The 65,698-nt window shown below is 45.8% G+C and overlaps 3 protein-coding genes across 4 annotated transcripts; 2 read left to right on the top strand and 1 right to left on the bottom strand.

Annotated features, from left to right (window-relative positions):
- The first annotated feature begins 32,667 nt into the window (after window positions 1–32,667).
- On the top strand, window positions 32,668–36,047 carry LOC125544733 (hexokinase-9-like). Of its 2 annotated transcripts, none has more exons than XM_048708480.2 (9): window positions 32,668–33,064; window positions 33,383–33,494; window positions 33,613–33,795; window positions 34,030–34,104; window positions 34,196–34,351; window positions 34,553–34,651; window positions 34,736–34,866; window positions 35,399–35,480; window positions 35,571–36,047. In XM_048708480.2, the coding sequence occupies exons 1-9, from the start codon at window positions 32,802–32,804 to the stop codon at window positions 35,916–35,918; spliced, it is 1,449 nt and encodes a 482-aa protein (XP_048564437.2). In that variant the 5' UTR covers window positions 32,668–32,801; the 3' UTR covers window positions 35,919–36,047. The 2 variants fall into 2 exon arrangements, with proteins under 2 accessions (XP_048564437.2, XP_048564436.2); XM_048708479.2 differs by having other exon boundaries at window positions 32,670–33,064; window positions 33,383–33,533.
- Window positions 36,048–36,473: 426 nt separating this feature from the next.
- Window positions 36,474–38,247, top strand: LOC125544729 (senescence/dehydration-associated protein At4g35985, chloroplastic-like). The gene is made up of 5 exons (XM_048708475.2): window positions 36,474–37,192; window positions 37,274–37,410; window positions 37,508–37,674; window positions 37,772–37,856; window positions 37,946–38,247. Exons 1-5 carry the CDS (start codon window positions 36,620–36,622, stop codon window positions 38,103–38,105), a joined length of 1,122 nt encoding a protein of 373 aa, XP_048564432.1. The 5' UTR covers window positions 36,474–36,619; the 3' UTR covers window positions 38,106–38,247.
- A 171-nt stretch (window positions 38,248–38,418) lies between these two features.
- LOC125544735 (small ribosomal subunit protein eS24z-like) lies at window positions 38,419–40,433 on the bottom strand. Its single transcript, XM_048708483.2, has 5 exons — window positions 40,244–40,433; window positions 40,110–40,151; window positions 39,861–40,031; window positions 38,793–38,879; window positions 38,419–38,711 (listed from the first exon to the last, which is right to left on the bottom strand). The coding sequence occupies exons 1-5, from the start codon at window positions 40,325–40,327 to the stop codon at window positions 38,679–38,681; spliced, it is 417 nt and encodes a 138-aa protein (XP_048564440.1). The 5' UTR covers window positions 40,328–40,433; the 3' UTR covers window positions 38,419–38,678.
- Between the last annotated feature and the right edge of the window lie 25,265 nt (window positions 40,434–65,698).

Below are 65,698 nucleotides of genomic sequence, written 5' to 3'. Positions count from 1 at the left end.
CATGTCTATTCGTGGTCTTCTGGGATGAGGTCAATTCGAACGCAAATGCTTATGGTACACTAGAAAAATGGCCCGCGTGTTGCAACGGGATTGAAATTCATCACTCCGGCACTTCGAATCCAATGACTAATGTTTCTTTAAAGACAATAAGTATTGTCAAATATCCCTAAGATGAAGTATTTTCCAGTAGACCATCTTTTAAATGTATGCATTGTTCATCCGCAAAAAAAATGTATGCGTTGTTCTTTTTTTTTAGAGAAATGTACTCCAGAACGAGGGATAATAAACCGGCTACAAGCTTTCAAAAAATAAAAACCCGGCTACATTCCAACTGCCAATATGCCCAGCCTGTAATCTCATTTTAATTTTATTTAGAGCTAAGAGCTAACCACCATTCCTTTGATTATACATGCTCTCGGGAATCTCTTTTAATTAGAAGGCGTGGGGTGCATAGACTCCCTTCCTTATCTTGAAGGCTTTCTCTTTCTTTTTTTCCTGTCGCAAGGATCGAATTTCTTTCCTTCCTTATTTCTTCAGAAATCCCTTTTAATTAGAAAAGGCGTGGTCTCCTTTTCTTCCTTAATTTTCTCTGTCATGTTGAGGTTTATATAGAAGGTGTGGACAGAGCGCTCCTTCCTTATATTCCTGTCACAAGGACTCAATTTCTTAACTTCCTTAGTCTTTACACGTATGTTCAAATCCTCTCTTATTTCCTTCCGTACTTAATATCATTTCATTCCTATTTCTTTGCATGTTGATTGAAATCCTCTTATTTCTTTGTCACATCTGAGAGTGAGCGAGAATTTGATGAAGGCGGGCCAGGGGGACTATTTGAGAGTTAAAACAACTTTTTTCTAAACAAAACATTGAGCCGGTTCAATTGGCTGCAACAATTGATATGTGATGGGATGGTCATGTGTTCAATTCCTCACACTGGCAATAATTTTTGCCTGGTCTTATATGCGCCGGCTTGATCAGGCGACAACGCTTTTCTTGCCTCCGCTTGTTTGGCCCGACTTCGCTTCTTTAAGATCACCGGAGCTGCTAAATCTCAGTTGACTGAGACTTCGCGAAGTCTCAGTCGACGAGTCAGCCGTTGGATCTTTTGTTCGCTTCAAGATTTGCGCTGGTGTGCCTGTCCTTGTTTAGGCATGTGTAACGTGCGGACCAGCGCATTTTTTTTCCATCGGCCTTCCAACTGAATCATTGTTCGGCTGGGGGTGTCGAGTGTTTTGCCTTGTGGGCTCGGCAGGTTGTTTGGGCGGGCCATTTTTTTGTTTGTTTTTTGTCGTTGTTTTCGTTTTCCAAGACTGCAATTATTTACATTAGCATTTGTCTAAAAAAATTACATTAGCATGCCAGTTTTCTACTGAATTATTAGCTACTATGCTAAATTGAGTTTTATATTTTTGTTCTTGTACTTTTTTTTGCATTTTGCGACTGAGTAAAATGTGCTTTTTGTTGTTTATTTTATCTTTTGTTTTCTGCTATTTTCGTGCAGCATCCCGGGACTCGCATGCACAGTTTGCAAGTATCAAAAAATGGTTGTTTTGGGTTGCAGATTTATTGAACACTTATTTAGAAGCAAGTCTGTTGTATTCATGCCTGTCCGTTTCTAGCACATACGCCATGTTTCAAAAATATATAGTGTGGGCATTTTTGACCCATGAACAATGGACATCTTTTTGCTCGCCGACATCTAAACTCCTGTTAAATTCATATTTATATTTGTAGTAGATGTAGATTGCTTTTTTCAGGTCAGTGAAATGTTAGCCTACATTTTTTTACTTTATTAAATTACGTATATGTTACCTCCAGACATTCTATTTGAAATCATTTTCTAAATATTTTATTTTTTTTAAATTCATTTTACTTGTAGTGTGTTGGTACTGAAGATGTTGGATTTTCATATTTGATCTACTTACCAACCCATTTTTTGACGCTTTTTTAATGTGCATAGGAGTCGGTTTTGTGGAGTTTGTTTGAGCCGTTGTAACCACGAGAGAGCCAGGAAGCGGCTTAAGCATGTTGAGTTTGTATGAGCCATTTTAACTCAGCAGCATCTGTTCTATTTTTTTATCCTTGTTTTCTTATTACTTTTTGTCATGACACCACCCTATGTTTATTAACCTTGTTTTCTTATTGCTTTTTTCACGATACCACCATTTGCCCGACATTATGCTTGCAACTGCAAGTGTCGTCCTCGGTTGCAATTGCCTGCCTACACACCCAATTGCAACTGATTTATTGCTTTTGTCGGTGGTCTGGGGATGGTCTGGGGAGACGCAGGGGGCAGGTAGTTGCATGTATGACAATAGGCATGCAATTGTAAGTGTCTCCTTGTACGCAATTGCATATGAACACGCCAGATTGCAACTGACGTTTTGTTTTGTCGGCTGGTAGCGGTAGAGGGAGGAGGGTTGCATGCCTGACACTAGGCTTGCAATTGCAAGTGTCGCCCTCGACTGCAATTGGCCTTGTGTTTTTGTCCGATGCCGGCGGGAATAAGGGGGGCAGTTGCATACCCAACACTAGGCTTGCAACTACAAGTTTCGCCCTTGACTGCAACTGTATGCCTACAGACCAACCGCAACTGACCTTTTGTGTTTGCTGGTGGGCGGCAGGAGAGGGGGCTAGTTGCATGTCCGACACTAGGGTTGTAACTGTAGGTATCGCCCCTAGACTGCAACTGCATGCCTAAACACTCAACTGCAACTAACATTTTTGTGGTCGGTGATCTGTGGGAAAGGGGCAGTTGCAAGCCCGACACTAGGCTTGCAACTGCAAGTGTCGCCCTCGACTGCAATCACATGCCTACACACCCAATTGCAATTGATCTTTTGATTTGTTGATGGTCGGTGGGAGACGGGGCGGGGGGGGGGGGGGTTGCATGTCCGACACTAAGCATGCAATTGCAAGTGTCGCCGTGTCTGCAATTGCATGTCGACACACCCCAATGCAACTGACGTTTTGTTTTGTCGATGGGCAGTGGGAGGGGGGCGGTTACATGCCCGACACTAGGCTTGCAACTGCAAGTGTAGCCCACGACTGCAATTTGCATGTCTCCCTGCTGGCTGCAACTGGCTTTGTATTTTTGTCAGAAGCCGGTGGGAGAGGAGGGGGGCAGTTGCATGCCCGACACTAGGCTTGCAACTGCAAGTGTCGCCCTCAAGTGCAATTCCTTGTCTCCCTCGCGACTTCAACTGGCCTTGTGTTTTTGTTGGAGGCCGGTAGGAGAGGAGGGGGCAGTTGCATGGCCGACACTAGGCTTGCAATTGCAAGTGTCGCCCCCGACTACAACTTAGTGGTGTTTGTTGGGGCGGTGGAGGCACCTAGACACGCAACTGCAAGTGTCATTTCAGACTGCAACTGCATATCTTCAACACGACTACAATTTAGTGGTCTTTTGTCGGGTTTTATCAAGAAAAAAAATTAATGCACACGCCATATCTCAATTGTAACCGCATGGTGTAACATGAAAGGCGACTATAAGGTGTACAAATGCCTGTGACTAGCCACTCCCTAAACTTCCAATTTTTTGCAAATATAAATTTTTTATTTTTATTTTACATTTTAAAATATATGGCAAATATTTTTAAGTCTTACTGAATATTTTTTGCAATTGCACATTTTTTCAGTGCACAATGAAGATTTTGAAATACAGGAACACCTTTTGTGAAATATCACAACTAAACAAGTGCTTACTTTTCTTTTTTTAGTGAACATGGAACTGAAAGAGAAAAAAATGAACAAACAAAAGGAAAAAATAAAACAGGAAACCCAAGAAAAACTAACAAAAAACTAGACACGGGAAAATCACACAAAGACCTAACGATATGCTAGTGGCCCTTCTAGCGCGCTACATATACAAAATCATGTCCTCAAAAAAATTACAAAATTGTTGGCAGAAAACACTTGTCCTGCACTTTTGTGTCTCTATCCTGGGCCTATACTTTTTCTTCATCACCTTTTCTTTTTTATTTCAGAAACTTCAACACCTTTTCCTTGCGTGAGAAAACAAGCGAGGGAACATCCTAGCCCAAACACACAAACAAATAAAGAAACCCAGCTGAAATAAACAAACAAATAAGCAAGAAGGCCCAGAAGTTACATACGTGGATACAGGCATACAGCCCATCAGACGCCAAGTCAAAAAAGGGGCATATTCTATTGTTGGCGTCAGTCGACTTAGACTTCGCGAAGTCTAAGTCGACTGAGACCTAGACGGACCCTAAGATCACTAGTTAATGTGTACGTGCAATGTACGTTAATTTGAAAGTATATTAAATGCATGCAGATATTAAGTAGGATATTATTTATGTGTTATTATGTGGTTAGCACTATATTTGGCATGAAATTAACTGCACGCTAAACGCGTTGAGCGCTCGACATTGAAGCAGTCTAGGTCGTTGGATTGACATGATTTGATGGTCGAGATTAATTGGACCTGCCCCTTTGGGTCTTTTTATATATAGATGGACGGCTGGACTTGCATGATTAAATTTGACTAGAATAGAAGGTATCTTCGGACAGTGAAAAACTCAAGACATCGGTTAGCTGCTCACTTGCACCTTTCTTTAATAACTGCTCACTTCTAAGCGAAAGAATAAATTTTGGCAGAAACTCATTTGCCTCTTATGATGACCATATCTCCATATTTTCTTTCCAGTGGTTACGACTTGGCTACATAAATTTTAACATTTTCATATAGTTGAATAAATGCCTTTTTAAAGTCCATGTAAACCAACCAAGTGTCTTATAATTATTTCAATGGTTTTACAAGCTAACCTGAATAGATAGTGCTAAATCTTTGTAAGTTTTTACCAAAAAATTATTCTTTCAACATAAATATCAAAATTTCACTTAAAATATAGAAGACAAAAAGTTCCGCAGCAACGCGCGGAGCATCATCTAGTTATAGATACGTTGGAGACGTATTAAGGCGCCCAGGATCGCCAAGCGAGCTCCCAGTGGGGCGCGGAGGTAGTGTTGTGGAATTGACAAGATAGCATGACTGCGCTGAGTAGGTGACGTACGCGGTCTAGTGCCAACGAAGAACATCCGGAGTGTCAGAGAGATGGATTCCACGAAGCCGTCGTCGGAGATCAACGTATTCGACTAGAGTTGCCGAGCCGAGCGCGCCCTAGATGTCCCCGATCCACGCACAAAGCTGGAGGCCCTCATGGACTGTGCGGGACTTACGCCGGCAACAAGGCACCAGCGCCATGAGGGAAGGGGCATTGTCCAAGATGGCATGCCCGTCGAGCTAGTGATCATCCCCGAGACGACAAGCCTTGCCATTACCGAGAGTCCAAGCCGTGGCTGCTCGAAACACCGCCGACACCTTAGGGTCGCCAGGCAGATGCAGATGGTGTCATGCCCTGGATGCATCCGTCCGTTGGAAACCACATCCAGCGCATACGCAGAGCCACTCGGATGCGCTGCAGGTCCGGAATCCCTAGCCCTTCGAGTGACAGAGGGCGGCATACCTTCCGCCAATTAACCAGTGTAGGATCGAAAGTATGTCTAGAGGGGGGGTGATTAGACTACTTGACCAAATAAAAATCTAGCCTTTTTCCAATTTTAATTCTTGGCAGATTTTAGCAACTTAGCACAAGTCAAGTAAACAACCTACACATGCAATTCTAAGAGTATAGCAGCGGAATGTAAAACAATTGCATATGAAGGTAAATGGAGGAGTTTGGAGGGAGAAAACGCAATGTAGACATGGAGATTTTTGGCGTGGTTCTGATAGGTGGTGCTATCGTACATCCACGTTGATGGAGACTTCAACCCACTAAGGATAACGGTTGCGTGAGTCCACGGAGGGCTCCACCCATGAAGGGTCCACGGAGAAGCAACCTTGTCTATCCCACCATGGCCATCGCCCACGAAGGACTTGCCTCACTAGGGTAGATTTTCACGAAGTAGGCGATCTCCTTGCCCATACAAACTCCTTGGTTCAACTCCACAATCTTGACGGAGGCTCCCAAGTGACACCTAACCAATCTAGGAGATACCACTCTCCAAGAGGTAACAAATGGTGTGATGATGATGAACTCCTTTCTCTTGTGCTTCAAATGATAGTATCCCCAACACTCAACTCTCTCTCATAGGATAGGATTTGGTGGAAAGATGATTTGAGTGGAAAGCAACTTGGGGAAGGCTAGAGATCAAGATTTATGTGGTTGGAATGAAGTATCTTGACCTCAACACAATTGTAGGTGGTTCTCTCTCAGAAAATGTATGTTGGAAGTGTAGGCATGTTCTGATGGCTCTCTCCAGGAATAAAGAGTGGGTGGAGGGGTATATATAGCCTCCACACAAAATCTAACCATTACACACAAATCACCAAACTTGCTGGGACCGAATCATACAACTCGGTCAGACCGATTTAGTTCATAATGTGACCATTAGGGTTTTCCGTGGGACCGACTTGATCAACTCGGTGGGACCGATATCATTAGGGTTATGGCATAACATAATCTCGGTGAGACCGATTACACAAACTCGGTGAGACCGATTTTGTAATAGACTAACCAGAGAGTTGTTCAGGCACTCTCGGTGGGACCGATTCGCTCTCTCTATAGGACCGAAACGTTACGAAAGGGAAACAGAGAGTTTGCATTGCAATCTCGGTGGGACCGATCACTCATCTCGGTTGGACCAAAACGTTATGAAGGAAAACATAGAGATTACAATCCCATCTCGGTGAGACCGAGATCCCTATCGGTGGGACCGAAAAGACTAGGGTTTGTGGCAGTGGCTATGTCAAGTGAACTCGGTGGCGCCAGATAGAGCAAATCGGTGGGGCCGAGTTTGACTTCTGGTTTGGGATATATTTGGATATGAGAAAGTGATTAAGGGTTGTGGAGCATATCACTGAGCACTTTGAGCAAGAACCTCATTAAGCAACACCTCATCCCCTCTTAATAGTATTGGCTTTTTTCTATGGACTCAATGTGATCTTGGATCATTAAAAATGAAATGTAGAGTCTTGTGCTTTGAGCTTGAGCCAATCCTTTTGTCCTTAGCATTTTGAGGGGTCCACTTTCTAATCCGTGCCATGCCAATCATTGAGCTTTTCCTGAAATATTTATCTTGAAGTAGCATTAGCTCAATGAGCTATATGTTGTTAGAAATTACCAAAACCATCCAGAGATAGTTGCACTTTCAATCTCCCCCTTTTTGGTAATTTATTACAACATATAGATCAAAGCTTCGACAAATGATTGAAAAACATCGTCGCTTTGAGATGTATGTGATAAGCAAGAGCTCCCCTAAATTTGTGCATTATTTAAAATTTTCTTTTGAATGCAAATGCACAATCGATTAGGATCATGGGTTACTCTTCCATGTCACATACATCTTGGTGGAGCGCTCAAAATGATAAAAATTAAAAACATGCACTCATCACCAATCAAGTGAACAATCATATATGGGATATAAAGGATAGCATCATTCAACCAAACATTAAGGTAGCATACGATCAACCACATGATCATATAAGTATCTCACAAGGACATAAAGTATCTCACACAAGCACACAATAAAAGTAGTTCAACCAAAATAGCAAGAGAGATAAAAAGCAGCAAACACTCTCTCTCGAAGCCTATGATCTATATATTTTTCTCCCCCTTTGGCAACAAGTTACCAAAAAGTTTGAAAATGCATAGTGATATACGTCTCTCGGGCTTGATCTTCGGGAGGTGGTGTAGAGAGAACTCCAAGGACGAAGGCTTCCGAAGATGTAGTTGGAACTGATGGAGTGGGTGCTGGAGGTGGCACTGGAGCTGTAGCTGCTGGTGCTGACACTGAAGTTCTGGCATCTGAGACTGGCACTGCAGCAGACCTTGGACCTCGTGGCACACACTTGAAAGCATCAGTGGTTGCTGTTCCTCTTCTCTCCTCTGCTTCCTCCTGAAGCTGCTCAACTGCAGTCTAAATCTCAGTCATCTTCAGATCGAGATCTTAGAATTTTGTTTCCACAATCCTCTCCAGGCTCTCCTGATTCTGAGTCAAGGTGGCCAAGCCCTTCTCAATCCTCAGTGTAGCTTGAATCAAATATCCAAGCTGATCTTGCTTGCTCTTCAGGAATACTTGAGATGCCTCTTCAGCAGTTGGCATCCTTGCGGCTTTCTCTGCCCTTGCCTTTTCTCTCTTCTCATGTGCTTGCACTGACGATGGATCTTCCTCAGTCATCACAACGGTATTGTCTTCAAAATCAAGATATATGGGTAGATGCTCCTTGTCTAGCAAATAAGTTCTTGCGCCCATCTTAGAGTTGATGAGCTCCTGAATGTATGGAGCATACCCAGAACTTCTCTTCTGGTCAGCAGCAGTCCTCTTGATTTTTTCTACCATTAAGCTCATAACCTTGAACTTCTGAGGGACATCAAAAAATTGCAGCATGTTTATGGAGTGTCCTCGGATCATCTTGTGATCTCCTGACTTGGGTAGCAATGTGTGCCTTAAGATCCAATTGATCTTAGGCAAACCAGACAATAGATAGTGTACAGATCCAAACTTATGTGTTTATAAAGCCTTATCAGGGATCTCCTTGTACATGTTTGCCATTGAGTTGTGGTCTTTCTTCTTGGTGGCATATACATCCAAGTCATCTCCATGCTCTGCAGGGGCATTGATCAGCTTAGCCCATTCATCAACTGTGAACTGGTACCTGGTACCCTCAGACATCCAAACTATCCTCCCATCTGGATAGAAGTGGGCAGTGGAGTAGAACTTCATGATCAACTCATCATTCCATTTGGTGAGCTTTTGTCCAACGAATTCATCAACTCCACATGCCTTAAAGCTGTCATACACTCCAAGGAAGTGATCTTCATTTTCCCGGATGAACTCCCAGTCCACCCATTTCATGTCACACACTATGGGCTTCTTGTCAAGCAGAATGGTTTCATAGAAATCTTGTTGTTCCTTTGTATGGAACCTGTAATCCACAACAGTTCTCCTCCTGACAGCATATGGGCCAGATTGTCTCCATAACCTCAATCCTGCATCTTTCCTGATGTGCATGTCCTCAGCGACTGGGTAAGCATCATTGTGGTCAGGAATTTTGGGCTTCAACTTCCTCAAGACAAGAGAATCATCATCATCTTCTTCAGCTTCAGGCACTGGGGCCTTATTCTTCTTCTCAGCAAGTATACTCCTGGTATTTCTCTTGGGATTTGGGGGTTTCTGAGTGTAACACCACGGATATGACTTTCCCAATTTGTACTCCAACTCTTGCCGTTTCCGGCGTTAAGTTATTTTATTTTCTCGGGTTCGGGTTTTTGTCTCCGTGTGTTGTTGTCGTTGTCATGCATCTCATATCATGTCATCATGTGCATTGCATTTGCATACGTGTTCATCTCATGCATCCGAGCATTTTCCCCGTTGTCCGTTTTGCATTCCGGCGCTTCGTTCTCCTCCGGTGGTCATTTCTAGCTTTCTTTCGTGTGTGGGGATTAAACATTTCTGGATTGGACCAAGACTTGCCAAGCGGCCTTGGTTTACTACCGGTAGACCGCCTGTCAAGTTTCGTATCATTTGGACTTTGTTTGATACTCCAACGGTTAACCGAGGGACCGAAAAGGCCTCGTGTGTGTTGCAGCCCAACACCCCTCCAATTTGGCCCAAAACCCACCTAACCCTGCTTCATAATCTAGAGCGTTCAATCACGATCACGTGGCCGCAAACCGCACTCCATTTGGAGCTCCCTAGCTCCCTCTATGCCTATTTATACCTCCCCCATTCCCAATTTTCGGATCCTCTCCCCCCTAACCCTAAATTTCGGATCCCCGACGCCGTCGGACAAAAACCGCGCCATCGGACATTGTCCATTTCCCCACCAGCCACCCATGGACCCCCACGTGGAAGGTCGCCGCCGCCACCGCCCGCGGCCCGCCGGGCCCGAGGAGAGCCCCCGCGGCCCGGGATCCGCCGCCGCCGCCCGGGGCATCGTCTTCCTCCGCCCCGCCGCCTGGATCTTCGCCCCGCCGCCCCGAAAGCCCGACGCCGGCGACGCCACCTCGCAGCCCCCCCCCCCGACGCCTGCCACCTTGGCCGCCGTCGCCGGCTGCCGCCCGGCCTTGCCCGAGCCTCTCCGCACCGCCTCTCCACCGCCCGGCGCCGCCCTCCGCTGCCCCGCCGTCCGGCCGGCCTACTCTCTCCGGCGAGCTCCTCCGGTGAACAGTCCGGCCGGTGAACCTCGTGCAACGTGCAGATCCAGATCTGGTGAACAGTAACCCTAGGTCGTTTTTTTCTTCTAAGTCCCTAAATTTTCAGATCCATGTGCCCATGTTCATAGTATCGTATCTCCACATCCGTAGCTCCATTTTTGGCTTATAGCATATCAAAATGTTCGTCTCAGAGAGTACATCATTTCATTCCATCATATCATTTTCATTTGAGTTCATCTTGATGCCCGAAATGCTGTTAGAAGAGGGCTACTTGAGATTATTGTCAGATCCGATACTCCATTTGCATATTTATCATTTTTGCCATGATTATTGTGTGCATGCTATGCCCGGATGCTCTACATATGTTTTGTTAAGGGTTTTGCCATCTTTCCAGAGGTGCAACCCATGTATTTTTGTGATGTGTGTGGTGACTAGTGCAAGCTTGCAAAGTGAGGCACTTGGTACTGCTGATTTCAGGGACTTAGCAATTTCCACTAAGTCCTTGGGCTGTTTATTTCATATGGCCATATGTTCTTGTTGTTTCCGAGTGATCCGTGCCTCTTTTAAGGATGATCAGTAAGGATGTTATGTTAATCTTGTAGTGCTCTATCCATCCATGTCTTCGTTTGCAATTATGGAGCACCCTAGCTTGAGTCAATCGAGCTCTACTTTTGCTACTTTGTGAATCTGGGCAGATTGTCAACTTGTTTGCAATTTTGCCGATGATGTTGTAGTTGATCCGTGCATGCTATGCTATTGTTCTTGCCATGTCTAGCTTGCATTTGTGTATTCTTGATGGGTGTATGCTTAGCTTGTCATGACTTGCTCCGTAGCGAGTGCATCGAGCTCGTAAACATGCCTACTTGTTATCTGTTTCCAGCATGCTCCAGTTTTCACTAAGTCTGTGATCTGATTATGTTTTTGCCAAGTTCACATGCTTGCAATTGTATTTTCTGATCCCTTGTGGCTCAAGGTCACTAAGGGACTTTTGTTAAGATCTTTGAGTAGCTCCATGCCATGCTTTACTTTGCCATGTTCAGGTCCTGTAGCATGTAGTTTTGTTGCTCCGAAGAGTGCTACCTAATCTGAAATTCCAGACAAGTGTTAATTTCACTAAGTCTGAGATCTGTTTGCCATATGCATTTTTACCATGCTTGTTTGAACCTGTTAATGGATGATTTGGCCGTAGCTCAGTGCTAGACTTTTTGTTAAGCATCTTGAATGCATCCCTGCCATGTATTTTGTTGTCATGTTTGGGTGCTGTAGCATGTTCATCTCATTGCATTTAGATGGCTACTTGCTGTAAATCGCAGACCGGTGTCATATTTGTTTCGCTTGCCATTTCCAAACCGTAACTCCGATTCTGGTGATCTTTATATCGTTTTCAAGCGATTTCCTCTCATCTTTCCAGTGGCACATTTGTATTTCCAAGTTGAGGCCAGGTCCATGCATCCCTTGTCAATTCTCGCATATGCATCCCGCATCGCATCCCGCATAGCATACCATCCTTGCATCATATTGTTTGATCCTTGCACGTGGTTGATTGTGTCCTTGTTGCTTGTTTGTCTTGTTTGAGTAGAGCCGAGAGACGAGTTCGCTAACGAGGAGCCCATTGAGTTTGTTTTCGAGGATCCAGTCAACTCTGACAACTTTGCAGGCAAGATGATCATACCCTCGAAATCACTACTATCTTTGCTATGCTAGATTACTCGCTCTTTTGCTATGCCAATGCTACGATGCCTACCATTTGCTTTCAAGCCTCCCAAAATTGCCATGTCAACCCTCTAACCCACCATGTCCTAGCAAACCGTTGATTGGCTATGTTACCGCTTTGCTCAGCCCCTCTTATAGCGTTGATAGTTGCAGGTGAAGATTGGAGACCGTTCCTTGTTGGAACATTTATTTACTTGTTGGGATATCATTATATTATCTTGTTATCTTAATGCATCTATATACTTGGTAAAGGGTGGAAGGCTCGGCCTCTCGCCTAGTGTTTTGTTCCACTCTTGCCGCCCTAGTTTCCGTCATATCGGTGTTATGTTCCCGGATTTTGCATTCCTTACGCGGTTGGGTTATAATGGAAACCCCTTGATAGTTCGTCTTGATTAAAGCTTTTACAGCAATGCCCAACCTTGGTTTTACCATTTGCCACCTAGCCTCTTTTTCCCTTGGGTTTTCGGAGCCCGAGGGTCATCTTATTTTAAACCCCCCCAGGCCAGTGCTCCTCTGAGTGTTGGTCCACCTCGTCAGCCGCCGGTGGCCACCAGGGGCAACTCTGGGCTGGCCTACCGGGAGTTTGGACAATCTGAGTGTGCCCTGAGAACGAGATATGTGCAGCTCCTATCGGGATTTGTCGGCACATTCGGGCGGTGTTGCTGGTTTAGTTTTAACCTATCGAAGTGTCTTGAAGAACCGAGATACCGAGTCTGATCGGAACGTCTTGGGAGGAGGTCTATTCCTTCGTTGACCGTGAGAGCTTGTCATGGGCTAAGTTGGGACTCCCCTGCGGGGATTTGAACTTTCGAAAGCCGTGCCCGTGGTTATGGGCAGATGGGAATTTGTGAAGGAAATATGCCCTAGAGGCAATAATAAAGTTATTATTTATTTCCTTATATCATGATAAATGTTTATTATTCATGCTAGAATTGTATTAATCGGAAACATAATACATGTGTGAATACATAGACAAACAAAGTGTCACTAGTATGCCTCTACTTGACTAGCTCGTTAATCAAAGATGGTTATATTTCCTAACCATGAACAATGAGTTGTTATTTGATTAACGGGATCACATCATTAAGTGAATGATCTGATTGACATGACCCATTCCATTAGCTTAGTACCCGATCGTTTAGTATGTTGCTATTGCTTTCTTCATGACTTATACATGTTCCTATAACTATGAGATTATGCAACTCCCGTTTACCGGAGGAACACTTTGGGTACTACCAAACGTCACAACGTAACTGGGTGATTATAAAGGAGTACTACAGGTGTCTCCAAAGGTACATGTTGGGTTGGCGTATTTCGAGATTAGGTTTTGTCACTCCGATTGTCGGAGAGGTATCTCTGGGCCCTCTCGGTAATGCACATCACTTAAGCCTTGCAAGCATTGCAACTAATGAGTTAGTTGCGGGATGATGTATTACAGAACGAGTAAAGAGACTTGCCGGCAACGATATTGAACTAGGTATTGGAATACCGACGATCGAATCTCGGGCAAGTAACATACCGATGACAAAGGGAACAACGTATGTTGTTATGCGGTCTGACCGATAAAGATCTTCGTAGAATATGTAGGAGCCAATATGGGCATCCAGGTCCCGCTATTGGTTATTGACCGGAGACGTGTCTCGGTCATGTCTACATTGTTCTCGAACCCGTAGGGTCCGCACGCTTAAGGTTTCGATGACAGTTATATTATGAGTTTATGAGTTTTCATGTACCGAAGGAGTTCGGAGTCCCGAATGAGATCGGGGACATGACGAGGAGTCTCGAAATGGTCGAGACGTAAAGATTGATATATTGGACGACTATATTCGGACATCGGAAAGGTTCCGAGTGATTCGGGTATTTTTCGGAGTACCGGGTAGTTACGGGAGAAGCAATGGGCCTTGATGGGCTTTAGTGGGAAGAGGAGAAAGGGCCAAGGGGCTGCTGCGCCCCCCTCCCCTCTAGTCCGAATTGGACTAGGGAAAAGGGGGCCGGCCACCTCTCCTTCTCCTCCACTTCCTTCTCCCTTCCTCCCCTCTTGGTGGACTCCTACTAGGACTTGGAGTCCTAGTAGGACTCCACATCCTGGCCGCACCTAGCCTTGGCCGGCCTCCTCCTCCTCCATCCTTTATATACTGAGGCAAGGGGCACCCCATGGACACAAGTTGATCCACGTGATCTTTTCCTTATCCGTGTGCGGCGCCCCCAGCCACCATAGTCCTCGATATTATTGTAGCGGAGTTTAGGCGTAGCCCTGCTGCAGTAGTACATCAAGATCGTCACCACGCCGTCGTGCTGACGGAACTCTTCCCCGACACTTTGCTGGATCGGAGTCCGGGGATCGCCATCGAGCTGAACGTGTGCTAAAACTCGGAGGTGCCGTAGTTTCGGTGCTTGATCGGTCGAGCCGTGAAGACGTACGACTACATCAACCAAACGCTTCCGTTGTCGATCTACTAGGTATGTAGATCACACTCTCCCCTCTCGTTGCTATGCATCACATGATCTTGCGTGTGCGTAGGAAATTTTTTGAAATTACTACGTTCCCCAACAGTGGCATCCGAGCCTAGGTTTTATATGTTGATGTTATATGCACGAGTAGAACACAAGTGAGTTGTGGGCGATATAAGTCATACTGCCTACCAGCATGTCATACTTTGGTTTAGCGGTATTGTTGGATGAAGCGGCCCAGACCGACATTACGCGTACGCTTACGCGAGACCGGTTCTCCCGATGTGCTTTGCACAGAGGTGGCTTGTGGGTGACAGTTTCTTCAACTTTAGTTGAACCAAGTGTGGCTACGCCCGGTCCTTGCGAAGGTTAAAACGGAATCAAATTGACAAACTATCGTTGTGGTTTTGATGCGTAGGTGAGATTGGTTCTTGCTTAAGCCCGTAGCAGCCACGTAAAACTTGCAACAACAAAGTAGAGGACGTCTAACTTGTTTTTGCAGGGCATGTTGTGATGTGATATGGTCAAAACGTGATGAGATATAAGTTGTTGTATCAGATGATCATGTTTTGTTAAAGTTATCGGCAACTGGCAAAAGCCTTATGGTTGTCTCTTTATTGCATAAGATGCAAGCGCCAAATAATTGCTTTACTTTATCGCTATGCGATAGCAATAGTTGCAAGAGCAATAGTTGGCGAGACGACCGTGTGACGACACATTGATATAGATCAAGATGATGGAGATCATGGTGTCATGCCGGTGACGATAGAGATCATGACAGTACTTTGGAGATGGAGATCAAAGGCGCAAGATGATGATGGCCATATCATGTCACATATTTTGATTGCATATGATGTTTATCTTTTATACATCTTATTTTGCTTAGTTTGACGGTAGCATTTTAAGATGATCTCTCACTAATTATCAAGAAGTGTTCTCCCTGAGTATGCACCGTTGCGAAAGTTCTTCGTGCTGAGACACCACGTGATGATCGGGTGTGATAGGCTCTACGTTCAAATACAACGGATGCAAAACAGTTGCACACGCGGAATACTCAGGTTATACTTGACGAGCCAAGCATATACAGATATGGCCTCGGAACACGGAGACCGAAAGGTCGAGCGTGAATCATATAGTAGATATGATCAACATAGTGATGTTCACCAATGAAACTACTCCATCTCACGTGATGATCGGACATGGTTTAGTTGATTTGGATCACGTGATCACTTAGAGGATTAGAGGGATGTCTATCTAAGTGGGAGTTCCTAAGTAATATGATTAATTGAACTTAAATTTATCATGAACTTAGTCCTGGTAGTATTTTGCAAATCATGTCGTAGATCAATAGCTCGCGTTGTTGCTTCCCTGTGTTTATTTTGATATGTTCCTAGAGAAAATTGTGTTGAAAGATGTTAGTAGCAAAGATGCGGATTGGATCCGTGATCTGAGGTTTATCCTCATTGCTGCACAGAAGAATTATGTCCTTGATGCACCGCTAGGTGACGGACCTATTGCAGGAGCAGATGCAGACGTTATGAACGTTTGGCTAGCTCAATATGATGACTACTTGATAGTTTAGTGCACCATGCTTAATGGCTTAGAATCGGGACTTCAAAGACGTTTTGAACGTCATGGAACATATGAGATGTTCCAGGAGTTGAAGTTAATATTTCAAGCAAATACCCGAGTTGAGAGATATGAAGTCTCCAACAAGTTCTATAGCTAAAAGATGGAGGAGAATCGCTCAACTAGTGAGCATGTGCCCAGATTGTCTGAGTACTACAATCGCTTGAATCAAGTGGGAGTTAATCTTCCAGATAAGATAGTGATTGACAGAATTCTCTAGTCACCATCACCAAGTTAGTAGAACTTCGTGATGAACTATGATATGCAAGGGATAATGGAAACGATTCCCAAGCTCTTCGTAATGCGGAAATTGATAAAGGTAGAAATCGAAAAAAAACATCAAGTGTTGATGGTAGACAAGACCACTAGTTTCAAGAAAAGGGCCGAGGGAAGAAGGGGAACTTCAAGAAGAACAGCAAACAAGTTGCTGCTCAAGTGAAGAAGCCCAAGTCTGATTCTAAGCCTGAGACTAAGTGCTTCTACTGCAAAGGGACTGGTCACTGGAAGCGGAACTACCCCAAGTGATTGGCAGATAAGAAGGATGGCAAAGTGAACACAAGTATATTTGATATACATGTTATTGATGTGTACTTTACTAGTGTTTATAGCAACCCCTCAGTATTTGATACTAGTTCAGTTGCTAAGATTAGTAATTTGAAACGGGAGTTGTAGAATAAACAGAGACTAGTTAAGAGTGAAGTGACGATGTGTGTTGGAAGTGGTTCCAAGATTGATATGATCATCATCGCACACTCCCTATACTTTCGGGATGAGTGTTGAACCTGAATAAGTGTTATTTGGTGTTTGCGTTGAGCATGAATATGATTTGATCATGTTTATTGTGATACGGTTATTCATTTAAGTAAGAGAATAAATTGTTGTTCTGTTTACATGAATAAAACCCTTATATGGTTACACACCCAATGAAAATAGTTCGTTGGATCTCGATCGTAGTGATACACATAATCATAATATTGAAACCAAAAGATGCAAAGTTAATAATGATAGTGCAACTTATTTGTAGCACTGCCGTTTAAGTCATATTGGTGTAAAGCGCATGAAGAAACTCCATGCTGATGGGATTTTGGAATCACTTGATTATGAATCACTTGATGCTTGCGAACCATGCCTCATGGGCAAGATGACTAAGACTCCGTTCTCCGGAGCGAGCAACTGACTTATTGGAAATAATACATACTGATGTATGCGGTCCGATGAGTGTTAAGGCTCACGGCAAGTATCGTTATTTTCTGAACTTCACAGATGATTTGAGCAGATATGGGTATATCTACTTGATGAAACATAAGTCTGAAACATTTGAAAAGTTCAAAAAAATTCAGAGTGAAGTGGAAAATCATCGTGACAAGAAAAGTTTCTACGATCTGATCGCGGAGACAAATATTTGAGTTACGAGTTTGGTCTTCAATTAAAACAATGTGGAATAGTTTCACAAACTCATGCCACCTGGAACACCACAGCATAATGGTGTGTCCGAATGTCATAACTGTACTTTATTAGATATGGTGCGATCTATGATGTCTCTTACCGATCTACCACTATCGTTTTGGGGTTATGCATTAGAGACAGCTGCATTCACGTTAAATAGGGCACCATCTAAGTCCGTTGAGACGACACAATCTGAATTATGGTTTGGCAAGAAACCGAAGTTGTCGTTTCTTAAAGTTTGGGGTTGTGATGCTTATATGAAAAGGTTTCATCCTAATAAGCTCAAACCCAAATCGGAGAAATATGTCTTCATAGGATACCCAAAGGAGACTGTTGGGTACACCTTCTATCACAAATCCGAAGGCAAGACTTTTGTTGCTAAATTCGGAATTTTTCTAGAGAAGGAGTTTCTCTCGAAAGAAGTGAGTGGGAGGAAAGTAAAACTTGATGAGGTAACTGTACCTGCTCCCTTATTGGAAAGTAGTTCATCACAGAAATCTGTTCCTGTGACTACTACACCAATTAGTGAGGAAGCTAATGATGATGATCATGTAACTTCAGATCAAGTTACTACCAAATCTCGTAGGTAAACCAGAGTGAGATCCGCACCAGAGTGGTACGGTAATCCTGTTCTGGAAGTCATGTTACTAGACCATGACGAACTTGCAAACTATGAGGAAGCGATGATGAGCCCAGATTCCGCGAAATGGTTTGAGGCCATGAAATCTGAGATATGATCCATGTATGAGAACAAAGTATGGACTTTGATGGATTTGCCCGATGATCGGCAAGACATAGAAAATAAATGGATCTTCAAGAGGAAGACGGACGCTGATAGTAGTGTTACTATCTACAAAGCTAGAATTGTCGCAAAAGGTTTTCGACAAGTTCAAGGTGTTGACTACGATGAGATTTTCTCACTCGTATCTATGCTTAAGTCTGTCCGAATCATGTTAGCAATTGCCGCATTTTATGAAATCTGGCAAATGGATAAACAAAACTGCATTCCTTAATGGATTTACTAAAGAAGAGTTGTATACGATGCAACTAGAAGGTTTTGTCGATCCTAAAAGTGTTAACTAAATATACAAGCTCCAGCGATCCATCTATGGACTGGTGCAAGAATCTCGGAGTTGGAATATACGCTTTGATAAGTTGATCAAAGCATATAGTTTTATACAGACTTGCAGTGAAGCCTGTATTTACAAGAAAGTGAGTGGGAGCACTACATCATTTCTGATAAGTATATGTGTATGACATATTGCTGATCGGAAATAATGTAGAATTATTCTGCAAAGCATAAAGGAGTGTTCGAAAGGAGTTTTTCAAAGAAAGACCTCGGTGAAGCTGCTTACATATTAAGCATCAAAATCTATAGAGATAGATCAAGACGCTTGATAAGTTTTTTCAATGAGTACATACCTTGACAATATTTTGAAGTAGTTCAAAATGGAACAGTCAAAGAAAGAGTTCTTGGCTGTGTTACAAGGTATGAAATTGAGTAAAGACTCAAAGCCCGACCACGGCAGAAGATAGAAAGAGAATGAAAGTCATTCCATATGCCTCAGCCATAGGTTCTGTAAAGTATGCCATGATGTGTGCCAGATCTATTGTATACCCTACACTGTGTTGAGCAAGGGAGTACAATAATGATCTAAGAGTAGATCACTGGACAGCGGTCAAAATTATCCTTAGTGGAATAAGGAAATATTTCTCAATTATGGAGGTGACAAAAAGGTTCGTCGTAAAAAGTTACGTCGATGCAAGTTTTGACACAGATCTAGATGACTCTAAGTCTCGATCTAGATACATATTGAAAGTGGGAGCAATAAGCTAGAGTAGCTCCGTGCAGAGCATTGTTGACATAGAAATTCGCAAAATACTTACGGATCTGAATGTGGCAGACCCGTTGACTAAAATTATCTCACAAGCAAAACATGATCACACCTTAGTACTCTTTGGGTGTTAATCACATAGCGATGTGAACTAGATTACTGACTCTAGTAAACCCTTGTGGGTGTTGATCACATATCGATGTGAACTATGGGTGTTAATCACATGGTGATGTGAACTATTGCTGTTAAATCACATGGCGACGTGAACTAGATTATTGACTCTAGTGCAAGTGGGAGACTGAAGGAAATATGCCCTAGAGGCAATAATAAAGTTATTATTTATTTCCTTATATCATGATAAATGTTTATTATTCATGCTAGAATTGTATTAACCGGAAACATAATACATGTGTGAATACATAGACAAACAAAGTGTCACTAGTATGCCTCTACTTGACTAGCTCATTAATCAAAGAGGTTATGTTTCCTAACCATGAACAATGAGTTGTTATTTGATTAACGGGATCACATCATTAAGTGAATGATCTGATTGACATGACCCATTCCATTAGCTTAGCACCCGATCGTTTAGTATGTTGCTATTGCTTTCTTCATGACTTATACATGTTCCTATAACTATGAGATTATGCAACTCCCGTTTACCGGAGGAACACTTTGGGTACTACCAAACATCACAACGTAACTGGGTGATTATAAAGGAGTACTACAGGTGTCTCCAAAGGTACATGTTGGGTTGGCGTATTTCGAGATTAGGTTTTGTCACTCCGATTGTCGGAGAGGTATCTCTGGGCCCTCTCGGTAATGCACATCACTTAAGCCTTGCAAGCATTGCAACTAATGAGTTAGTTGCGGGATGATGTATTACAGAACGAGTAAAGAGACTTGCCGGCAACGAGATTGAACTAGGTATTGGAATACCGACGATCGAATCTCGGGCAAGTAACATACCGATGACAAAGGGAACAACGTATGTTGTTATGCGGTCTGACCGATAAAGATCTTCGTAGAATATGTAGGAGCCAATATGGGCATCCAGGTCCCGCTATTGGTTATTGACTGGAGACGTGTCTCGGTCATGTCTACATTGTTCTCGAACCCGTAGGGTCCGCACGCTTAAGGTTACGATGACAGTTATATTATGAGTTTATGAGTTTTCATATACCGAAGGAGTTCGGAGTCCCGGATGAGATCGGGGACATGACGAGGAGTCTCGAAATGGTCGAGACGTAAAGATTGATATATTGGACGACTATATTCGGACATCGGAAAGGTTCCGAGTGATTCGGGTATTTTTCGGAGTACCGGGTAGTTACGGGAGAAGCAATGGGCCTTGATGGGCTTTAGTGGGAAGAGGAGAAAGGGCCAAGGGGCTGCTGCGCCCCCCTCCCCTCTAGTCCGAATTGGACTAGGGAAAAGGGGGCCGGCCACCTCTCCTTCTCCTCCACTTCCTTCTCCCTTCCTCCCCTCTTGGTGGACTCCTACTAGGACTTGGAGTCCTAGTAGGACTCCACATCCTGGCCGCACCTAGCCTTGGCCGGCCTCCTCCTCCTCCATCCTTTATATACTGAGGCAAGGGGCACCCCATGGGCACAAGTTGATCCACGTGATCTTTTCCTTAGCCGTGTGCGGCGCCCCCAGCCACCATAGTCCTCGATATTATTGTAGCGGAGTTTAGGCGTAGCCCTGCTGCAGTAGTACATCAAGATCGTCACCACGCCGTCGTGCTGACGGAACTCTTCCCCAACACTTTGCTGGATCGGAGTCCGGGGATCGTCATCGAGCTGAACGTGCACTAAAACTCGGAGGTGCCGTAGTTTCGGTGCTTGATCGGTCGGGCCGTGAAGACGTACGACTACATCAACCAAACGCTTTCGTTGTCGATCTACTAGGTATGTAGATCACACTCTTCCCTCTCGTTGATCTTGCGTGTGCGTAGGAATTTTTTTGAAATTACTACGTTCCCCAACAATTTGTTAATGTCCGGTTGTAGATAACTTGAACCTTAACTTACTTAAAATGAATCAACTGAGTGTGTTACCGTGATGGCCTCTTCTCGGCGGAGTCCGGGAAGTGGACACGGTGTTGGAGTAATGCTTGCGCAGGTTGCTCTCTAGTTTCTCGCTCGCGCTTTGCCTCCTCTTCTCGCTCTCTTTTGCGAACAGGATAGCCACCATATATGCTAGTCGCTTGCTGCAGCTCCACTTATATTTACCTTGCCTTACCTATAAGTTTAAATAGTCTTGATCGCGAGGGTGCGAGATTGCTGAGTCCCTGTGGCTCACAGATTACTATTACACCAGATGCAGGGCCTGACGATTCCGCTCCAGGTGACGCGCTCGAGCTCAAGTGGGAGTTCGACGAGGACTCTCAACGTTATTATGTTTCCTTTCCTGATGATCAGTAGTGGTGCCCAGTTGGGGGTGATCGGGACCGTGTCGCATGTTGGGTTATCTTTTATTTTGGCGCCGTAGTCGGGCCATGAGTGTTTGGATGATGTAATGTTATTTAGGTACCTTGATTGACGTGGCGAGTGTAAGCCAACTATGTTATCTCCCCTTTATTATTATATTACATGGGATGTGTAAAGATTACCTTACTTGCGACATATGCCTTCAATGCGATTATGTCTCTAAGTCGTGCCTCGACAAGTGGGAGCTATAGTCGCATCGAGGGTGTGACACTGAGCTTGAGTGTTGGGAGCAGAATTGGGCTTAGATGTTGCAGCCCCTGATTTAATTGCATGTCGCATGAGCTTCTGAGCCTTAGGAGCTGGTGCAGCATCCTCTTCCTCTTCTTCTTCTTCTGGATCTCTCATTATGGATGATCTGCCAAGCACTCTGGCAGTGGTCTTCTTGACCCTTTCCTTCCTTTTCTTTCCTTCTCTAGCAGCCTCTTCAGTTGGCTTGGAGGTTTCAGCAGTTGAGGCTCTAACCTTTAAGGTTGGCACCCTCTTGGCAGGGGCCTTTTTGTGCAATCCAGGCTTAATTGATGCAACTGTGCCATACTCTTTCTTCAGCACCTTTTTCTTGGAGCTGACTTCTTCCTCAGCAGCCATATAATCCTCATCCTTAGAATCTGAGGTCTTCTTCTTCCTTGTTCTGATGGCTGCCTTGGGCAAGTTGCTTGGTGTGCTCCTGCTGCCCTCATCAGAAGTGCTAGAGGGACTAGTGCCCTCACTCATATGAACCTGCTCCTCAGACTTGTTCTGGCTATCACTTTGATCAGACATGTTGCAGGCAAAATGTTAGCAGACCCTGTGAATAGATTGTAGATGGGGTAGAGTAGATGAGCATCACAAAGTACAGAATTTTTGCAAAACAGATGACTTAAAAACTTAGTTTTAGTTCTTCATAGAAAGCATTTCGGATCTACCAATTTGTAAACTCAGTGATACCGAAGCAGGTTTTCGAACCTAAACTAGTGAACTCGGTCAGACTAAGTGTGACGCCCGGATAATTAAGCTACAGTAAACCCTTGCTAATCATGCCAGGTCATCATAATTAAACTTTTGCTAAACCTCACTTGTTTCAAACCGAGATCAAATTCAAATTCAAATAACAAGTCAAATTATTATTTCATTAAACTATCAAATAAAAATGTTCGATGGGTGGAAAATATTCACTAAATAATGAACATGTTGGAACCAACCTCATTTGGTTTCCCAAATTGCCCCTGGAATTCATTTAGTAGAATAACAAGATTAAATCAGAGCATTTTAATTCAACTATAAATTAGAACAGTTCCAATTGGCCTCAAACTTTTCGCGCAACCTTATAGTGTTGGCTAGGAATTATGTGCAAAGTTTCATAATCAACAACAATCACTTGACAGCTAAAAATAAATAGAAAATTATAAATAAAAAGAAAAGAAAAAGAAAATAACAAAATAGTAAAGAGAGAACCCCCCCCCCCCCCCACCGGGCCATGGCCCAGCTGGCCTTTGGGCCAACCAGGCCGGCCCGACCGGTGACTACAGCCTCGCTGGGGCGATCAAACCCTACCGACCCCCTCCCCACGCCCCCACTCCTTCCCCCGATCCCCACTCCTCCCGCCCCCACGCTCCCCTCTCCCTCTCTGGATCTCGGGGGCGCCCGACGCGCCCGCGCCCTATGAACCGCCGCCTTCGCCCCGCGACCCCTCCCTTCATCCTTGCGCCGTCGTCCTCGCCGGACCGCCCCACTTTGCCCCCGACGCCGGTAACCGAACCCGGGGTCGTCCCGCCCCGAACGGTCGCTCCCGTTCTCGCCCGGAGCCGTCGTCGACCACCACCTCGCCGCCCGTCCTCGTCCTCCTCCTCGACCGGCCTCCTCGTGCCTCGTCGCCCCCTCTCCCCATCAACAATGGTGAGGCCCGGCCCTGTTCGCCTCTGCCCCCTCTCTTCCCTCGCACACGCGACCGCTGCGCGCTGCACACCGCCACCCCCGCGTCCTGGTCGCGGCCAGGACCACCACGGCCGCGTCCTCGCCCGCCTGCGCCTCACTACTGTCAAACCCGCATCGCCCCGCCGCCCGACGTCGGCACCGGCGCCCATTCCGGCCTCTTCCAGCCACCATGGACCGCACCACCGGACGCGGCCTCGCGTGCATGTTCAATGGAGCCAAAGAACGCCCGATTTGGTGCACCATACGAGAAACCTGAGCTCGCCGGAGTTGTCGCCGGAGTTCGGACTCACCGGAGAACTCCAGTGGCCGGCGTCCTACGTGGCTACCACCTGGCGCTGCGGGCCCCGCCTTTGTGCCACTGCCACTGGGACCCAATGGGCCCAGTTGACCCGGTCAACCACTGACGTGGCATGCCCGTGTCGCTGACATGCAGGCCCCGCCGTTTAAAATGTTATAAAAATAAATAAAATTGTTAATTAGGAAGTTAATTAAACTATTAGTTAAAATGATTAATTAGTTAGACACTGACAGTGGGTCCCACTGGGTAATGAGATTATTTAGTTAACCTAATCTTCTGTTAATTAGTCCAGCCTATGACAGATGGGTCCCACCTGCCAGGGTTGACCAGTCAACAGGTCAGTTGACCTGTTGATGTCATGGTGATGTCATAATGACGTCATCAGTCACTATTCTGGATAATGTTGAATGAAAATATTTAAATAAATGCTAAAAATGATTTCAGTCTTTTAAAATCAATATAAAATAAACCGTAGCTCGGATGGAAAATCTTTGTACATGAAAGTTGCTCAGAATGTCGAGACGAATCTGGATACGTAGCCCGTTCGTCCGACACGCATCCCTAGCATAGCGAACACGTAACTTTCCCCTCCGATTCATCTGTCTGAAAACGCGAAACATCGGGGATATTTTCCCGGATGTTTCCCCCCTTCACCGGTACCACCTCATACCGCGTTAGGGCACCCCTAGCACCGCTACTTATCATGTCATGCATCGCTATGCATCTTTTTGCTTAATATTTATTATTTCTTCCCCCTCTTCTCTCGCTAGACACCGAGACCGACGCCGCTGCTACCCAGTACGACTATGGTGTTGACGACCTCTCTCTCTTGCCAGAGCAACCAGGCAACCCCCCCCCTTGATCACCAGATATCGCCTATTCTTCTCTACTGCTTGCATTAGAGTAGTGTAGCATGTTACTGCTTTCCGTTAATCCTATTCTGATGCATAGCTTATCATTGTTGCTACAACTGTTGATACCTTACCTGCAATCCTAAATGCTTAGTATAGGATGCTAGATTATCATCAGTGGCCCTACATTCTTGTCAGTCTTCCATGCTATACTATCGGGCCGTGATCACTCGGGTGTTGATCATGGGTATATACATACATATACACATACTATACAGGTGGTGACTAAAGTCGGGTCGGCTCGTTGAGTACCCGTGAGTGATTCCGATGTTGGGGGTTGAAGGGGCAGGTGGTTCCACCCAGGTAGTGGTGGGCCTAGGTTCCCGACGGCCCCCGACTGTTACTTTGAGGCGGAGTGACAGGGCAGGCGGAGACCACCTAGGAGAGAGGTGGGCCTGGTCCTGGTCGGTGTTCGCGGTTACTTCAAAATAACACGCTTAACGAGATCTGGGTATTTGATCTGAGTCTGGCTACTGGCCTATACGCACTAACCAACTATGCGGGGACATTTATGGGCACTCGACGTCGTGGTATCAGCCGAAGCCTTCGTGATGGCAGCGACTGAGCGGGACGCGCCGGGTTGGACTGGAACGCCTGCTCTTGTATAAGGGAGGCTAGGTCTGCTCGCCGGCCGCGTTCGCAACGTGCAGGTGTGCAATGGGCGATGGGCCTAGACCCCTGCGCCATAGGATTTAGACCGGCGTGCTGACCTCACTGTTGTGCCTAGGTAGGGCTGCGACGTGTTGATCTTCCGAGGCCGGGCATGACCCAGTAAAGTGTGTTCGGACAAAGGGGATCGAGCGTGTTGGGAAATGTGGTGCACCCCTGCAGGGAAGTTAATCTATTCGAATAGTTGTGATCTTCGGTAACAGGACGACTTGGAGTTGTACCTTGACCTTATGACAACTAGAACCGAATACTTAATAAAACACACCCTTTCAGGTGCCAGATACAACCGATGATCGCTCTCTAACAGGGCGACGAGGGGAGGATCATCGGTTAGGATTATGCTATGTGATATTACTTGGTGAACTTACCATCTACTCTCCCCTTCTGCTGCAAGATGGAGATTACCAGAAGCGTAGTCTTCGATAGGATTGGCTATCCCCCTCTTATTCCGGCATTCTGCAGTTCAGTCCACATATGTTACCCCTTTTCAATTTGATACCAATGCATACATATGTAGTGTAGCTCCTTGCTTGCGAGTACTTTGGATGAGTACTCACGGTTGCTTTGCTCCCCCTTTTCCCTCTTTATATACCCGATTGCTGCGACCAGACGTTGGAGTCCAGGAGCCAGACGCCACTGTCGATGACGACTGCTACTACTCGGGAGGTGCTTACTACTACATGCAGCCTGCTGACGACGACCAGGAATAGTTTAGGAGGATCCCAGGCAGGAGGCATGCGTCTCTTTCGATCTGTATCTCAGTTTGTGCTAGTCTTCTTAAGGCAGACTTGTTTGCTTATGTATGTACTCAGATATTGTTGCTTCCGCTGACTCGTCTATGATCGAGCTCTTGTATTCGAGCCCTCGAGGCCCCTAGCTTGTAATATGATGCTTGTATGACTTTTTTATTTGTAGAGTTGTGTTGTGATATCTTCCTGTGAGTCCCTGATCTTGATCGTACACGTTTGCGTGTATGATTAGTGTATGATTGAATCGGGGGCGTCACACCGAGTCACAGTTCGGTGGCACCGAGACTGCTAGGGTTTCACAGAGAATCGAACTCGGTCACACCGATTTGCAATTTTCGGTCAGACCAAAAACGTGTGTGCAATGGCCTAAGCCAAATAGGTGAGATCGATTTCTACAACTTGGTCGGTCCGAGATGAGTTCGGCGGAGACCTAACCCTAAATTTTTCAAATCAAATCTAATCTACGGGATGCTTTCGCTAGACATGATAATTTCATACGTGACAAGAATCATGGCAAAGCAATGTGCTACGAATCGGAGTTAAGGAATATCACAAAGATCAAGTTCATACCCTACTTCGGCGGTGAACTTGCTACGGCGACAACGGCGGGGCAGATTGCCGTTGACGGCGGCGGAGACCAGCGGCGGGAGGTCGCTGGCGGTGAGAGGACGATCCAGAGACCCGAGGAAGCAGAGCAGTTCATGCACGGGTGAAAGGTTTTGGAAAATTTTCCAAAATTTGACCCGTCAGTATATATAACCTGACCCTATCGGTGTGACCGAGTGGAACAACTCGGTGGCACCGAGATGCAGAACTGCAAGCGGTTACTGCAACTCGGTGTGACCGAAAAGTTCTAATCGGTTGCACCGAGATTGAAAACCTAGATCAACTTAGTGATCTTGGTGTGACCGAAATGGATGACTCGGTCATGCCGAAATGCACAAAGAGGTTTTGGAAGTTTAAGTCTATGACGAATCGGGGACTCCGAGTGCTCCTCACACAAAGTGGTTCAAATCTGACTTGATCAAACTTTGTGAGGTAGCATGAATAGAGTTTGAGACGAGGAAAGTATAGATAGCTAGAGGGAGTTCTTAGGCATTTTTGTCCATCCATTTGGCAAAGAAAAAAGGCAAATAATCAAATAAACAAATGGATGTCCTTGAATGAGTAAAATATGCAGCCAACATGCTCACACAATAAGATGACAAATGAAATATGTGACAAAGCATGCACAAACACTCTAGCATCTATCAAGCAATTTGGCGATGACTAGGTCATCTATATATGAGTATATTGACTTAGGAGTCAAATGAGAACATTTGATGGTAGGTCATACTCATCGTTTAAGCACAAGTGGGGTTGCCACTTTTACATAAAGCATTGTTGTGTTCACACCATTTGAGTTGCTTTAGCTCAATTGATTAGAGTAAAGTTCCCCTAGATGTGATATCCCCCCTAACAGGGATGAACTAACCTTGGGTTTTGTCGATGATGACTTCATGTAGGTGTTGAAGATGTAGATGCTCAATGTTGATGTAGATCCTTTGGAGCAATCCTTTGAAGTGAGTTGCACTTTCAATACCTACACGGGTTAGGCCCACAGGGAAGATACAAGGATATCCATAGACGTAGAGTGATATTCACATGAGATGATGTCCATGAATGCATTAGGTTACCTTGTCCCTTGTCTTACCAACAAGAGGGTTTGTGACTCCTTGAACTAGTGCAAGATATGGAAGTTGTTTGCACTTGTCCTCTCCAAAATGATATGAGTGAAGTGTGTTGGCGGAGTCTCCCTCAAGAACTCTCTAGTTATTCTTCTTCGGGATCCACACCATCTTGATGGGAATCCTTGGAGTTGTAGTCGTACTTGATGAAGTGGAACTTGATGTAGTCTTGGGAACCCACTTGACCAAGGCTTTGGGAGCTTCTTCAAATGCATCAATCTCCTCTTGAAGCTTGTACTTGCCTTTTTGCTTGTGGTCTTGTGGTGGAAGATCATCTTGAGCTTGTGTTTCTTGGAAAGAAATAGGATCATACTTCTCTTGTTGAGGAACAAACTTCGTCTTGGGGTATTGAGCTTCTTCCCACTCAACTCCATTGACATTGAACTTTCGTTCAAAACCAACACCTTGATTCTTCCGGTGTCTTCCTTGCTTGCGTACAATTTCCTCAAATTGCTTACTTCCGACAAGGCTCTTGTAAACACCTTTCTCTATAATTCCCTTCAATAAGATATTTTCTTGCTCAAGTGTAACTTGGCTAAGAGAATCATTAGTGGAATCAAGAGAACTACTAGAAGCAACATCATTGGGTTTAGCATGATTATTGTTACTACTAGAAGAAGAATCTTTCTTGTTCTTGTTGCTAGATTTAACTTGTGGCATGTAAGTAGACAAGAGTAAACGCTTGGCAATGTAAGAAGAACTTTTCTTGCGAAGATCATCATTGATCGCTTTTAAGAACCCATGCTCTTGTTCAAGGTTGAGCTTTTCGAAGCGTAACTTTTCATTAGTCTTTAAAAGCTCTCGATGATTTTCCAAGGTAGTTTCATGAGCTAACTTAAGAGTGTTTAGCTCTTTAGTTAGACGCTCAATCTCCTTCTTATCATTGTCATTCATTTTGTCTTGATTAGCATGATTAATAGCAAGTTCATCATAGTTTTCATCACTAGAATTGTCAACAAGTAAATCATCATCACCTAGCAAGTCATCTTCATCATTATTGAAATCAACATACTCGGGGTGTGATACCTTTGGGCCTTTAGCCATGAAGCATCTTCCAATCCCTTCATTTGGTGACTCAAATATGTCGTAGGAGTTGGCTGAAACAAGTGCTAGACCGGCAACACCTTCATCTTGAGTATATTCAGAATCAGAGTGATAACTTCTCTCGGAATGATCGTTGGAGTCGGAGCCGGATACCCATTCACCAATGTGAGCTTGATGTCTTCGTTTTGTGTAGCCCCTTGATGATTTGTCCTTCCTTTCCGAATCCTTACTTCTTCGTGATGTTCTTTGTTCATAACGGTCATCTCTACTCCTTTTCTCTCTTGGTGGTGATTCTTCTCTCCTACTCCTTCTTTTGAGAGAACCTTCTCTTCTTTTGTAGGGAGCCGTACACTCATTGGAGTAGTGTCCGGGTCTTCCACAATTTTAGCAATTACGTTCACAACTTGAAGATCTTTTGTCATTGTAGGACCTTGACTTGGAACCTCTTTCCTTGCTTCTACTTTTGTAGAACTTGTTGAAGTTCTTCACCATTAGGCTCAATTCTTCATTGAAGTTTTGTTTCTCACTTGATGATGTGGGAGCATCACATGAGGCTTTGTAAGCACCACTTGACTTGTTGTGAAGCTCTTCCTTATCCTTAAGTGACATCTCATGAGCAACAATCCTTCCAATGACTTCCGTTGGCTTGAGATCTTTGTAATTGAGCATCATTTGGATCAATGTGCACACGGTATCATATTTTTCATCCAAGGCTCTTAGGATCTTCTTGATGATGAATCTATCGGTCATCCCTTCACTTCCTAAGCTCGCAATCTCATTTGTGATGAGAGCAAGCCTAGAGTACATTTCAGCGACACCTTCACCATCCTTCATTTTCAACTTGTCAAGTTGACTTTGAAGCACATCCAATTTGGATTCCTTGACGGAGTCGGTACCTTCGTGCATATCAATCAAAGTATCCCAAATTTCCTTTTGCATTCTACAGACGGCTGATTTTGTTGAATTCTTAGGGGCACAATCCGTTGAAGAGAATATCACAAGCTTAAGCATTGTATTGCAACATCTTCAACTCTTCCGCGCTAGCTTCACGGTTCGGTTCTCTTCCATCAAAGAATTCACCTTGCAAGCCAATACACACAATAGCCCAAACAGCGGGGTTATGTCCAAGAATATGCATTTTCATCTTATGCATCCGACTAGCAAAATTAGTACCATCAAAGTAAGGACCTCTACGGTGGTAATTTCCCTCGTTAGAACCATACTCTCCTAGGTTGTGAAACCAAGGCTATGACCACCAAAAGTTATGAAAATCAAAGCAAATGAAGACCAAAACTCTGATACCACTTGTAGGATCGAAAGTATGTCTAGAGGGGGATGATTAGACTACTTGACAAAATAAAAATCTAGCCTTTTCCCAATTTTAATTCTTGGCAGATTTTAGCAACTTAGCACAAGTCAAGCAAACAACCTACACATGCAATTCTAAGACTATAGCAGCGAAATGTAAAACAATTGCATATGAAGGTAAAGAGAGGAGTTTGGAGGGAGCAAACGCAATGTAGACACGGAGATTTTTGGCGTGGTTCCGATAGGTGGTGCTATCGTACATCCACGTTGATGGAGACTTCAACCCACTAAGGGTAACGGTTGCGCGAGTCCATAGAGGGCTCCACCCACGAAGGGTCCACGAAGAAGCAACCTTGTCTATCCCACCATGGCCATCGCCCACGAAGGACTTGACTCACTAGGGTAGATCTTCACGAAGTAGGCGATCTCCTTGCCCGTACAAACTCCTTGGTTCAACTCCATAATCTTGACGGAGGCTCCCAAGTGACACCTAACCAATCTAGGAGACACCACTCTCCAAGAGGTAACAAATGGTGTGATGATGATGAACTCATTGCTCTTGTGCTTCAAATGATAGTCTCCCCAACACTCAACTCTCTCTCATAGGATAGGATTTGGTGGAAAGATGATTTGAGTGGAAAGCAACTTGGGGAAGGCTTGAGATCAAGATTTATGTGGTTTGAATGAAGTATCTTGACCTCAACACAAATGTAGGTGGTTCTCTCTCAGAAAATGTATGTTGGAAGTGTAGGCATGTTCTGATGGCTCTCTCCACGAATGAAGAGTGGATGGAGGGGTATATATAGCCTCCACACAAAATCTAACCATTACACACAAATCACCAAACTCGGTGGGAGCGAATCATACAACTCGGTCAGACCGATTTAGTTCATAATGTGACCGTTAGGGTTTTCGGTGGGACCGACTTGATCAACTCGGTGGGACTGATAATATTAGGGTTAGGGCATAACATAATCTCGGTGAGACCGATTACACAAACTCGGTGAGACCGATTTTGGTAATAGACTAACCAGAGAGTTGGCCAGGCACTCTCGGTGGGACCAATTCGCTCTCTTGGTAGGACCGAAACGTTACGAAAGGGAAACAGAGAGTTTGCATCGCAATCTTGGTGGGACCGATCGCTCATCTCAGTTGGACCGAAACGTTACGAAGGGAAACAGAGAGATTACAATCCCATCTCGGTGAGATCGAGATCCCTATCGGTCGGACCGAAAAGACTAGGGTTTGTGGCAGTGGCTATGTCAAGTGAACTCGGTGGTGCCGGATAGATCAAATTGGTGGGGCCGAGTTTGACTTTTGGTTTGGGATATATTTGGATATGAGAAAGTGATTGAGGGTTGTGGAGCATATCACTAAGCACTTTGAGTAAGAACCTCATTAAGCAACACCTCATCCCCTCTTAATAGTATTGGCTTTTTCTATGGACTCACTGTGATCTTGGATCACTAAAAATGAAATGTAGAGTCTTGTGCTTTGAGCTTGAGCCAATCCTTTTGTCCTTAGCATTTTGAGGGGTCCACTTTCTAATCCATGCCATTGCCAATCATTGAGCTTTTCCTGAAATATTTATCTTCAAGTAGCATTAGCTCAATGAGCTATATGTTGTTAGGAATTACCAAAACCACTCAGGGATAGTTGCACTTTCGACCAGGCAATTACTTCCATTCGCGTCGCGCCGTCCGTGCCAAAGAAAATCGTGCATGATGAGGATCACAGGGCATAGTGCCATGGTCAAGAGAAGGTGCAGGGGCATCGCGGCTAGCACGTGTCAGACAAGCGCCAATCGTTCCCCACGAGAAAGCAGTGATGCTCGCCAGGTGGAAAGTCTGCTCTCTATATGCTCCACCAGTGATAGTAGAGAGGAGTCCGAGCCCTTGCACATAGAGAGCGGCAAGCCTAGATAGAAGACCCGAAAAGTTGAGACGGTTGAGGCGAGCTCCATGAAGATATCGTCAATCTCGGACTACAATCAGCCTTTTGAAAGCCACGGCCCAACCAAACACTCATAAACACAAACGAAGGAAAGTACGCTCGTTACAGTGTTTGATCGAAAGTAACCATGTACTTCTCTCTATCAAAATATAAAATGTTTTTCACATTAACGTCTTATTTTTTATGCAGATGGAGTATTTTGCAACGAAGGTACAATGTGCAAATCAATTAGCTTTCTCCCTGCAATTTCTTTTTATCTTTGTCTGAAAAATACATTAAACGAACCAATCCGACGAAACGTCCCAAGTCTCGTCGTTGTTGTTTAGACTTCAGATTCAGGCCGATTGGCCGAACGACGAATTGGACCAGCTTTCAGTTTACTGTAGAAGTCAACGGTTGACTCTCACTCTTTCACGAGTATAGTCACAACTCACGAATACCACCGAGGGCGAAGCCGCGAAGGGCAGGCGAACCCAGCGGCATCGATGCGGAAGGCAGCGGCGTTAGCGGCTGCGGCGGTGGTCGCGGCCGCAGCTGCCATTGCCGTGCGCCAGAGGCTGCGGGAGGCGAAGCGGTGGGCGCGCGTGGCCGCCGTGCTGTCGGACCTGCAGGAGCGGTGCGCGGCGCCGGCGGCGCGGCTGCTGCAGGTGTCGGACGCGATGGACGTGGAGATGCGCGCGGGGCTCGCCTCCGAGGACGGGAGCAAGCTCAAGATGCTCGTCACCTACGTTGACTCCCTCCCCTCCGGGTAAACCCCCCCCCCCCCCCCCCCCCCCCCCCCCCCCCCACCTCTTCGGTCAAGATTGAGAGCGGTTAGCCGATTATTACGAAATGTGCGTTTTTTTAGGGGAAATGTGTGCTTTCCTGTTCCTTCTTGTGCCTGTAATTATACAAAATGGTGAAACAGAACTATATCAAGAAATTTAATTGTACAATTGCAGCAGAGGCATTCACCAATATTGCATAGCATTAGCATATGTACTTGTGTGACTGTCCTATGTTGCAACTGTTGAATTGAGCTGCATTTTCAGTACATCATTTAATCTCACTTATGCAACCATTTTAGGGATGAGAAAGGGCTATTTTATGCACTTGACCTCGGAGGAACAAACTTCCGTGTTTTACGAGTTCAATTAGGGGGCAAGGAACAGCGAGTTATCAAGCAAGAATCTGTAGGGGTATCCATTCCGCAGCATTTAATGTCCAGAAGCTCGCATGTAACGATCATGTCCATTTGCCATAATGTTCATCTCTCCTTTTTTTTGCTAACCTTGCATACTTGGCGTAAATTTTCAGGAACTATTTGATTTTATCGCCGCTGCTTTAGCAAAGTTTGTTGCCTCTGAGGGTGAAGATTATCATCTTCCGGAGGGCACTCTAAGACAACTCGGTTTTACATTCTCCTTTCCAGTGAAGCAAACTTCGATTTCATCCGGCACACTTATCAAGTGGACAAAGGGTTTTGCAATTGAGGAAATGGTCAGTTTATTGTACCTAGCCTATTTGAAAACCAAATCAAAGATGCTAACACATGAACGTGATTTTTTTTTTCAAGTTATACAAAACAATGTCCAGTATCATCCCGTATCAAAAAGTTTAAATGGGGAAAATCCTGTAGTTTCTTTGGACTTTCAGTTTGGCGATATGCTTATATGATTTGTCACTGTATAAATAGCTATGAATAATGTACCTGCATGTTTACTTTGAAGTCAGGTTGGCAAGGATATCGTGGCTGAATTAAACGAGGCTATAAAACGTCAAGGACTTGTTATGAAAGTCTCAACATTGGTTTGTTTCTTCTTATATGTACATTATGCTTACTGGGTTAAATGTCAGGTCTATCTGTTAATATAGACTGAAATATAGGACTATTCTGTAGGTGAATGATACCGTTGGGACTCTGGCTGCTGGAAGGTATGTAGATGATGATACTATGATTGCCGTAATACTGGGAACTGGTACTAATGCAGCATACACAGAGAATGCACATGCAATTCCTAAATGGCATGCCCCCCTGCCCATGTCCGGAGATATGGTGAGTGTCTGTTCTGTACCCATGAATGCAACTTTGCAAGGCTGCATAGATCGCACAAACTATTTTGCTTCTATTACTTACAGTGTCACAAGAACAAGAAATGGTGATAACAGTGAAGAATGGCTTTTACCCCATTGATATGATGATTTTAATCCCCTCGAAAAAAAGATATGATTATTTTAATTAGTTGGTTTGTAACAGGTAATAAACATGGAGTGGGGAAATTTCAAGTCCGCTCATCTTCCACTCACTGAATTTGATCAAGCTTTGGATGCAGAAAGTTTGAATCCTGGAGAACAGGTATGTGGTGTCGCCCTTGATATAAAGTAATGGCACTTCCCTGTTTTATGGTTGATGAGCGTGGATAAGACAATTTCCTTCCAGAATTATGAGAAGTTGACCTCTGGTATGTATATGGGGGAAATTGTCCGGAGAATCTTGCTACAGATGGCTCAAGAAGCTGCTCTTTTTGGTGATAATATACCTCCAAAACTAGAGACCCCATACATTCTGAAGTATGTTGTTCCCGTTATCATCCACTACTTTATCATGCAAAGAAAGTCCTTCTCCTGAATTGCTTACAAATATGCTTTGTTGAATTTATTTCTTAACTGTAGTTATTGATGAGTAAAGCTGTAAATTCGACAAAAAGAGCACCTTAAACAAGAAAATCGTGGGACCTTATATTTACTGTGTCTTGTATGGATATGCTACTAGTAAAACTACAGTCACTGCATTTTTTTTCGTGCCAATGGCTAAACTAGAAGACCTCTGACCAGAAATATCTTGCTAGCCAATTCCATGAGAGTATATCTTCAGTTTTTGATTCAGCCTGCAGTGCAAACTTTGCAGAGTACTAAGCGGTCTTAATTTCAAAAAAAGCAAGTCAATGAAAATGAATGGAATGGTTCTTCCCTTAGCGTTTTTTGACTAATTTTCCATCTCACTTTGCGTTTATACATGAGCTGGCAGCTATTCAAACCAAACTTAACTGCTCAGTATTCGCACAACTGTCATCAAAAGGCTTGATTTCTTTTGTGCTACCAGGACATTTCACATGTTGGTGATGCATCATGATGTATCACCTGATCTCGAAACAGTTGGTATCAAACTAAAAGAAATCTTCCAGGTACCCTCGTCAATGAAAATTAAGTGACAGTGCCATTCTTTTTAATCCCTACCGCCAAACAACTCCTTTTCTGACTTGTATGGTTTTCAGATCGAGAGCACCTCAAGAAAAACAAGAAAACTGGTCGTGGATGTTTGCGAGGTCATTACCACACGTGGTGCACGGCTTGCTGCTGCCGGGATACATGGCATTCTCAAAAAGCTCGGTCGGGCTACTGACAGCCCCGATAAGCGAAGGACAGTAATCGCCGTGGACGGCGGAGTCTACAAGTACTATACTTTCTTCAGCGAGTGCATGGAGAGGACTCTGAGTGATATGCTTGGGGAGGACCTGGCACCCTCGGTTGTGATTAAACCGGCCAATGACGGCTCGGGCCTTGGGGCCGCTCTCTTGGCGGCTTCCTATTCTCAGTACCTCCAGGCTGATGAAGATTATTAGCTCAATCCGATAGTTCCTTTGATTCAGAAGCCATGGCAGCAGTATACCACAACATTCATCAAACTGCCTCAGTGTGATGCTAATTCGGTTATGAAGCTGAAAATAGACATTGCATATGGAATTCGTGGACGATTCGCTCATGTCAGCAACTCAGCATCGCTTCCAAAGTTCGCACTGGAGTCATCGACAGAGTGTTAGAACCATATGGAGAAAAACTTTCATGTTGTGGTAGAGAAGACGAGGAATCGAAGGAGCGCACTCTGACAGCTTGCATCTGTTCTTCATTCACGTCGGCAAAAATTGCAACCCTCATTCCGTTTCGTTGCTCGCTCTCGCCTGTCGACTCCTCGCCTTTGGTGGGAGTGCAACTGTTGATGCGATAGCTATCTTCATACTTTTATTATTCCCTTTTCTTGTCAGAATATTATTGTGTACATATATGTGTATGGCTTGTGCAGACAAGGAATGTGTGTCCAAGGTGTCTCCGAATGTATTAACCCTGAAGAATGGAATAAAGGCGGCCGCAAAGGAGTGAGAAAGTTGCAGAAAGATTTATTCCGTGCGCGTCCTGTTCGTTCTTTCTCCCGGCCGACATGATATATATGCATCTCAGAGCCAATGCGTCCCGGGCAGCAAGCTTGCTTGCCAGTTCTCCACAGCCGAATCGCTCATCTTAATCTGTAGCGGCTAGATAGAAGTTCATGGGCTGCTGCGGTGGGGGCGCCATGTCGTCGTCGTCGTCGTCGAGGCCGAGGGGCGGCATCCGGGAGGAGACGCTGCTGCGCGTCCCGGGCGCGGCGGTGCACCTCGTGGCCGGCTCCGAGGGACCCCTCGAGCTCGGCCGCGGCGAGCTCTCCGTCGTGAGGATCTTCAAGGACGACGTGGCGGTGACCACCGTGGTGCGCGTCGGCCGCGACCTCGGCTGGCCGCTGGCGAGGGACGAGCCCGTGGTCAAACTCGACCGCCTGCACTACCTCTTCACGCTGCCGGACAAGGACGGCGGGCTGCTCAACTACGGCGTCTCCTTCGCCGACGCCGCGCTGCTGCCGTCCTTCGACGCGCTCCTCAAGTCCAACTCCTGCTTCTCCACGCCTTCCGCGCCGTCGAGGGGCTCGAGGCCGCCGCCGCCGGCGTCGGCGTCGCCCGACGCGTACTGGAACGACTTCTCGCCCAAGGTGGAGAGCTACAACAACGTGCTCGCCAAGGCCATCGGCGCCGGCACCGGCCACCTCGTCAAAGGCATCTTCATGTGCAGCGAGGCCTACGCCAGCCAGGTACGTACTCCCCTCTGCTTCGTCCCTTCTGTCGTTGTTTATCTACCACAAGGTGACCGCTCTGAATCCACTGCCGTGCAGGTTCAAAAGGGAGCCAACCTGATAAACCCTCAAGCAGCCGGCGGCGCGAGCAAACGCTTCGGCGGCACCGGTGGAGCTGACGGGAGCAGCCAGGCAGGTCCGGCGAAGCGTGGAGGAGTCAACAAGAGCCTCAAGAGGTAGTAACTCGACTAACAGTATCTCTTTCATCCTGGTGTGAGTTGCTCACTTGTTCATCACCCATTCATCACTACTGATCTGATCTTGGTTGCTCAGGGTGAGGAAGCTGTCGGAGATGACGGAGAAGATGAGCAAGACGATGCTGGACACGGTCATCTCGGTGACAGGGTCCATGGCCGCACCGCTGCTCCGTTCCAACCAAGGGAAAGCCCTCCTCTCCACCGTCCCCGGAGAGGTCGTTATCGCCTCTCTCGACGCCATCAGTGAGTACTCTAGTGCCCTGGAAACACCCACGGGACCTCGCCGTAACGACCAAATCTTTTGAGAGATTACATCGGTTGCCTTCTTCCTGTGTGACAGATAAAGTTATGGACGCGGTAGAGGCTGCCGAGAGGAGGTCGCTTGCTGCAACCTCCAACGTTGTTTCCGGTGCAGTGTCCAAGAGGTAACAACATCAGCACCTCAAGCCAGGCCATATGGAAAATCAGATCAGCATTTGGAACGCAGCAGTTGACTGACTAGCTTCTGCTGCAGGTATGGAGAGAGCGCAGGGGAGGCGACCGGAGACGCGTTCGCGACGGTCGGCCACACCGTCGGGACGGCGTGGAACATCTTCAAGATACGCAAGGCCGTCACGCCCTCGTCCTCCCTTCCGGGGAACATGGTCAAGAGCGCCGTCAGGAACAGAAACTGAGGCCGACTCCGCACCGCAGCACGGCCAGCGTACCAATACGTACATAGGCTGTGCTGCCTGCGGAGGACCATCAGCATACCTAATGAAGACATGTAATGCTACTCCACAGTTATGCAGTGTAATAATATTTCTACTTTGGCAATTTCGGATGCACTGATATGTCATAAATACCAACAACCAATGCGAGAAATCATAAATCAGTTGCTTACTACGAATCAGGGATGCTGCGACAGCATGCCCTAGCCAAACACGACTTCAATTAAGCATGCAGGGAGAAAGTGCATAATCAAAATGAACAAGTGCATAAATGGAGTGGACAGACAACAAAAGAAACTGCATATTACACACTAATTTGGACGAGAAAGCTGCCTTGTTAAAGTTTTCATGAACACTTTAGCTCTAACCTCAAAGCATGGATGTAAATGTCAAAAGGCGTTATTCCAAACCAGCTAGGTTCACATCCAGGAACGAGAAAAACCTCACTTCAGTGAGGAGGAGAAAAAAACTAATAAGGACATAATGATGCCGCCGCCACTAAACCGCCGAGAGTGTAGATCTAATGTGAATGAATGTTTACTTCTTCTTCTTCCCGGCATCAGCCTTGGTCTGCACAAGCCAAAAATATCAACACAAACGATCATAGTGAGCACTAGAAAGTAGCCAACAGATCATGCATAAGTAACTCACCTTCTTGACACCACGGATCTTCTTAGATCTGTTCTTACGCTCCTTAATTTGCTTGCGAGACTTTTCAACCTTAGTAGCAAGACCATTCTGGGAAAGGGAACAGAGGAAGTTATTTAGTTACAGGAATAACATTCGTGGCAGAATATAAAAATAAATACCACCATGCATTGAAAATTCAGAACCAAACACACCAACAGCTGTTTTATTCCTCTTCATAACAATTACAAATCCAGCAACATCAATTAAAAACTGCGTAACTAAATATTTACATGCCTTTTTTTATTGTCATGTATTACTCTTTAACACCATCGATCAACAAAGGAATATCAGACCTAATTGTTGTTGCCGCATATATACTAGTCCTAGGAGATTGAGACTTACCTAATTGATGATTACTCTTTTTAGTGTTGCAAATTTGCGTTAAATGGAATATCCGCACTCTACATCTGTATGGGCTTTAACTAAAATGTGGAGACAACAGAACACAGAGCGGTTCAATGCAAGAAAACATGATACAAAATTATGCACATGTATCCCCCATCCATAAATTTGTTTCTGAACATCACAGACACCATACCATAATATAAATCTATGATGCATGGCAGTCACTATGCTGTTGCAAACAGGAGGCACAGAATACAACAAGTCAGGAACACAATTTACAACAAGTCAGCAGTGCCCCAAAGAAATCTAGTGCCGCAGCAATAAATTTGTCATCTAGATACGCACATGAAAACAGTATGACCAACCTGAAACATCTAGGCAGTGAAAGCCAAATAACTACTACTCCCTCCGTTCAGGTCGTTCACTATTATAAAATGTTTTGAATATTTGAATATGGACTAGATACAAACTGAAATGAGCGAAAAAACACACTGAAATGTGTCTACATACATCCGATTTATAAAAAAAGGGAGTACTATTCTTTTAGCAGATTAGCATGCATTGCTACACATTGTGATAGCGATACTAATGATGATTAGGGCTGGACTACACGTGGCAAAGAACGATCGAGCCTGATAAAAAAGCATCTGATTCCATAACTAAATCAGCGCAATGGCAACATACCCTGATCAGGCGGTACTTGGGCTCGAACTTCTTGGCTGCTTCGAGGTTGTCGTAGATGAGACCGAATCCAGTGGACTTGCCGCCCCCGAAATGCGTGCGGAACTTGAACACGAAGATGCAGTTGGCGTCCTTCACGTCGTACATCTTGGCCAGCTTATCCTTGAGCTCCGCCTGCACAGAGAAACCCAGACGATGAGATCGCTAGATCGCCACCTGAACAGCCTCCATTTTGTGTGATCGATGTCTCGCCTTGGGGACGTTGGCCTTGCCGGGGTGGATCACCTCAAGCACCTGAAAGTGAAAGGTGGAGCGCCGGAAAGAGTTAGGGATTTGAGAGATGCGATGGATCCTGGGAGCCCCGGTGACGAGGGCAGGGTGCGTACGAATTGCTTCCGGGAGAGGAGGCGGTTGGTCATGAACTTGCGGGTGCGGAGGGTGACCGCCGCGCTGGCCTTCGTGTCCGCCATGGTTGGAGTTGGCCGCCGGCGGAGAGGTGGGAGACGAGAAGGTGTGATCCACAGGATGCGTTCGGGTTTGTTCCGCCGCTGGAAAACCCTATGGGGGCACTTGGCTTATATAGCGTGGCACTGTGGGCTTCGCTCGGATAATAGATGGGCTCGAGGAGTACAGTTCGAATGAACAACACTCAGAATCCCCTCAGAGTTCTCAAACAAAAAAAAAACTTATAATCACCTCAGAGTTACCAAAAAAAACTTAGAATCCCCTCATCCCCTCAAAAACAAAAGAATAAACACTTAAAAATTAAAAGCTTCGTGAGATTGCCTAAAAAAACTTTAAAAAATAAAAGAAAAAAAATGGAAAATGAGAATAAAAATAAAAATAAAAATAGAACTAGTAGATAAACAAAAGGAAAAATTGGGCGTGACGTCAATGCTATACTGGGCCAGCCCATGAATCGGCTGCCTTCAGGCGAAGCAAGCTACTGACGTCAATGCTATACTGGGCCAGCCCATGAATCGGCTGCCTTCAGGCGAAGCAAGCTACTGCCTCACGGTTGGCGGGACATAGCCGCGCCACTGCCCGTGGGAGTTACGAAATCAGTAGTTAGTTATGGAGTGCCCTTTGCAAAGGTCACTCCTATCTTCTTCGATGGTGACGAATGATGAATTACATGCGCGACACTTGTCACAACTTAGGAGTTTCAACATAGATTCGTTTTTCAAAAAAAATTATCACTTCAGCGTGTGTCCAAGTCACTAACCATTGTCACTAGTAGAGTGCCCGTGCGTTGCCACGGGCTCTTGAAATAGTATGCAAGAGTTGCATGATAAATTTCACATGTACAAACAATATAACACAAACACAATTATTAAATAATTAAAGTCCATTTTTGCAATGTAAATTGATAACAAAAAGAAAGATTAACAACATGTCCATGTAACAAACTGAGCGATGTTCCAACTAAACATCTATTACAAAATTATTAATATCTAGATGATGTGCTTAAGAAATTCTTTCATAAATATCAAGAAAGTTGCCTTTAGCTTCATTCCCACGATGTTTTAGCAAGTATAATAAAAACCGCTTCCTCAACTCATACCCATCCTACACAAACAATATATGTAGTTAGTATGAAAATTTCACGCAGAAGGTCTTAAAACATGTAACAAATGTGTTGCCACTGGCATTTCAAAAAAATACTGGTTGCATATATAATCATAAGGCATATCAATTTTCCAGCTTGGCATAGAAAGTGAGTCTAAAATAGTTGCTTAGTTATTCTGATAATCTTGCTAGTACAATTATGATAGTTACGATAATCACCAAGGAGTTTTAATTTTTGAAAGGAAAAAACAACAACAACCATTAGACCCTTAAGAAATTACGACATGATTCTAAATCTGACCAGCCACAAGATATATCCTTCCTAATATTCAGTTCTAGTGGGAAAATCTACTACCCAACAATATACATATAATATAATCGACAATATTTTCTGCATTTGCTAAATAATCATGGGAACAAAAAATGACTTCAGGCTTCAAGATCCAATAGTATATACATAGGCTCGATGTGACGATGCTGGCGAAGAACATCGAGATGGTTTGAATGTAGGATTTGTCTTGATCCAATAGTATATACATAGGCTCGATGTGACGATGCTGGCGAAGAACATCGAGATGGTTTGAATGTAGGATTTGTCTTGATTTTAAGGGACTTTCACGTGCCCCCCCCCCCCCCCCCTTTGTCAGCCACACCTAATAGAAGCAACATAAATGGCTATGATGCCAGCTGCTACCTTTTTGTGATCATCATGCGGAATTAGATCATCATTACAAATAAGCATTATAATGTTCACATAAATGATGCATTCCAGTAAAGGTTCTGTGATTGTCACAAGAACATAATAATAATAGACGTGCATATATTTCCATGTGATAGAATACTACTAATCTACACTGGACCAACAAATTAAGGGAGGACAAGACAAAGAAATATATCTAGCGTTGCATATTATAATTAAACGTCCATGGTTATATCTATTCAAGCTACACGTACGAAGACGCCATCTAGTCAAGCACTACGAACTGAGAGAAATAATTACATCTTCCAGTATAGCTTCAGACACTTAACCTATCTTTAGGGCCTGTTCGGCAACAGCCTAGCTTCCCAAACTCCTCAACTTCTACTCCTCACTTCGGTTTTCTAGTTTCTCACAGTGATGGGAAAACGTTCGGCTGCGCACCTCATGCTTCTCATCGCTGGCATGGGTTGACAACCCATTTAGATGGGCTGAAGCCCGTTTGGGAGGGAAGGGAGCAAAGCCCAGCTCAGTAGGCATACAATGGCACCTTTCTTCTAATTAAAAAATGTACAACGACCGTGATGTAGAGGCTACGGAGAGGAGATATGAGCTGTTGGGGGGAGAGACAAAGCGAATCGGTACGCATAGCTCACTTGGCGATGGCAGCAAATCATAATAACGCTCAACTCCAGCTTCTTCGTTTTCATAGAGCCGGGAAAAGGCAGCTTCCCCAACTCCTTCAAATTTGCACTAACAGAATAGCAAGCTTCTTGATTTGAGCTCCACGGAATTTGCTCGTTCGCCTGAACTTCACTGCGGAGTTAATGGAAGTTGAGAGCCGGAGCATTGCCGAACAGGCCCTTAGTACAAACAGTTGCCAAACTTGAGAGCATCAGAGTCATAAGGTTCATAACTGAAAGTCAATATAACATGTTAGTTGCAACCTTATTTGGTTTCATCATATCTGAACATACATATGCACTTGCTCTCTTTTTGCACCATGGCACAAAATTTGTGATATAAGCAAAAGGAGTTTGCTTCCATGGTTTTGTTCTGGCGCCATTCTCAATGCGCCGTTCATTCACACGCAATGGAATTATCTATACCATTATATATGTACAGGATGCATAATGAAGTATAAGCATAATCTTTCTTTTTGTTAAAAACATTGGCTTTGTGTACATAGATTAATAAAACATATATCATATAAACTCATATATGCTTCAAACTTGTTTCATATAAATTTAATAATTTGATGCAACAATTCAATAATGAGATATTCAAACAAAACTTTGAACTTTTAATAGTGTTTCATTCTGCTTTAGAATTTGATTTTTTTAGAACATGCTGAAACACATTCAAAAGTGGTATTGTTTTGAAGTTCTCCTCGTCATAATCACAATATGCAAACGGATCATAAATTGTACTTTTGGTTTGAAAGATAAAATTGTCTTAAAGTTGGAAATAAAATAACAAAGAATGGGATGGTGGAGCATAGGCTTGCATGTGGTCAGAGAAAGATCTCACAAACTACAAACGGTATTAATGAGAAAAGGATTAAGAAGATCAAAATCAGCCGAATAAGAAGAATAGTAATGCAAAGAGCACCCAGGGGACTCACCTGTGCCTTATGGCATGTTCGTTCCCTCGCATCATATATCCCACAGGCTAATAGTAATGGAAAGTTAATGCAAGCAGATATAGAAGACAATGGACGCTACAGTTCCTGTCTCATATGTGGTTGTCTTGCTGAGATTAAAATAATATAAGAGGGGATTAACAAAATACATGCATACTGTAGGGATTCTCCTCACGGACATGGAGGAAAGGGGCAGCGGGCACAAGCGCCTTATGCGGTTGGATGCGTCGGGAGTCAGGGCCCCTGGGACGGGGAGCGCTCAGCGCACGGCACTACTTGACCAGCCGCATGGTGAGCGAGCACGCATAGGAGGGTCTGGTAGGACAGGCTAATCACGTCGTGGCACCCGCCGTACAAGTCGATCTTCACGGCACCAACCGAGTGTGGAATAAGGAAGTTAGGAGGGGGGGTGCAGAGGGGGCAGTGAAGCACGCACTTGTCGAATCTCATGGCAAGCTCAACTATGGGACTGTACGCCACCCTCGCCGCGACCATGGCACCACCATCTCCTCCGGCTGCCTCTTGAGAGCCGAGCTCTCGCTTCACCTTGCCATTCGGTAGGTCCGCATGAGGCGGACAGAGTCGGCGGTGTGAGAACCCTAGAAGAGACAGGGCTGAGACTCAGAGAGAGATCGAGGAAGAGAGGATTCATGTGGACTGTGGAGTGACTCTTTCTGTCAGCTAGCAAAAAAGGGTTGAAAACTGGGAAAGAATCGTTAGGAGGAGGAGTCTTCGAGGTAAATCAAGCAGTTAGGGAGGAGGGTAACGAACAAAATGAATGATGAGGTAACGATATGAACGAACGAAACGGCATACCTAATCCCCTTTAATAGTAGAGATATGACTATATGGCCGTACAATTACCAACTACAATCAAAATGAGAACATACTAAATTGAAAGTTGGACATGAAAAACATACCTCACTCTGGCTGCCATGCAATTTCTAATATTTTCTTCCACTTATTAGGCTGCCTCAATCTCAATAGAATTCATATTCTTAAATCTGCAATCCACAAGTGACCAATATATGAACGTACTACATTAGCTCGCTATAATCCAATCCAAAACCCTGCAAATATGAAAAGCATAAATAATTGCGCTAAAGCCTTTTGGTTGTCTGAACTCTGAAGTAGTGGAATTAGGACTCACTGAAATAGCAGCTTCAATAAAAGGAGGCAATATGACTTCCATCCTGGTTCTGCCAACTGCTGTTGCTAGTCCTAGCTCATGCACAAAAATCATCATCCTTGCCAAGCACAATAAAGCCTTTCCTCATTTCAAGAACCTTCTCTGGATATGGGATAAAATCCTGTTCTATAGCAGCTGCTACAAAACCAGAATTGCAGACTGCATGAAAACATCATCATTGTCAATTTATAAGATAATTCAAGGGCTAAATAGTTGTCCAAGTTTTGACATATAGATTAGTTATGAGTAATGAACCATACGAACCATGCATGTATCTTGCAGCTTATGAGGACTGCTCTGCAAAAGCTTGACTAATCTGCATATCAAACAGGTTCTAGATATGGTAGGATATCTTCACCCATAGACGTTGATATGTGTACAACCTTCTGCTGCCTCGGAAGCACACGATGCACATCATCGAAACATCCGAACTCTGAAACAAATCAGAGCATGCCACAGGATCCTCGGACCATCCACTATTTTTAAAGCTTATAAAACATCTTCGAGGCATTCCGCCAACTTATCCTTAAATCGTTTCCACCATCGAAATTGAAAATAACCGCAGAACTCAATAGATATATACTCCCTGTACAGCTCAACATGCCCTGCACAACTCCACATGTGTGCTCTCAAGACAGAACAGGAAAATAAAAACATGTCCATGGAGTTGGATAGTCAAAGATACATAATGAACCAAAAAGAATCAGTAGCAAATCATGACTAATGCATATGGCCAAGCTAATTGGGAACGGTTCATCACATGGACAAACATTAATACAACATGGAGAGAGATAAATTTTCACAATGAATCTCTATGTGCTCAGATGGCAAACCTTATCCTTGTACTTCTCGTGTGGGACAGGGACGTCCCATTTCAAATCCCTGGTGATGCAGCGAGGCTCCAACCCTTCTTTCAATCAAGCATCTGTGGTGGTGCGAAGCACGTTTGGGCTCCATGATCCAGTCGCCGAGGCCTCGTCAATGTACTTCTCCAGTTTCTCCTTCAGCCAGGGAAGTTCGAGGAACAAGTGATCCATGTCACAGGACAACTGACACATAGAAATTGATCAATGATCAAAGTGTATTGGGTCAAAGGGTCATTAACTATTCCTCGCAGATTTTCAACACGATACCTTACAAGTTTCGTAGAATTTTTGCTAAAAAAATGTTCAGCTAAATTGACAATGGATATAATGATGACATCTTATTGAAACTTTATTGTATCAATTCCTGCACATTCAATACGCCAAAAAAGTGGCTAAGACTTATGAACTTCTTAACCGCAGACTCTGCTTTAACAGTAGTTCTTTTCCAACTATAATAAATAACCAATTTGCATGATTTTGATTCCTGAACGCGCTCTACTATTAAACTGAAGCAGGCTGGAGCTTTATTAGTCGATGTATGTTATGGATTCTGGTAGGCAGCTTCATATGGAACTAAGGTTTTTGTTGGTTCTGTGTGTGATCATTTGGCCTAATATTTGTTTGCTGGGTTGATTGTATAGACATCATCAATTATAATGGACGGGACAATTTATGTGATTTAATCCTTTCAAGTAAAGGTTTATGCAGTATATAGATTTGCTATGGCTGCCTATTGCATGTTCGATTTTAAATGCAAAAGATAGGTAGCATGAATGTACCAAAATATTCGTTAGAGATTTATTCCCTCTCTATTGAAGACAACAATAGGAGTTATATTATATTAAAATATATTTGCAAGTGGTAACAGGATAAACTAAATTGACACAAATAATATAGGCTAACTTGGAATTGAGCCTAACTTACATACTTACATATATAGGTCACTGGAAGGATTAGCCACCTCTGTAGGTATTAGGTAGGTACTCTTTTTTCAAGCTCATAGTCCAATGCAGCAGCACATGACTTTTAACCATCAATTAATTTTTTTCCAAAGATTTATGGTCAAAGCATGAAGTTAAGTAATCAAATTATACCTTTAGTAGTAGAGGTTTTGGAATGTCAAGAGTTTGGTTTACCCAAGAAAAACAAACTAAATATCTCGCTTCGCAGTACATGCGTTGCACCTAAATATCTAAGCTAAATTCTCCTAAGAAGAGAGTGTAAAATAATCTAGGTGGACAAGCTATCAACATCTCTAGTAATGCATGGAGCATCATTATCTAGTTATTCTATATATACAATCAAGCAGGTAGTAAAAAGGAGAAAATTTGCAGTACATACAATTTGATATCATGAAATTTTATAATCTAAGAGACAATAATTTTATAATTTAAGAGGCTGCAGTATATGTGTGTTGTAGTATGAACTATGACATAAAAGGGAATCGAGAACCTCTTATTCCAGCATCATCGCTTGTCTGTTCTAAAGCATCTGGAAAGGGAACAACATGAACGTATTTCATGACCATGATTCATAGCCAGACAAATCCACGGTGGTGTCTAAGCTTCACCTCTGGGATAATCGTGCTAAGGATTCCCAAAAGCCACACTGCAACAACAGAGTATAAAATTCTACTATGCCTTCTAATTTAGGCGTTTCTCCCTTGTCCGCAAATATAAAACTTCAATTATTCGCATATGCCCTGAACCTTTTGTACTCATTATTTCAATGTTCAGGTCAGCAAAATACATGTTGTAGTTCCTCTAAAGAAATTTTTGAATGGGTGACAGTAGTTACAGCAATGTTGTCCTTGAGATCAATACTTGCCATATAAATAAACCTATAGACTGTAAAAATTAAACAGTGATACATACCGACAATAACTCTTTAGTCCATGCGAGAGCCTGAGTGCAACTTCATGTTAGTAGCTGTGAAGAGTTGCATGTATTATTGCAGTGCTCCTTGCCAAATGAGATGAAACTCTTCTACTTGAACATTCAGACAAAGGGGGCATGCTATAGATGACACATGTCAGTCCTTTGTACATTTCTGGACAACACAAACAAAAAGCAAATCACAAACTGGGAGACTGAATAATGTATAATTTCCAAAATATTTTTTCAGCATCTGCATTCGGACTTGCATTTTATTAAGTGCACATACTGATAGTTGTGCTTCTAAAATCGTTCAAGCAAGGATAAGATCTGTTACTAATAATTTTGCTTAAAGAGCGGTAATCAAGCCGAGATTGGACTTCCAACTAACATGTAGCATGATGGCATAGCCGCATAAAAGCCCTTTGCTTCTTCGCACATGAAGACTACTTTGTTGCACATATCTGTAGCGCATTTACAGGACAAAATGGCATGGTTGTAGCACATATGTGTATGGAAGATAGCAAGGGAAGATGCATGCACATCGGAATAGAAATAAGAGAAACAACCTTAAATAAATTCAGAGATATATAGCAGTTGTTTCTGCCTGTTTCTGAATCAAACAATGGAGAAATGCCAGGGTGTGTTGAGTTTGACACGAGGGTGCTCTGTCATTCTTGGTTTCTCCTTACTACATCGGAGAGCTGCTATTTGTTTCAGAAACAAATAATGTGGACGCATCAGGGTCTGTTGAGATTGATGCGTGTCTCTTCCAAAGCACGTACTGGGACACGCCGGGGTGCGAATACCCTCCTGACTCCAAGCTGCAGCAGCTCGACGTCATGGCTGGTCCTCGGACCTTGGATGGAGACCATCTCCTCTCCCACACCACCTGTGGCACCGTCGTCATCTCGAGCTCGCCAGGGCTGTTGTGGCTCCTTTTTTCTTCTCCCAGGAGCTCACCAGGTTGAGCTCGCGCACATCAGATGCAACACACACATACCCCACTTGCTATTTAAAAGTCTAACTACAGAAACAGCATCACATTTTTAGTACATGGCTGACCATGTCAATCTGAAGAAACTGAGATTTTTTTTGATAAAATGAAGAAACTGAGATGATGTAACAATACCTGTCAAGCACGACCAAGGTTACCTGAGTTCGCACGGGTGCCGACCTCGAATTTCAGCAGGTCGGCGGCGCGACGATGGGCTTGTCAGGCGCCTTCAAACCTGCGTCATAGACCCACAGATATAGTTGATCTTTTTCACAAATCTAAGATCGCCTATAAACTCCCGCGGCATGAATTTTCAGAAAAACCAGCGAAGGGATCCAAACTCAAGGGTTTGCAGAGGTTGCGGGCAGGTCATCACCTTGGCCTTGGGGATGAGCTTGACGGCGACGGCGTCCCCCTTGCGCGCCCCCTTCCTGATCTTGGCGGCGCAGGTGTAGCCGAAGTGGCCCCTCCCGACCTCGTCCCCGAGGTCGTACTTGGCGGCGAAGCCCTTGTTGAAGCCGAAGCCCTTGTCGAGGCCCCTTCCGCCGTCGCCGTCCTCCTCGGGGATCGCCGGGCGCGGCGAGACGTGCCTCCTAGCGAGCGCCTGGCGGATGTGCTTGGCGGGCGAGGGCGGCGGGAAGGGCAGGCGCAGGAGGCGCCTGGCCGGGGTGGCGGGCGCCGGGGACTTGGGGCCCGCCGGGGCGGGGGACTTGGAGGAGGCCCTGGGGGAGGCCACGGAGGAGGAGGAGAAGAGGTGGTGCGCCGGGCTGGGGCTGGGCGTGGAGAAGGGGAAGAAGGGGGACGACGTCCGGTGCTTCTTGGAGGCCGGCGTGGATACTGGGGACGGCGGCGCAGGCGCGGCGGCGGCGGGATTCGGACAGCGGAGTCGATACGGGGGACGGCGGCGCAGGCACGGTGGCGGCGGGCGGCGCACGGCGGGGCGGAGCAGGAGGTGGCGGCGAGATGGATGTCGAGGTGGGATCGAGGAGGCAAAGGTCGTGCGGGACTGCGGGGTGGCTGGGCTATTTTTTTTTCTTTCGTAAACCGGTGGACGAAGGCATGGCAGCGGGGATGTGACGAAAAAAAACCAGCGAAAAAAAATCAGACGAAAATGGTGGGACGAAAATAAAACCTAAAACGTGACCTGAGAACTTTGTTTTTAGGACAAAAATCAATAATAATAATAATAATCTTTACCTACTAATAAAGCACCTACTGTTTCTGGTGGTACGTCATTTAATTTACCCCATAAGTTGACAAAATTTACTCACCGATGCCACCAGTAAGTTAAAAAACTATTCGGTTCCACCAAATTCGCCGCGGCGCTCCGTTATTTAAGATGATGATGCTGAATATAAATGAGATGCATGGAGACAGCGGAGTGGCTAAAGCCTCTCTATTCTACCTTGCACACCAGGATTCGATCCCCAAGTGCCGCATATTTCCTCGGCCTTTTTTGTCAGGCACCTCCCTACCCTCCCAGTGCGCGTTAAGTGGGCCGGCCCGCAGGGCGTGACGCCTCTTTTTTTTTATTTTTTTTTTGCATTTCGTCTTCTGCTTTTTTTTCTCATTTCTTTTTTTTCCTTCTTTAAATTAATTTGAGATTTCCAAATTTCAAAAGATTGCGATTTTTTAAAAACATGTATGAGAAATCATAAAATGTTTGTGATTTCAAAAATGTGTGGGAAATCATAAAATGTTTGCAGTTTCAAAAATATAATTGATTTTTCAAAAGTGTTCGCAAATTATTAAAAAAAGCACAATTTGGAAAAAATGTCGGGAAATAAAACCATGTACATGAATCTGACAAAAATGTCCATGAGATTTTAGAAAATATTGAAAAAACTCAAAAAAATTGCAAGTTTGTGGTCGATGAGATTTGTTTTTAAAGTGTGTCGTGCAGTGGCAAGCTCGGATTTACCAAGTCGACTACATTGCGATCACGTGGACATCACATCCATCATTAGCGAGGGTGGGAAGAAAGATAAGTGGCAACATGGTGAGTCACTGTGTCAAAATAGAGGACGCTCATATGTCAAGGTTTTTTTTGAACACTCATATGTCAAGGTATTGAGTCATACTTATTTGGCTAGAGTGTAATTTTTTATCTCCAGGTTCTGCAGATTTCCCCCCTCTTTTTGTGACGCACCTCCCCCCCAGTGCGCGTTCATGGGCCGGCCCGAAGGGCATGACTCCCCTATTTTTTTCATTTTGTCTTTTGTCTTTTCTTTTCTTTTCTCATTTCTTTTTTTCTTCTTTAAATTAATTCGAGATTTTCAAATTTCAAAACATTGCGAGTTTTGAAAAACATGTTTGAGAAATCATAAAATGTTTGTGAATTCAAAAATGGTGTGGGAAATCATAAAAATTTCGCAGTTTTAAAAAATATTAGTGTTTTTAATGTCAAGAGAGGTCGGGATAGACTGAATTTAACATGAGAGGAGTCCGTTAAAAAAGACCTAAAGGATTGGAGTATCACCAAAGAACTAGCTATGGACAGGGGTGTGTGAAAGCTTGCTATACATGTGCCAGAGTCATGAGTTGGTCGCGAGATTTTATGGGTTTCACCTCTAGCCTATTGTTGTTGTTTAAAAAAATATTAGTAATTTTATAATTGTTCGCAAATTATAAAACATGTTTGCAACATGGCGAGTCATTATGTTAAAATAGATGACGCTCGTATGTCAGGGTATTGATTCAAACTTATTTGAATAGCGTGTAAATTTTTTCTCTCCTGTTGCAACGCACGGACATGTTTGCTAGTAATAATAATAATAATAATAATAATAATAATAATAATAATAATAATAATAATAATAATAATAATAATAATAATAATCTTATAATCTATACAAGGGGCTATTACTTTTGGTGGTACGTCATCGATATTGCCTCCAAAGTTATAAAAATATTACCAAGCAATGCCACCTATAAGTGATAAAAAAATCCCACAGGGGAATCTTCGCTTGGGCCGGCCCATACAGTAGGAACTTTTCTATACTGCACTATGCACGCCAGGTGAATTCTGAAAGCAATATCCGGGCGGCCTGTTTAGCCCGGCCCTTTATCCGGGCGGCATGATTTTTAAATTTCGTTCCTTATTTTTTTTCTCTACTTTAAATAATTTGGGACTTCAAAAAAGTTCCGAAAATATATAAAATGAGAATTCTGAAATAAAATGTTAAATAATTCATAAATATTTGTGTATTCAGAAAATATTTGCATTTTTTAAAAAATGTTTGCATATTCAAATAATATTCTCAATTTAAAAACAGGTAAAAAAAGTTCAAGATTTTTTTTAAGTTTGTGTGTAAAAAATGTTAATGAAATTGAACAAAACTTCACCAACTGAAAAATGTTCATGAATTGAAAATTATCCTAAAAATTCAAAAAGTCTTCGTGACTCACAAAATAGTTTATTGATTCATAAATTGTTCGTTGATTCAAAAAAGATCATGGATTTAAAAAAAATGTTCGTTAAATCAAACAAAATTCGTGAATTTAAAAAATTGGTCCACCAAAACAATTTCCAAAATCGATTCTAAAATGTTCGCCTATTCAAGAAAAATAATTTTAAAAATGTTCAAAATAAAAAAATGATCGCAAACAGTATAAAATGTTCATGATTTTAGAAAATGTTCGAAAATCTGTAAAATTGTTCATGAATTTGAAAAATGTTAATGAGTTTAAAAGTATGTTCATGATTTTTCAAAAATTGTTCATGATTTTTACAAAATTGTTCATGATTTCACAAAAATGAGAGTGATAGTGTATCACTGGTCATGGCCATTGGGAATTATGATATTTCTTTTCTCCCGTTGCAACGCACGGACGATTTGCTAATCTTTGCTTGAGTACACACCCACGGGGTGTCCGACAGGGGCTCCTTTGCCCGTTCTGCAAGACGATGTAGGCACATATAAGAACGCCTCGACCCCTCAACGGAAACCCCCTGCTCAATTGCTTCCCATGCTCGACTTTGCTACATCGCCGTTTTGCTAACTTTACCAGAATCTCGTCGTTTTGCGACTTCACTAAAATTTCGTCCGCCTGTTCTCCACGCATGGTACGAAGGTTCGGTGCCTTCTGGCATATTGGTGTAGATAGAATCATACTGCTGATTTCTTATAATTTCATCATCACGAAGATGTGTTCTATTTGTTTAGTTAACGACTATTTTGATGCAGGCCTTAGTTTGGTTTTTTATGGCTGCAGGTTCATAATAATCTGGGTTGCACCAACTGCTTTTGGTTGGTGATGACTGCCATGCAGTTCTCGCCATGTTTGAACCACTCTTCACATGGACATCCCTATGCTCCTTATCTTACTGGTCATCATTATTGTTGATTATTTCTCCTTCCGTTCTTTTATGTTATCCAATGGATATTCTCTTACTACATATATTTCTGGAGGACTAAAGAGCATGCCATCCCTGATTAAACATTGGTTGTGTTGATAGATTAAACCCCAATGGTTTCTATATGAATGTTCTTTCATCCAATTAATCATTTGTTTAGTTTCAGATATTAGACCCAAATTTGTTTATGCATTGGACTAGAAATAGCACAACTGCAATATTTTTTTATTAAATTTCACAGTAAATTTTTTGCAGCTGATGTCCCACTGTACGCAGACACCACATTCTGGTTAGCCTCATACTATGGAGATGGTTGACGAGATGTACGGCAATAGTTTCAGTAAGTTCGTGTGATCGATTTTAACATGGTAGATATGTCAATGTGTGCTTCTCAGTACTGTACGTGAGGTACCATGCAGGGTGGTGAGCCGAGATGTGCTGGCAAGGCCAAAGAGTCGGTTCGCTTAGATCAGGCTGCTGGAGGCTCTTGCACTCGCATGTCTGCTGGAGGTAAGTTTTGTAGCCTCTTTTTATTAGTAGATGTTCTTGGTGTCTTGAGTTACCATTCAGACTGTGTCTTCAGTGGAAGTTGCAGCTATGTTGCCTGGCCCTACTATTCCTGTACCGTCTCATGCATTAGGTTTTGTGAAGTTTCAGCCAGCCCTATGCCATGTTCTTTGTTAGTGTTTCAAAACATATTATGTCTGTGCTCTCCTTTCTCTGTTAAAATATCCATTATGCCGTCCTTTTGGTCATATCACCGTAAAAGTCTGCGAGAGATGTTACAACAATAGTGATTATTTATTGCAAATTTCATCGGCATTCAAATACAGAGAAAACTACAGGTTTCTAAGAATCAGATGTTTATGAAAGACTCTTTTTCCTGAAACTTTCTAAAGTTTTTCAATCATTAATTAATGGCAAATAGATTGATTTCACCCTCCTTCTGTCGTGAACATTCATTTCCAAATTGTTTACATATATGGAAAGGATGAGATTTCACATTTCAGACAATTCTCCAGCAAATGTATTTTTGTGTCTTTTGTTTCAAAATTAGACATGAGTTTTGCAATTTCACGGCTTAGACAGATGATTTGTACGATATGTTGTTTCATTCGAATGGCACGAGTGGTTGCACCATGTAGGCAACTAGGCATTCGACCTGAAACAAAGCTAGGATAATTTATTGAGATGTTAATTGCCTTGGAGCTTCTGGCTTAACTTGATCTCAGGCTGCACAACCCACACGTGGAAAAGCATGTTATACAACATCTCATTTTCTACTAAGGTTAGGATCATAACAACGAGGCACAACCCTTTATGGCTTTTCAATGACTATAGCAGAATGCAATGTATTTCTAAGAATTGAAAATAAATTCGTTCATGTGCTTATTATCTTGTCTGGGGTACAGATACGCAGTAGGAAAGCATTGACCTATTACGCTTGATCTGAAGTCATCGGCTTTTGACCCAAAGGAGAAAGTATGGACAAGGTTCCCACTGGAAGGCTCAGAATACACCCCTCCACAGAGTTCTTGTGATTTCAGATGGAAAGATTACTGCCTCCAAGTATTCTGGTTGGTCATCACTTCAGTGTCTAGATTAAGGTTTATCTATCAACAGTTACAATTCACATGCAAATTTTCTCATGAAATGAATTGCAAGACATTGCGCAGGTTGTTCAAGGTTGATGCAACAGATTGTATGCTATCCCTTTGTGGGGACCAGGCTCTCCGAGGGCTCTCATCCCCTGGTAAGAGTGGAAGCTTCTTTTATCTCACGAGCAATTATCATTACATGAGAAAGACGATGAAGAAATAGGGAATAAAGGTTTGTGCTTTGTTGTTGTCTCGTTCTAAATATTTTTCTGAACTTCAAAGACACTATAAAGTTTATACAGAACACACGGAACACTTTTTGTCGTGTAGATATTTCTGAAGATGTTATTTCATGATCTTTGCTCATCTAGAGCAACATATCTCCTTTGCCCAATGATTATTGTCCAAAACTTCTCATGTTATTTTCTATCTACAGGTACTATGTTGCCTATTCAGGGACCTCACCTTCATGAGACTGGGGTAGATGTTAGAAAGGAGAGATGATGTGAGTTTCTGAAGTTCACTGTAGAAGGGCAAGATGTGGGCTGTGCAATCGCGATGTATTGATCGGTGCACCAGGCACGTATATATAAGTACAGAGGTGGGCCACAACCTCAACTATACAGAGGAAATAGGAGGTGAGCCCTATGCACAAACATATACGTACACAATATACTCAACACCCCCCCCCCCCCCCCCCCGCAGTTGAAGCGACGCCAGTGACGCAGAGACTGGAACGAAACTCCTCGAAGGTGGAAGTCGGCAGTCCCTTCGTCATCACATCGGCGAACTGTTGTGCAGTCGGCACGTGGAGAACCCGAATGCGTCCAAGGGCCACCTGCTCGCGCACAAAGTGAATGTCCAGCTCAATGTGTTTAGTCTGGCGATGATGAACGGGGTTGGCGGAGAGGTACACCGCAGAAACATTGTCGCAGTAGACAACTGTAGCCTGGGAGATGTCATGATGCAGCTCCTGAAGTAACTGTCGTAGCCAGGTGCACTCAGCAACAGCGTTAGCCACAGCTCGGTACTCAGCCTCCACGCTGGAGCGCGAAACCGTGGGTTGTCGCTTGGGCGACCACGAAACGAGTGAAGGACCGAGGTAGACGCAGTAGCCAGAGGTGGACCGACGAGTGTCTGGGCAGCCAGCCCAGTCCGCGTCGGAGTAGGCCATCATCTCCAGAGAAGTGGACGCCGTGAGGGTGAGTCCAAGGGTCATAGTGCCGCGAATGTAACGGAGGATCCGCTTCACGAGGGTCCAATGGGACTCACGAGGGGCGTGCATGTGGAGACACACCTGCTGAACAGCATACTGAAGATCCGGTCTGGTGAGAGTCAGATACCGAAGAGCACCAACGATAGACCGGGAGAAAGGAGCATCCGACGCTGGAGAGCCCTCAAGAGCAGAAACCTTGGCCTTCGTGTCAGCAGGAGTAGCAACGGGGTGACAGTTGAGCATACCAGCACGCTCAAGAAGCTCGTGCGCATACTTCTGCTGATGAAGAAAGAAACCGTCTGGGCGACGAACGACCTCAATGCCAAGGAAATAATGTAGAGCACCCAAGTCCTTGATGGCAAACTCGTCACGCAGCCGAAGAGTAATCTGCTGAAGAAGAGCTGTGGAGGAAGCCGTTGGGATGATGTTGTCGACGTACAGGAGCATATATACAGTGGTGTCATCGTGGCGATAGACAAACAATGAGGCATCCGAGCGAGTGACGCTGAAACCCAGTGTCTGAAGAAACCCGACGATCCGCTGGTACCAGGCGCGGGGTGCTTGCTTGAGCCCGTAGAGAGACCGGGACAGCAGACACACATGGCCAGGAAGAGATGCGTCGACAAAACCGGTGGGCTGCTCACAATACACCTGCTCCTCAAGATGGCCGTGGAGGAAGGCGTCGGAGACATCCATCTGATGAACTGGCCAGCCTCGGGACACTGCAAGCTAGAGGATGGTGCGGATCGTGCCCGGTTTGACAATCGGGGCACACGTCTCTGTGAAGTCAACTCCAGCGCGCTGTCGAAAACCACGAACCACCCAGCGAGCCTTGTAGCGCTCAAGGGTACCATCCGAGCGGGTCTTGTGGTGAAAAACCCACTTGCCGGTGATGACATTGGTGCGAGGAGGCCGGGGAACCAGTGTCCAGGTACGGTTCCGCTGAAGGGCGTTGAACTCTTCCTGCATCGTCGCAAGCCAGTGAGGATCACGGAGGGCTGCGCGAGCGGACGCGGGAAGAGGAGACGGCTTCGCGATGGAGGCGGCGAGGAGGTACTCATCGCTGGAGTACCGGAGGCTCGAACGGTGAACGCCGGCTCTAGCCCGTGGAACAGGGCCAGGCAGCAACATCGGAGCGGTCGGCGTGACAGGCGGCGAAGCCATCGGCGAGGCGGCCGGCAACGGGGCCGGCGAAGAAGCCGGGGAGGCGGCGACCGATGTGGCGGCGGCTGAGGCGGCCGAGCCTGGAGTGCCCGAGCACGCGACGTCCGAGCCTGGAGTGCCCGAGCCCGCGACGTCCAAGCCCGTGGTGGCCGAGCCCGCGGCGCCCGAGTCGGGGGCGGCGGGTGAGGGAGGGGCGCCAGCCGCGGCGTCGGCCGAGGAGGCCGAGGGGGCAGGCGCCAGCGTGGGGGCACGCGACGCAGCTCGTCCCACGTCGCGAGGACTGCCAAAGCCCGGAGGCGGTCCAAGGGCCGGGCGGGGCAGTCCACCTGACGGAGTCGCCGAAGGGCCGCCAGTGGCTGGCGGTGACGAGGTGACAAGGGGTACCTGCTGCTGAAACAGAAACATCATCTCATCAAAGTAAACATGTCGGGAGGTGAAAACACGATGGGAGACGGGATCATAGCAGCGATAGCCCTTGGTGTTAGGTGGGTAGCCGAGAAAGATGCAGGCGACGGAGCGGGGTGCAAACTTATGAGGCGCAGTAGCGGCGATGCTAGGGTAGCAAAGGCAGCCGAAGATGCGAAACTCATCATAAGAAGGTGGTGCACCGAAGAGAAGGTGATGAGGTGCAAAGTTCCCGCGAGTGCGACAGGGATGGATGTTAATGAGGAGTGAAGCGGTGGCAAGAGCGTCAGGCCAAAAGCGCGGAGGCACATTGACATGAAAAAGAAGAGTCTGAACGCAGTCATTAAGAGCGCGAAGGATACGCTTAGCGCGACCGTTCTGCTATGAGGTGTACGGGCAAGTGAGACGAAAAGTCGTGCCATGTGTGGTGAGAAGAGTGCGAACAGCGAGGTTGTCGAACTCCTTCCCATTATCTGTCTGCAATGCGAGAATGGGACGACCAAACTGCGTGAGAACATAGGAGTAGAAGGCGGCGAGAGTGGATATAGCATCCGACTTGTGGCGCAACGGGAAGGTCCACAAATAATGCGAGAAATCATCAAGTATGACAAGATAATAAAGAAAGCCCGTGTTACTGGCAACAGGAGATGTCCAAACATCACTATGAATTAACTCAAACGGGTATGATGCAACATGAGGAGAAGCCCTAAACAGGAGACGAGCATGTTTGCCGAGGCGACATGCATGACACGAGTGATCCTCGTTCCTATTACACGTGAAAGAAAAACTCCGAAGTATATGACGAAGGGTGGCAGGATTAGGATGACCCAAGCGAGCGTGCCAAAGATCCACTCCGGTGGCGAGAGCGACAGGGGCGGCAGAAGTGGTGGAGGTGGCGGAGTGAACGGGGTAGAGCTCGTCGGGGCTGTCACATCAGTGGAGCACCATCCGCGTGCGAGCGTCCTTAACATAAAAACCACACTCGTCAAACTCAACGGTAACATGATTTTCACATGTAAGAGAACGAACAGAAACAAGATTTTTAATAAGTTCAGGGGAAACTAAGACATTAGACATGGATATTGGAGTGGAGTTAGACGGAAAATATGCATGACCTATGTGGGTGATAGGAAGAGAGGAGCCGTCACCGACGGTGATGCGGTTGGAAGTGTGGACGGGATAGGAGGTGTGGAGGTTACCGGGATAAGCCGCCATGTGGGCGGTGGCTCCAGTGTCCATGTACCAGTCGCCGCCGCCGGTGTAGCTGGATGGAGAAGGGGCGGTGTAGAGTGCCGCCAGGAGGGCCAGGTCCCACGGTGTCGTGGTTCTAAGCCTGACAGTAGAATAGGGGGTAGGAATGTAGAGGCAAGATCCTAGCTATGGAGGAGTTGTACACGCGAGTTTTACGAGTTCAGGCCCTTCTCGGAGGAAGTAACAGCCCTACATCTCGGAGCCCAGAGGCGGTCGACTGGATATATGTGTGTGAATTACAGAAAGTGCGAACCCTTGTCCCAGAGGAGGGGTGGCGTATATAGAGTGCGCCAGGACCCCAGCTCCCCTCCGTTACACAGGGTTCAATGTTCATAAAGGAGGAGCATTACTGGTAACATCCGAAGTAAAGTGCTATAAATGTCCATAAAGCTATGACTTAAACCCCGACCGTTGCGGAGTGAAGGGCTTCTCATCTTCTGGTGGTCGAGTGTCTTCAAGGTGGTCGAGTGAACACATCTTCATGGTCGAGTGGATGATGGTTTCTCTTCGACTGCTTCTGATTCTTTGCAGAGATGTCCTTGGGGAGGGTATGTTGGATAGATCCATGACCCTACCCTAGGTACATAGCTTCATCATTAGCCCCCGAATGGATCAGGGTTTGAGTGAGGAAGGAGTTGGGAACACTTCCGACTCATTCTTTGTGCTATGAGTATATCTTGTTCTGGAACAATGAACTAAGGAGACGACGTCGACTCCTTTTTCGGTCGCCTTGGTCCATTCTTGGTTTTTGTCGAGTGAATTTTCACGGTAGAATTCCGAATGATAATGTAGAGGGCGTTTTCAGTCTGGCAAGTTGTTCTGCTCCCCGTGGATTTTGCGGGATTTGAATTTCGGGAAGCGCGCCAGACGGGCGAGACCGTGGTAATCAGGACGGATTAGGCAAGTCTCCTCGATCTCCGTGCCGCCTTTTTCGCCGCGTACTACACGCACGACTGTTGCGGGATTTGTTTAGATCGTCTGGGTCCACTAGTCAGTCACTCGGGGAACGACCTTATAAAAGGCACCGGACCAGGCCTCTGCCCCATGCGCTCCCATTCTCTTTTCTTCTTCCTCCGACCTCTCCACCACGCTCGCTTCTGCTCTCATCGCCGGACCCTCGCTCGAACTCGATCCGTCGCCATGCGGAAAGAGAAGACGGTGGCGCTGGAGCGCGCGAAGAAGGCGACCGCGAAGGCGAAGGGCAAGCGGACCAGCCGGAGCGGATCCTCGTCGAGATCCGGCCTACCGCCGGGCTGGATCCAGGGCGACTGGATCCGCTCGACGATCAGCCAGGACGACCTCGACGACTTGGTGGAGGGGGGACTGATCCCCCACAAGTCGGCACGGCTCCCAGGGAACGAGACCGAGCCACAGCCAAGGGAGGGTGAGTGCGTTCTCCTCGCCACCCATGTAGATCGCGGATTCTCACTGCCTCCCCATCCTTTCTTCCGGGGCTTTTTGAACTTCTTTGGGGCTCAGCTCCACCATTTCACTCCAAACACCATAGTCTATCTGGCTGCTTTCGTGTCAATGTGTGAAAATTTCTTGGGCTGTCGACCGCACTGGGGTCTTTTCAAACACATCTTCACCTGCCGCTCCCAGTCGGTCAAAAAGGCCAATACGAGTGATGAGAGGACGCATGTGATCCAGATGTGCGGGGGTCTGGGGATCCAGATGAGGAACAAGAGCACCTTCCCGACAATGATCCTTCCCGACTCGGTCCGGGGTTGGCAGTCGACTTGGTTTTACTGTAAGGACCAGCCGACCCCGGGTCAGTCGACTGGACTTCCTCCCTTTTCTTTGGCTCGAGTGGAGAAGCCCTCCCCCCTGAAGGTGGTCCCAGAAGAGAAGGCACAGATCAAGGTGCTGGTCGAGCGGGTCGTCCAACTCGTCCGTGACGGGGTGACTGGGATGGACCTGCTAGAGGTCTTTCTCGGTCGACGCATCCAACCGCTTCAGGCACGTGATCATCCGATGTGGATGTACTCTGGGCTCGAGGACTCCACTCGGATCCACCCAGAGGACGTCAGCGAAGACACCTTGGAAAAGTGGCTGATGGGAATCACCAGCAACAAAGACAACCCTCGGGGGTCTAGGAGGGTGATTCCATTCGACCACTTGCGTCAGCCGGAGCAGGTGCGATTCTGTTTCATCAAGTATCTTTCTGATTCACTGTGTGACATCTTATTGATGGTCAACTGAATTTCTTTTGATCGTTGTCTTTTCAGGCCCTCATCGACATGTACTCAATGCCCAATGGAGTGCAGGAGCAAGACGTCGAGGAAGGAGCGAGCGGCGGCGAGAGCGGTGAAGAGCAGTCGGATGCCGAGGAGGACGAGAAGAGCGACGAATCGACTGATGACGAAGAGGTCGACTCGCCTCCTCGCAGGGAGAGGAGATCCAAACACGCTCACGACCCGGCGAGTGCTCCGGGCCTGGTGGCCGTGCCGATTGGGAAATCTTCGAAGCGTCCCAGGACGCCTTCCCCAACGCCGATTGAGAAGGCTCCGAAGCAGCCCAAAGTTGTGCCGCCTCCAGCACCGAAAGCCACCTCCTCCAAACTGCCAAAGGCTTTGCCCAGGATCAAAGTGACCATCCCTACTATCTCCGGGTAATCATCTAACTTGTTATTTTCGTCGACTCGAGTAACAGAACGTAACCGACTGGATGCGGGTCTTTGCAGTGCTGCTACGTCGAGAACCTCTTCTCTCCAGTACCGAAACAAGGAGATGGAAGACGCGGTTACCTCTAACCCAGGTAGAAACTCTTATGATCTTGTTCTTGATTCCCTGATTGATTGCATTCTAGTGGTTCACTTGGGGTCGAATGATTTGTCTTGCAGCTCTGCCCAATGTCATCGATCTTCCAGATGACGATGAAGATGTGGCTCTTAAGCCCAGGAGGAGCAAGAAGGTAGGACCTGGCAAGATGTCTTAGCAAGGGGCAACAACAACACCACACGTCCGTGAACCTGAAGACACGGGCAGGGCCTCTATAACCTTCGCTGCACCCTTGTCGGGTGTGCACCCCGCACCGTCGACTGCACCGGTGATTCCTTCAGTCGTCCAACTCCACGCCACGGAGCTCCAAGCTGCCACGCCTGGGTCGTCTGCTCTCTTTTTCACCAGCTACCCCGTCCCGGACAACCAGTCGGAAGCGGCTGCGGAAGCCATCTGACAGGCTGACGTGATGATGGAGAGGGTGAAGACGGTGCATGAGAATAGCCAGGCTGCCTACGACGCCAGCGCTGCTCTTCGGGTCAATGTCCAGGTAAGTAGATTTTCCGACTGCTCTTGTTCTATGAGGATATGCTACTCGAAAAAATTTCTTCTACACAATCTCCTGTTGTTTGCGTCGAATCAGAGCACCCACTGGGTGTTTTGTTGTCTTTGGTAGTTGCATTCTTCCACTCGGTCTGGGCGAGTAGGATCTGAACCGGTGGGGGAACGCTAAGCGCACCCACTGAGTGTAGTCCCCGGGACCGCGGTCGACTGCTGCCAGTCGACTGGGGTCTGAGTTCTACCTTCCTTTCTTTTCTTCCACTCGACTCGGGCGGACCGGTCGAGTAGGATATGAACCGGTGGGGGCACGCCAAGTGCACCCACTGGGTGTAGTCCCCAAGACCGTAGTCGACTGGGGTCTGAAGAGCTTTTTTTGATTTGGCCCGGGCGGACTGGTCGAGTTGGGTCTTAATCAGCAGGGGCACGCCAAGTGCACCCGCTGGGTGTAGCCTCTGAGACCGCAGTCGACTGTGTGCAGTCGGCTGGGGTCTAAGTGAACTTCTTTAGGTTTTATTCACTCAGAAGTAAACAACCTTTGATCTTGTCGACTGACCCACCTTTTGCCTTCTGCAGAAGTCTTGTACTCTTATTTCCAAGTTTGCTGAGCTTGAGGAGAAGCAGAGGCAACTCAACCTCGACTTGGAATTGGCCCAGCAGAATCTGAAGAAAGCTCAAGACGAAGCTGCTGGTATGGAAGGTAACTGCCTGTCGACTGTCTTTCAATATATTTCTTTGATCTCTTGTTTGATTCGATTGCTTCTTTTGCAGAGAAAATGAAGTTGGCTCTGGAGAAAAAGGACTCGGACCTTGCTGCCGCGCAAAAAGCAGCCCAAGATAAAACTGCTCTCGCAGACCAGAAGCTGGCTTCAGTCGGAACGCTGGAAGTGGAGGTGAACAGGCTGAAATCTTGCCTCAATGAAGCTAACCGTGAAGTGACTAGTCTGAAGAAGGACAAGGTTGCTGTCGGTGTCAAAACCGGCGGATCTCGGGTAGGGGGTCCCGAACTGTGCGTCTAGGCGGATGGTAACAGGTGACAAGGGACACGATGTTTTTACCCCGGTTCGGGCCCTCTCGATGGAGGTAAAACCCTACTCCCGCTTGATTAATATTGATGATATGGGTAGTACAAGAGTAGATCTACCACGAGATCAAGGAGGCTAAACCCTAGAAGCTAGCCTATGGTATGGTTGTTGTCTTTTCGTCCTACGGACTAAAACCCCCCGGTTTATATAGACACCGGAGAGGGCTAGGGTTACACAGAGTCGGTTACAATGGTAGGAGATCTACATATCCGTATCGCCAAGCTTGCCTTCCACGCCAAGGAAAGTCCCTTTCGGACACGAGACGAAGTCTTCAATCTTGTATCTTCATAGTCCAGGAGTCCGGCCGAAGGTATAGTCCGGCTATCCGGACACCCCCTAATCCAGGACTCCCTCAGTAGCCCCTGAACCAGGCTTCAATGACGACGAGTCCGGCGCGCAGATTGTCTTCGGCATTGCAAGGCGGGTTCCTCCTCCAAGTACTTCATAGAAGATTTTGAACACAAAGGTAGTGTCCAGCTCTGCAAAATAAGTTTCCACATATTGCCATAGAGAGAATAATATTTACACAAATCTAATCTGCTGACGTATTCCGTAGCGTGGCATCACACCACGGCCAAGTCTTTATTCGAATCGTTTTACTGTCCCACCTCAGCGCGTTTAGCGAGGCGATTTCCTTGGCACGTCTTCTCAAAGCAAAGATCGTGTCCCCTTATTCCGGGATTCTCATCAATACGGGCGTGGGTAACCCAACCGCGCCATTGATTACGGCGCTGGGAGATAAGCGAGTTTTACCAGGCTGGTGGGGACGCATAGTCGCGTCCGCCCATATAAGGGGATGAGGATCCACCTTTTCATCCACGCCTTCTTCCTCCTTTGCCTATCCATTTCCGCGCACTCGAGCTCCAGCGCCCAAGTCCGCACACCTCACCTCAACCTTCTCCAGCCATGTCTGGAGCGGGAGGTAAGTGGATGGTCTCCTCCGTCATGGAGGGACACATCAAAAAACCGAGGAAGGCTGGATACTTGTCTAACGACATTGCGCACCGGCTTCCCATAGAGGGGCAGCTCATCCCTACCCCTAGGCCCCATGAGAGGGTGGTGTTCCTCCCCCATTTCCTCCGCGGACTCGGCTTCCCTCTCCACCCATTTGTCCGGGGGCTCATATTCTACTATGGCCTGGATTTCCACGATCTGGCCCCGAACTTTGTCCTCAACATCTCGGCGTTTATCGTCGTGTGCGAGGCCTTCCTCTGCATCCGCCCCCATTTCGGCCTATGGCTCAAGACTTTCAATGTCAAGCCGAAGGTGGTGCACGGCACCTAGGCGGAGTGCGGAGGCGCCATGGTGGGCAAGATGCCCAACGTCCTATGGCTCGAGGGCTCCTTTGTGGAGACCCTAAAGGGGTGGCAATCAGGGTGGTTTTACATCACCGAGCCGCGCGACCCTGAATGGGTCGCAGCCCCCGAGTTCCGATCCGGACCCGCTACGCGGCTCACCTCCTGGAAAGAGACGGGCCTGTCGTGGGGTAAAAAAGGAGAGCTGACCGGACTCCAAACATGTGTCCAAACCCTGGTGGACAAGAAGCTCAAACTTGTCAACGTAGTCCAGGTTATGCTCATCCGCCGGATCCTCCCGTGTCAACAACGGGCTTTCAACCTGTGGGAGTTCGACCCGGCGCAGCACCGAACTCTGAGCAGGCTCTTCGACACGACGTACGAAGATGCCTGGAAGGTGCTTTTCAAGGGCGCCGAGGCCCCCGCATCCGCTACCGAGGATCGCGGATTCAGCACGCAGCGTCACGCTAGTGCGGTAAGCCGTTTTTACCTTTTACAGGGTATTAGTTTTTCATAGTTTGACTCCATGCGGGATCTAAGCCCCCTTACCTTTGACAGGATTGGCAGGAGACGTCCGAACAGATCAACTGTCCGGCTCCTTTGCCCGAAGGCCCAGCGGACGCTCGCTTGGCGAAGCTGCTGGTTCCAGCCCCCTATGATGTGCCGGAGAAGAAGGCCACGGGGACTCGAAAGAGTGCCCGACTCCTGGAGGTGTCGGATTCATCATCCGACGACTCCAAGACGCACTCCTCCCGTGAAGACGAGGAGGAGGAAGAAGAGACCTCTCCCCCTCCAGCGGGGGGAGGGAAGAAAAGGAAGGCTGCCCCAACTGGGGAGGCCGAAGGGTCCAAGAAGGGGAAGACCCTTCCTCCGGACTACTCCACCAACGCCGACGACGGCGAAGAGGAGTGGCCGCACAAGGCCAAGCCCCTGGTGAGATCGTAAGTATTCGGACACCAGAGCAATTCATAGTGTTCCTTTCTTGCACAGCTCTTCCTTACGCCGAATATGACTATGCAGTCCGCCCAAGGTCGGGCTCGACGAGTCGTCGAGCGGCTCCCTGGATTCGTCGGATGTGAATTCGCTTCCAATGGCTACCTCCCCCCACCCTACAGACGATGCCGAGGTGGCGTCCCAACAGGTTCCAAGCCAGGAGGAGGTGGTCCTGGAGGCGCTGCAAGGCGACCTCCCGGACTCCAGGCGTAAAGGGGATAGAACCCCCAAGGGCTCCAAGTCCGGCCTTGAGCCGGACACCGTGCCGGAACCTTCAACGGTTCCGGACTCCGGTAGGCCGCCTCCTTCCAAGAGGAGCAAGCCTACCGAGCCGGTGACCTCCGTCCAACCGGAGGCACCGGACA

Source organism: Triticum urartu, chromosome 3A (assembly GCF_056163025.1).
Source record: "Triticum urartu cultivar PI428250 chromosome 3A, HENAU_Tu73, whole genome shotgun sequence".
In the NCBI taxonomy this organism is placed as follows: Eukaryota; Viridiplantae; Streptophyta; class Magnoliopsida; order Poales; family Poaceae; genus Triticum; species Triticum urartu.
Note: the sequence above shows the minus strand (reverse complement) of the source record. Positions and strands in the feature narration are given on the sequence as shown.

Bases quoted from the DNA above. Each gene is read 5' to 3' on its own strand.
- LOC125544729 (XM_048708475.2), top strand. From the start codon at position 36,620: ATGGGCTGCTGCGGTGGGGGCGCCATGTCGTCGTCGTCGTCGTCGAGG. The intron at 37,411-37,507 runs GTAGTAACTCGA...TTGGTTGCTCAG, and splicing joins GTCAACAAGAGCCTCAAGAG to GGTGAGGAAGCTGTCGGAGA. The intron at 37,675-37,771 runs GTGAGTACTCTA...CCTGTGTGACAG, and splicing joins CGCCTCTCTCGACGCCATCA to ATAAAGTTATGGACGCGGTA.
- LOC125544735 (XM_048708483.2), bottom strand. From the start codon at position 40,327: ATGGCGGACACGAAGGCCAGCGCGGCGGTCACCCTCCGCACCCGCAAG. The intron at 40,152-40,243 runs GTACGCACCCTG...TTTCACTTTCAG, and splicing joins TCCTCTCCCGGAAGCAATTC to GTGCTTGAGGTGATCCACCC. The intron at 38,712-38,792 runs GTGAGTTACTTA...TGGCTTGTGCAG, and splicing joins AGATCCGTGGTGTCAAGAAG to ACCAAGGCTGATGCCGGGAA.
- LOC125544733 (XM_048708479.2), top strand. From the start codon at position 32,802: ATGCGGAAGGCAGCGGCGTTAGCGGCTGCGGCGGTGGTCGCGGCCGCA. The intron at 33,534-33,612 runs GTAACGATCATG...GTAAATTTTCAG, and splicing joins TAATGTCCAGAAGCTCGCAT to GAACTATTTGATTTTATCGC. The intron at 34,105-34,195 runs GTTTGTTTCTTC...ACTATTCTGTAG, and splicing joins TTATGAAAGTCTCAACATTG to GTGAATGATACCGTTGGGAC.